We start from the raw sequence: 72,089 nt of genomic DNA on the forward strand, positions 1-72,089 counted from the left end.
ATTCCATTGTGTACATGGACCACTTCTTCTTGGTGCATTCCTCTGTTGATGGACATTTTCATTGCTTCCAAGTGTTGCCTATGGTAAATATTGCTGGAGTGCAGGTTTGCCAGCCTGTGATTTTTGATTTTCATTTTCTCAGGTGGTAGACCCAGCAGTGGGTATGATTGATTGACTGGTATGGTAGCTCAACGTTTACCTTTTCAAGGCACCTCAATTGTGCTTTCATTAGTGGCTCTTACCACGTCCCCCTTAGAATCGAGGGTACGCATTTCTCCACAATCACGTCAGCATTTATTGTTTGCAGCATTTTTGTTGATGGCCATTCTGACTGGTGTAAGCTGATAGGTTTTTGTAATTTGGGTTTACATGTCTGTAAAAATTCCTACAATTCATCATTTCTCCACAACTTTTTCTTTTCGGTTAAAAGAAAAAAGCAAAAATGTGTGAGTATAATATACCTCTTCAATTTTTCTTTTTGGAAGGGTGCACTCTAGAATTTTTTGGTCGATTTTCGGCCTCAGGATTTTTTGGAGGGCAGGTGTCATTTACAGAACTGCAATTGGTGAATATTTAGTGACCTTTGGCAGTGGGTTTAAAGCTGCTGTTGTGGGAAACGGCCACAAGGATGCAGCATTTCTCCATTCCCAAATCTGGGTACTAGTGCAGGAGAACCATTCTGGAAGTCGTTCGTATAGGTTGTAAATTTGAATGGAACGTGCCAGGAAAACCCCCCATAAGTTTATGTCTCATTACTCCTAGTTTGTTGTTTTAATTTTTTCAATTAGCCTAATGGTTAGAATGTTACTTGTTCAAGGTGTACACAATCTGGTTCATCTACATAGTCTATATACCTATTTATGTAGAGATCCTCTTCCCGTGTAAATTATTACAGAGTGTTCCGTAAACCTTCCTAGCTATTTGGTCAGTCTTTTTGATATATGTATATAATATGTATTTGTATACATATGGTAACGCTAATCTTCATTTATCCATTCCCCCCACCTTTCCTTTTAGATAAGCATAGTTTTTTTAATAAGTCTGTGATTGACTTTCTCTGTGGAAATATGTTCATTTGTGTCAGTTATTAGATAACGCCTATAAGTGATATCGTAGGATATAGGACTTTTGCTTTCCGACTTACCTCATGTTCTGTGATTATCTCCAAGATCATCTATGGTGCCTCAAAGAGCAGTGTTTCATTGTTTTCCATGGCTAGTATTCATTGTGTACATGGACCACTTCTTCTTTATCCTTTCATCTGTTGATGGACATTTTGGTTGCTTCACTGCCTTGTCTATTGTGAAGCAGGCTGCAGTGCAGCTTTTGCAGCCCGGGTCTTCTTCATTCTGGTCTTCTCAGGTGAGAGGCCCATTGGTGCACCTGCTGGATTGAATGGTACCTCAATTTTTACTTTTAAACGCAGCTCCTTTCTGTTCTCATTATTAGCGTTTAACCCTTTTTCATCTCACCAGCAGCTAGAGGGTACACAGTTCTCTAAAACCTCTTCAGCATTTATTGTTTGTAGAGTTTTTGCCAATGGTCAGTCGACTGGTGTGAGTTGAAAAGTTTTTGTAGATTAGATTGCATGAGTCTAATACTTCCTGAGGCTGAGCTTTTATCCATTTTCCTTTCTTTAAAAAGAGCGTGAGTAAAACTTACCTCTTCATACTATCTTCGTGAACATTTTGCCTGTTTTGAATTCTTTTATCCATTCCCTACCTCAGCACAATTTTGAGGGCAGGTGTCCTTTACAGCCCTGAGTCCTTGTGAATGGTAAATGACCATTAGTTGTGGGTTAAAAGCTTCTTTTGCGGGAAACGGCCACATGGCGGCAGCATTTCTCCTTTACCAAATCTGGTTACTAGGGCAACAGAGCCTTACTGGAAGTGGTGTTCTAGGTTGTAAATTAGAATGGAATGTGCGAGGAAAAAGCCCTTTAAGTTTTTGTCTCATTACTTCTTGTTGGTATTTTTAACTTAATTTTAATTTTTATCACAGCAAACTTGATTACAATGTTTTGTTTGTTCTAGGTGTGCAAGATGTGGTTCTTTCACACATATATATATATATATATTCTTCTTCGGATCCTTTTCCCATGTAGGTTATGACACAATGTTGAGTAGTCTTCTCTTGGTATTGCATAGGTCTTTGGTGATTATATATTTCACATGTGTTTGTATCTCTCTGTTAACCTCAATATGGTAATGTATCCAATCCTCACACCTTTCCATTTGGTCAACCATAAGTTTTTTTAATGTATCTATGATAGTGTTTGTCTGTGGAAATATCTTTGTTTGTATCATTCTTTAGGTAACCCCTATATGTGATACGATAGGATATGTGTCTTTCGCTTTCTCACTTACTCCAAGTTGCGTGATTACTTCTAGAATCATCTATGGTGCTGCAAATGGCATTGTTTCATTTTTTCACTAGCTCATATTCCATCTGTACAGGTAGCAGTTCTTCTTTGTCCACCCATCTGTCGATGGGCTTTTTGGTTACTTCCATATCTTTGCTATTGTAATAGTATGCAATGCAGATTTGCGTGGCTGTGTCCTTCCAATTCTGTCTTCTTAGTTTATAGGTCCAGGAATAGGTCTGCTGGATCATATGGTAGCTCAGTGTTTACCTTTTAAAGGCACCTCTGTTCTGTTCTCCTTAGTGGCTCTTTCCAGGTTACGTCCCACTTAAAGTGGAGGGCATGTATTTCTTCCCAGCACCTTCAGGATTTATTCTTTGTAGTTTTTGCTGATGATTATTCTGAGTGGTGTGAGCTGATACCTCTTTGTGGTTGAATTTGCATGTGTCTCATAATGCGTTGAAATTGAGCTTAAAGACACGTCCTTTTTATTTTTCCAGCTGTGATTAGAGCTTATTTCTTCAAAGTGTTTTCTTAAAGTATGTGTCACCATTTGAAATATTTTGGCCATTATCTCCCTCAAGACATTTTGAGGGCAGGTTTCATTTACAGCCCTGCAGTACTTGTTCACATGAAGTGACCATTAGCTCAGGCTTTAAACCTGCTTTTGCAGGTAACGGCCAGAGAGCGGCAGCCTTTCTACGTTTCCCATGCTGGTACTAGGGAAACAGACCTACCGGCCAGTGGTGTTCTTCGGTTATAAATTAGAGTGCAATGTGCCCGGATAAACCCACAAATGTTGATGTCTCCTTGCTTTTGTTTGTTTTTAAATTTAATTTATATTTATTATTAGAGTAATATTCCATTGTGTACGTGGACCACTTCTTCTTGGTGCATTCCTCGGTTGATGGACATTTTCATTGCTTCCAAGTGCTGGCTATGGTAAATCTTGCTGGTGTACAGGTTTGCCAGCCTGTGACTTTTTGATTCTCATTTTCTCAGGTGATAGGCCAAGCAGTGGTTGTGATTGATTGACTGGTAGCTCAATGTTTCCCTTTTCAAAGCACCTACATTGTGTTTTCATTAGTGGCTCTTTACATGCCCCCCCTTACAACCGAGGGTACGCATTTCTCCACACTCCCTTCACCGTTTATTTTTTGCAGCATTATTCCTAATGGCCATTCTGACTGCTGTGAGCTGATAGGTTTTTGTAATATGGGTATGCATGTCATTAAAATTTTTAAAATTCACCATATTCCTATTCCTTTTTCTTTTCTCTTAAAAGAAAAAACCGTGAGTACAATATAGCTCTTGAAATTGTCTTCTTAGGAAGGTTGCCCTCTTCTGAAGTTTTTGGTCGATTTTTGACCCCAGAAATTTTCTGGAAGGCAGGTGCCATTTACAGAAATGCAAGTTGGTGAAAATTTAGTCACCTTTTGCAGTGGGTTCAAAGCTGCTGTTGTGGGAAACGGCCACAAGGAGGTAGCATTTCTCCATTCCCCAATCTGGGTACTAGGGCAGCAGAGCCTTTCTGGAAGTCATTGTCCTAGGTTGTAAATTAGAATGGAATTTGCCAGGAGAAATCCCCATAAGTTTATGTCTCATTACTTCTTCTTGGTTTTAAAATTTTTTTAATCTGGGTAAAGTTTAGAATATTGTTTGTCCTAGGTGTACACAATCTGGTTCATTTACACATTATGTATGTCTATTAATGTACAGATCCTCTTCCCATGTAAAATATTACAGTGTTCTGTCGACCTCCCTTGCTATATGTTCGGTCTTTTTGATACATGTATATACTATGTATTTGTATATGTATAGTAACACTAATCTTCATTTCTCGATTTCCCCGCTCCTTTCCTTTTCGATGAGCATAGTTTGTTTTCTAAGCCTGTGAGTGTCTTTCTCTTTGGAAATATGTTCATCTGTGTCAGTTATTAGATAATGCCATAAGTGATAATATAGGTCTTTTGCTTTCCGACCTACTTCATGTTTTGTGATTATCTCCAGGCTCATCTATGGTGCCTCAAAGAGCAGTGCTTCAATGTTTTCCATAGCTAATATTCCATTGTGTACATGGACCACTTCTTCTTGGTGCATTCCTCTGTTGATGGACATTTTCGTTGCTTCCAAGTGTTGCCTATGGTAAATATTGTTGGAGTGCAGGTTTGCCAGCCTGTGATTTTTGATTTTCATTTTCTCAGGTGGTAGACCCAGCAGTGGGTATGATTGATTGACTGGTATGGTAGCTCAATGGTTACCTTTTCAAGGCACCTCAATTGTGCTTTCATTAGTGGCTCTTACCACGTCCCCCTTATTATCGAGGGTATGCATTTCTCCACAATCACGTCAGCATTTATTATTTGCAGCATTTTTGTTGATGGCCATTATGACTGGTGTGAGCTGATAGGTTTTTGTAATTTGGGTTTACATGTCTGTAAAAATTCCTACAATTCATCATTTCTCCACAACTTTTTCTTTTCTGTTAAAAGAAAAAAGCCAAAATGTGTGAGTATAATATACCTCTTCAATTTTTCTTTTTGGAAGGTTGCACTCTAGAATTTTTTGGTCGATTTTCGGCCTCAGGATTTTTTGGAGGGCAGGTGTCATTTACAGAACTGCAATTGGTGAATATTTAGTGACCTTTTGCAGTGGGTTTAAAGCTGCTGTTGTGGGAAACGGCCACAAGGATGCAGCATTTCTCCATTCCCAAATCTGGGTACTAGGGCAGCAGAACCATTCTGGAAGTCGTTTGTATAGGTTGTAAATTTGAATGGAACGTGCCAGGAAAACCCCCCATAAGTTTATGTCTCATTACTCCTAGTTTGTTGTTTTAATTTTTTCAAATAGCCTAATGGTTAGAATGTTGCTTGTCCAAGGTGTACACACTCTGGTTCATCTACATATTCTATATACCTATTTATGTCGAGATCCTCTTCCCGTGTAAATTATTACAGAGTGTTCCGTAAACCTTCCTTGCTATTTGGTCAGTCTTTTTGATATATGTATATAATATGTATTTGTATACATATGGTAACGCTAATCTTCATTTATCCATTCCCCCCACCTTTCCTTTTAGATAAGCATAGTTTTTTAATAAGTCTGTGATTGACTTTCTCTGTGGAAATATGTTCATTTGTGTCAGTTATTAGATAACGCCTATAAGTGATATCGTAGGATATAGGACTTTTGTTTTCCGACTTACCTCATGTTCTGTGATTATCTCCAAGATCATCTATGGTGCCTCAAAGAGCAGTGTTTCATTGTTTTCCATGGCTAGTATTCATTGTGTACATGGACCACTTCTTCTTTATCCTTTCATCTGTTGATGGACATTTTGGTTGCTTCACTGCCTTGTCTATTGTGAATCAGGCTGCAGTGCAGCTTTTGCAGCCCGGGTCTTCTTCATTCTGGTCTTCTCAGGTGAGAGGCCCATTGGTGCACCTGCTGGATTGAATGGTACCTCAATTTTTACTTTTAAACGCAGCTCCTTTCTGTTCTCATTATTAGCGTCTAACCCTTTTACATCTCACCAGCAGCTAGAGGGTACACAGTTCTCTAAAACCTCTTAGGCATTTATTGTTTGTAGTCTTTTTTCCAATGGTCAGTCGACTGGTGTGAGTTGAAAACTTTTTGTAGATTAGATTGCATGAGTCTAATACTTCCTGAGGCTTAGCTTTTATCCATTTTCCTTTCTTTAAAAAGAGAGTGAGTAAAACATACCTCTTCATACTATCTTCTTGCAAATTTTGCCTGTTTTGAAATTTTTATCCATTCCCTACCTCAGCACAATTTTGAGGGCAGGTGTCCTTTACAGCCCTGAGTCCTTGTGAATGGTAAGTGACCATTAGCTGTGGGTTAAAAGCTGCTCTGGCGGGAATTGGCCACAAGGCGGCAGCATTTCTCCTTTACCAAATCTGGTTACTAGGGCAACAGAACCTTACTGGAAGTGGTGTTCTAGGTTGTAAATTAGAATGGAATGTGCGAGGAAAAGGCTCTTTAAGTTTATGTCTCATTACTTCTTGTTGGTATTTTTAACTTAATTTTTATTATTTATCACAGCAAACTTGAATACAATGTTTTGTTTGCTCTAGGTGTGCAAGATGTGGTTCTTTCACACATATACATATATCTATTCTTCTTTGGATCCTTTTCCCATGTAGGTTATGACACAATGTTCAGTAGTCTTCTCTTGGTATTGCATAGGTCTTTGGTGATTATATATTTCACTTGTGTTTGTATCTCTCTGTTAACCTCAATATGGTAATGTATCCAATCCTCACACCTTTCCATTTGGTCAACCATAAGTTTTTTTTAATGTATCTATGATAGTGTTTGTCTGTGGAAATATCTTTGTTTGTATCATTCTTTAGGTAACCCCTATATGTGATATGATAGTATATGTGTCTTTCGCTTTCTCACTTACTCCAAGTTGCGTGATTACTTCTAGACTCATCTATGGTGCTGCAAATGGCATTGTTTCATTTTTTCACTAGCTCATATTCCATCTGTACAGGTAGCAGTTCTTCTTTGTCCACCCATCTGCCGATGGGCTTTTTGGTTACTTCCATATCTTGGCTATTGTAATAGTATGCAATGCAGATTTGCGTGGCTGTGTCCTTCCAATTCTGTCTTCTTAGTTTATAGGTCCAGGAATAGGTCTGCTGGATCATATGGTAGCTCAGTGTTTACCTTTTAAAGGCACCTCTGTTCTGTTCTCCTTAGTGGCTCTTTCCAGGTTACGTCCCACTTAAAGTGGAGGGCATGTATTTCTTCCCAGCACCTTCAGGATTTATTCTTTGTAGTTTTTGCTGATGATTATTCTGAGTGGTGTGAGCTGATACCTCTTTGTGGTTGAATTTGCATGTGTCTCATAATGCGTTGAAATTGAGCTTTAAGACATGTCCTTTTTATTTTTCCAGCTGTGATTAGAGCTTATTTCTTCAAAGTGTTTTCTTAAAGTATGTGTCACCATTTGAAATATTTTGGCCATTATCTCCCTCAAGACATTTTGAGGGCAGGTTTCATTTACAGCCCTGCAGTACTTGTTCACATGAAGTGACCATTAGCTCAGGCTTTAAACCTGCTTTTGCAGGTAACGGCCAGAGAGCGGCAGCCTTTCTACGTTTCCCATGCTGGTACTAGGGAAACAGACCTACCGGCCAGTGGTGTTCTTCGGTTATAAATGAGAGTGCAATGTGCCCGGATAAACCCACAAATGTTGATGTCTCCTTGCTTTTGTTTGTTTTTAAATTTAATTTATATTTATTATTAGAGTAATATTCCATTGTGTACGTGGACCACTTCTTCTTGGTGCATTCCTCGGTTGATGGACATTTTCATTGCTTCCAAGTGCTGGCTATGGTAAATCTTGCTGGCGTACAGGTTTGCCAGCCTGTGACTTTTTGATTCTCATTTTCTCAGGTGATAGGCCAAGCAGTGGTTGTGATTGATTGACTGGTAGCTCAATGTTTCCCTTTTCAAAGCACCTACATTGTGTTTTCATTAGTGGCTCTTTACATGCCCCCCCTTACAACCGAGGGTACGCATTTCTCCACACTCCCTTCACCGTTTATTTTTTGCAGCATTATTCCTAATGGCCATTCTGACTGCTGTGAGCTGATAGGTTTTTGTAATATGGGTATGCATGTCATTAAAATTTTTAAAATTCACCATATTCCTATTCCTTTTTCTTTTCTCTTAAAAGAAAAAACCGTGAGTACAATATAGCTCTTGAAATTGTCTTCTTAGGAAGGTTACCCTCTTCTGAAGTTTTTGGTCGATTTTTGACCCCAGAAATTTTCTGGAAGGCAGGTGCCATTTACAGAAATGCAAGTTGGTGAAAATTTAGTCACCTTTTGCAGTGGGTTCAAAGCTGCTGTTGTGGGAAACGGCCACAAGGAGGTAGCATTTCTCCATTCCCCAATCTGGGTACTAGGGCAGCAGAGCCTTTCTGGAAGTCATTGTCCTAGGTTGTAAATTAGAATGGAATTTGCCAGGAGAAATCCCCATAAGTTTATGTCTCATTACTTCTTCTTGGTTTTAAAATTTTTTTAATCTGGGTAAAGTTTAGAATATTGTTTGTCCTAGGTGTACACAATCTGGTTCATTTACACATTATGTATGTCTATTAATGTACAGATCCTCTTCCCATGTAAAATATTACAGTGTTCTGTCGACCTCCCTTGCTATATGTTCGGTCTTTTTGATACATGTATATACTATGTATTTGTATATGTATAGTAACACTAATCTTCATTTCTCGATTTCCCCGCTCCTTTCCTTTTCGATGAGCATAGTTTGTTTTCTAAGCCTGTGAGTGTCTTTCTCTTTGGAAATATGTTCATCTGTGTCAGTTATTAGATAATGCCATAAGTGATAATATAGGTCTTTTGCTTTCCTACCTACTTCATGTTTTGTGATTATCTCCAGGCTCATCTATGGTGCCTCAAAGAGCAGTGCTTCAATGTTTTCCATAGCTAATATTCCATTGTGTACATGGACCACTTCTTCTTGGTGCATTCCTCTGTTGATGGACATTTTCGTTGCTTCCAAGTGTTGCCTATGGTAAATATTGCTGGAGTGCAGGTTTGCCAGCCTGTGATTTTTGATTTTCATTTTCTCAGGTGGTAGACCCAGCAGTGGGTATGATTGATTGACTGGTATGGTAGCTCAACGTTTACCTTTTCAAGGCACCTCAATTGTGCTTTCATTAGTGGCTCTTACCACTTCCCCCTTAGAATCGAGGGTACGCATTTCTCCACAATCACGTCAGCATTTATTGTTTGCAGCATTTTTGTTGATGGCCATTCTGACTGGTGTGAGCTGATAGGTTTTTGTAATTTGGGTTTACATGTCTGTAAAAATTCCTACAATTCATCATTTCTCCACACCTTTTTCTTTTCTGTTAAAAGAAAAAAGAAAAAATGTGTGAGTATAATATACCTCTTCAATTTTTCTTTTTGGAAGGTTGCACTCTAGAATTTTTTGGTCGATTTTCGGCCTCCGGATTTTTTGGAGGGCAGGTGTCATTTACAGAACTGCAATTGGTGAATATTTAGTGACCTTTTGCAGTGGGTTTAAAGCTGCTGTTGTGGGAAACGGCCACAAGGATGCAGCATTTCTCCATTCCCAAATCTGGGTACTAGGGCAGCAGAACCATTCTGGAAGTCGTTTGTATAGGTTGTAAATTTGAATGGAACGTGCCAGGAAAACCCCCCATAAGTTTATGTCTCATTACTCCTAGTTTGTTGTTTTAATTTTTTTCAATTAGCCTAATGGTTAGAATGTTGCTTGCCCAAGGTGTACACACTCTGGTTCATCTACATAGTCTATATACCTATTTATGTAGAGATCCTCTTCCCGTGTAAATTATTACAGAGTGTTCCGTAAACCTTCCTTGCTATTTGGTCAGTCTTTTTGATATATGTATATAATATGTATTTGTATACATATGGTAACGCTAATCTTCATTTATCCATTCCCCTCACCTTTCCTTTTAGATAAGCATAGTTTTTTTAATAAGTCTGTGATTGACTTTCTCTGTGGAAATATGTTCATTTGTGTCAGTTTTTAGATAACGCCTATAAGTGATATCGTAGGATATAGGACTTTTGCTTTCCGACTTACCTCATGTTCTGTGATTATCTCCAAGATCATCTATGGTGCCTCAAAGAGCAGTGTTTCATTGTTTTCCATGGCTAGTATTCATTGTGTACATGGACCACTTCTTCTTTATCCTTTCATCTGTTGATGGACATTTTGGTTGCTTCACTGCCTTGTCTATTGTGAATCAGGCTGCAGTGCAGCTTTTGCAGCCCGGGTCTTCTTCATTCTGGTCTTCTCAGGTGAGAGGCCCATTGGTGCACCTGCTGGATTGAATGGTACCTCAATTTTTACTTTTAAACGCAGCTCCTTTCTGTTCTCATTATTAGCGTCTAACCCTTTTACATCTCACCAGCAGCTAGAGGGTACACAGTTCTCTAAAACGTCTTAGGCATTTATTGTTGGTAGTCTTTTTTCCAATGGTCAGTCGACTGGTGTGAGTTGAAAACTTTTTGTAGATTAGATTGCATGAGTCTAATACTTCCTGAGGCTGAGCTTTTATCCATTTTCCTTTCTTTAAAAAGAGAGTGAGTAAAACATACCTCTTCATACTATCTTCTTGCAAATTTTGCCTGTTTTGAAATTTTTATCCATTCCCTACCTCAGCACAATTTTGAGGGCAGGTGTCCTTTACAGCCCTGAGTCCTTGTGAATGGTAAGTGACCATTAGCTGTGGGTTAAAAGCTGCTCTGGCGGGAATTGGCCACAAGGCGGCAGCATTTCTCCTTTACCAAATCTGGTTACTAGGGCAACAGAGCCTTAATGGAAGTGGTGTTCTAGGTTGTAAATTAGAATGGAATGTGCGAGGAAAAAGCTCTTTAAGTTTATGTCTCATTACTTCTTGTTGGTATTTTTAACTTAATTTTTATTATTTATCACAGCAAACTTGAATACAATGTTTTGTTTGCTCTAGGTGTGCAAGATGTGGTTCTTTCACACATATACATATATCTATTCTTCTTCGGATCCTTTTCCCATGTAGGTTATGACACAATGTTGAGTAGTCTTCTCTTGGTATTGCATAGGTCTTTGGTGATTATATATTTCACTTGTGTTTGTATCTCTCTGTTAACCTCAATATGGTAATGTATCCAATCCTCACACCTTTCCATTTGGTCAACCATAAGTTTTTTTTAATATATCTATGATAGTGTTTGTCTGTGGAAATATCTTTGTTTGTATCATTCTTTAGGTAACCCCTATATGTGATATGATAGTATATGTGTCTTTCGCTTTCTCACTTACTCCAAGTTGCGTGATTACTTCTAGACTCATCTATGGTGCTGCAAATGGCATTGTTTCATTTTTTCACTAGCTCATATTCCATCTGTACAGGTAGCAGTTCTTCTTTGTCCACCCATCTGCCGATGGGCTTTTTGGTTACTTCCATATCTTGGCTATTGTAATAGTATGCAATGCAGATTTGCGTGGCTGTGTCCTTCCAATTCTGTCTTCTTAGTTTATAGGTCCAGGAATAGGTCTGCTGGATCATATGGTAGCTCAGTGTTTACCTTTTAAAGGCACCTCTGTTCTGTTCTCCTTAGTGGCTCTTTCCAGGTTACGTCCCACTTAAAGTGGAGGGCATGTATTTCTTCCCAGCACCTTCAGGATTTATTCTTTGTAGTTTTTGCTGATGATTATTCTGAGTGGTGTGAGCTGATACCTCTTTGTGGTTGAATTTGCATGTGTCTCATAATGCGTTGAAATTGAGCTTTAAGACATGTCCTTTTTATTTTTCCAGCTGTGATTAGAGCTTATTTCTTCAAAGTGTTTTCTTAAAGTATGTGTCACCATTTGAAATATTTTGGCCATTATCTCCCTCAAGACATTTTGAGGGCAGGTTTCATTTACAGCCCTGCAGTACTTGTTCACATGAAGTGACCATTAGCTCAGGCTTTAAACCTGCTTTTGCAGGTAACGGCCAGAGAGCGGCAGCCTTTCTACGTTTCCCATGCTGGTACTAGGGAAACAGACCTACCGGCCAGTGGTGTTCTTCGGTTATAAATGAGAGTGCAAGGTGCCCGGATAAACCCACAAATGTTGATGTCTCCTTGCTTTTGTTTGTTTTTAAATTTAATTTATATTTATTATTAGAGTAATATTCCATTGTGTACGTGGACCACTTCTTCTTGGTGCATTCCTCGGTTGATGGACATTTTCATTGCTTCCAAGTGCTGGCTATGGTAAATCTTGCTGGCGTACAGGTTTGCCAGCCTGTGACTTTTTGATTCTCATTTTCTCAGGTGATAGGCCAAGCAGTGGTTGTGATTGATTGACTGGTAGCTCAATGTTTCCCTTTTCAAAGCACCTACATTGTGTTTTCATTAGTGGCTCTTTCCATGCCCCCCCTTACAACCGAGGGTACGCATTTCTCCACACTCCCTTCACCGTTTATTTTTTGCAGCATTATTCCTAATGGCCATTCTGACTGCTGTGAGCTGATAGGTTTTTGTAATATGGGTATGCATGTCATTAAAATTTTTAAAATTCACCATATTCCTATTCCTTTTTCTTTTCTCTTAAAAGAAAAAACCGTGAGTACAATATAGCTCTTGAAATTGTCTTCTTAGGAAGGTTTCCCTCTTCTGAAGTTTTTGGTCGATTTTTGACCCCAGAAATTTTCTGGAAGGCAGGTGCCATTTACAGAAATGCAAGTTGGTGAAAATTTAGTCACCTTTTGCAGTGGGTTCAAAGCTGCTGTTGTGGGAAACGGCCACAAGGAGGTAGCATTTCTCCATTCCCCAATCTGGGTACTAGGGCAGCAGAGCCTTTCTGGAAGTCATTGTCCTAGGTTGTAAATTAGAATGGAATTTGCCAGGAGAAATCCCCATAAGTTTATGTCTCATTACTTCTTCTTGGTTTTAAAATTTTTTTAATCTGGGTAAAGTTTAGAATATTGTTTGTCCTAGGTGTACACAATCTGGTTCATTTACACATTATGTATGTCTATTAATGTACAGATCCTCTTCCCATGTAAAATATTACAGTGTTCTGTCGACCTCCCTTGCTATATGTTCGGTCTTTTTGATACATGTATATACTATGTATTTGTATATGTATAGTAACACTAATCTTCATTTCTCGATTTCCCCGCTCCTTTCCTTTTCGATGAGCATAGTTTGTTTTCTAAGCCTGTGAGTGTCTTTCTCTTTGGAAATATGTTCATCTGTGTCAGTTATTAGATAATGCCATAAGTGATAATATAGGTCTTTTGCTTTCCGACCTACTTCATGTTTTGTGATTATCTCCAGGCTCATCTATGGTGCCTCAAAGAGCAGTGCTTCAATGTTTTCCATAGCTAATATTCCATTGTGTACATGGACCACTTCTTCTTGGTGCATTCCTCTGTTGATGGACATTTTCGTTGCTTCCAAGTGTTGCCTATGGTAAATATTGCTGGAGTGCAGGTTTGCCAGCCTGTGATTTTTGATTTTCATTTTCTCAGGTGGTAGACCCAGCAGTGGGTATGATTGATTGACTGGTATGGTAGCTCAACGTTTACCTTTTCAAGGCACCTCAATTGTGCTTTCATTAGTGGCTCTTACCACGTCCCCCTTAGAATCGAGGGTACGCATTTCTCCACAATCACGTCAGCATTTATTGTTTGCAGCATTTTTGTTGATGGCCATTCTGACTGGTGTGAGCTGATAGGTTTTTGTAATTTGGGTTTACATGTCTGTAAAAATTCCTACAATTCATCATTTCTCCACACCTTTTTCTTTTCTGTTAAAAGAAAAAAGCAAAAATGTGTGAGTATAATATACCTCTTCAATTTTTCTTTTTGGAAGGGTGCACTCTAGAATTTTTTGGTCGATTTTCGGCCTCAGGATTTTTTGGAGGGCAGGTGTCATTTACAGAACTGCAATTGGTGAATATTTAGTGACCTTTTGCAGTGGGTTTAAAGCTGCTGTTGTGGGAAACGGCCACAAGGATGCAGCATTTCTCCATTCCCAAATCTGGGTACTAGGGCAGCAGAACCATTCTGGAAGTCGTTTGTATAGGTTGTAAATTTGAATGGAACGTGCCAGGAAAACCCCCCATAAGTTTATGTCTCATTACTCCTAGTTTGTTGTTTTAATTTTTTTCAATTAGCCTAATGGTTAGAATGTTGCTTGCCCAAGGTGTACACACTCTGGTTCATCTACATAGTCTATATACCTATTTATGTAGAGATCCTCTTCCCGTGTAAATTATTACAGAGTGTTCCGTAAACCTTCCTTGCTATTTGGTCAGTCTTTTTGATATATGTATATAATATGTATTTGTATACATATGGTAACGCTAATCTTCATTTATCCATTCCCCCCACCTTTCCTTTTAGATAAGCATAGTTTTTTAATAAGTCTGTGATTGACTTTCTCTGTGGAAATATGTTCATTTGTGTCAGTTTTTAGATAACGCCTATAAGTGATATCGTAGGATATAGGACTTTTGCTTTCCGACTTACCTCATGTTCTGTGATTATCTCCAAGATCATCTATGGTGCCTCAAAGAGCAGTGTTTCATTGTTTTCCATGTCTAGTATTCATTGTGTACATGGACCACTTCTTCTTTATCCTTTCATCTGTTGATGGACATTTTGGTTGCTTCACTGCCTTGTCTATTGTGAATCAGGCTGCAGTGCAGCTTTTGCAGCCCGGGTCTTCTTCATTCTGGTCTTCTCAGGTGAGAGGCCCATTGGTGCACCTGCTGGATTGAATGGTACCTCAATTTTTACTTTTAAACGCAGCTCCTTTCTGTTCTCATTATTAGCGTCTAACCCTTTTACATCTCACCAGCAGCTAGAGGGTACACAGTTCTCTAAAACCTCTTAGGCATTTATTGTTTGTAGTCTTTTTTCCAATGGTCAGTCGACTGGTGTGAGTTGAAAACTTTTTGTAGATTAGATTGCATGAGTCTAATACTTCCTGAGGCTGAGCTTTTATCCATTTTCCTTTCTTTAAAAAGAGAGTGAGTAAAACATACCTCTTCATACTATCTTCTTGCAAATTTTGCCTGTTTTGAAATTTTTGTCCATTCCCTACCTCAGCACAATTTTGAGGGCAGGTGTCCTTTACAGCCCTGAGTCCTTGTGAATGGTAAGTGACCATTAGCTGTGGGTTAAAAGCTGCTCTGGCGGGAATTGGCCACAAGGCGGCAGCATTTCTCCTTTACCAAATCTGGTTACTAGGGCAACAGAGCCTTACTGGAAGTGGTGTTCTAGGTTGTAAATTAGAATGGAATGTGCGAGGAAAAAGCTCTTTAAGTTTATGTCTCATTACTTCTTGTTGGTATTTTTAACTTAATTTTTATTATTTATCACAGCAAACTTGAATACAATGTTTTGTTTGCTCTAGGTGTGCAAGATGTGGTTCTTTCACACATATACATATATCTATTCTTCTTCGGATCCTTTTCCCATGTAGGTTATGACACAATGTTGAGTAGTCTTCTCTTGGTATTGCATAGGTCTTTGGTGATTATATATTTCACTTGTGTTTGTATCTCTCTGTTAACCTCAATATGGTAATGTATCCAATCCTCACACCTTTCCATTTGGTCAACCATAAGTTTTTTTTAATATATCTATGATAGTGTTTGTCTGTGGAAATATCTTTGTTTGTATCATTCTTTAGGTAACCCCTATATGTGATATGATAGTATATGTGTCTTTCGCTTTCTCACTTACTCCAAGTTGCGTGATTACTTCTAGACTCATCTATGGTGCTGCAAATGGCATTGTTTCATTTTTTCACTAGCTCATAGTCCATCTGTACAGGTAGCAGTTCTTCTTTGTCCACCCATCTGCCGATGGGCTTTTTGGTTACTTCCATATCTTGGCTATTGTAATAGTATGCAATGCAGATTTGCGTGGCTGTGTCCTTCCAATTCTGTCTTCTTAGTTTATAGGTCCAGGAATAGGTCTGCTGGATCATATGGTAGCTCAGTGTTTACCTTTTAAAGGCACCTCTGTTCTGTTCTCCTTAGTGGCTCTTTCCAGGTTACGTCCCACTTAAAGTGGAGGGCATGTATTTCTTCCCAGCACCTTCAGGATTTATTCTTTGTAGTTTTTGCTGATGATTATTCTGAGTGGTGTGAGCTGATACCTCTTTGTGGTTGAATTTGCATGTGTCTCATAATGCGTTGAAATTGAGCTTTAAGACATGTCCTTTTTATTTTTCCAGCTGTGATTAGAGCTTATTTCTTCAAAGTGTTTTCTTAAAGTATGTGTCACCATTTGAAATATTTTGGCCATTATCTCCCTCAAGACATTTTGAGGGCAGGTTTCATTTACAGCCCTGCAGTACTTGTTCACATGAAGTGACCATTAGCTCAGGCTTTAAACCTGCTTTTGCAGGTAACGGCCAGAGAGCGGCAGCCTTTCTACGTTTCCCATGCTGGTACTAGGGAAACAGACCTACCGGCCAGTGGTGTTCTTCGGTTATAAATGAGAGTGCAAGGTGCCCGGATAAACCCACAAATGTTGATGTCTCCTTGCTTTTGTTTGTTTTTAAATTTAATTTATATTTATTATTAGAGTAATATTCCATTGTGTACGTGGACCACTTCTTCTTGGTGCATTCCTCGGTTGATGGACATTTTCATTGCTTCCAAGTGCTGGCTATGGTAAATCTTGCTGGCGTACAGGTTTGCCAGCCTGTGACTTTTTGATTCTCATTTTCTCAGGTGATAGGCCAAGCAGTGGTTGTGATTGATTGACTGGTAGCTCAATGTTTCCCTTTTCAAAGCACCTACATTGTGTTTTCATTAGTGGCTCTTTCCATGCCCCCCCTTACAACCGAGGGTACGCATTTCTCCACACTCCCTTCACCGTTTATTTTTTGCAGCATTATTCCTAATGGCCATTCTGACTGCTGTGAGCTGATAGGTTTTTGTAATATGGGTATGCATGTCATTAAAATTTTTAAAATTCACCATATTCCTATTCCTTTTTCTTTTCTCTTAAAAGAAAAAACCGTGAGTACAATATAGCTCTTGAAATTGTCTTCTTAGGAAGGTTTCCCTCTTCTGAAGTTTTTGGTCGATTTTTGACCCCAGAAATTTTCTGGAAGGCAGGTGCCATTTACAGAAATGCAAGTTGGTGAAAATTTAGTCACCTTTTGCAGTGGGTTCAAAGCTGCTGTTGTGGGAAACGGCCACAAGGAGGTAGCATTTCTCCATTCCCCAATCTGGGTACTAGGGCAGCAGAGCCTTTCTGGAAGTCATTGTCCTAGGTTGTAAATTAGAATGGAATTTGCCAGGAGAAATCCCCATAAGTTTATGTCTCATTACTTCTTCTTGGTTTTAAAATTTTTTTAATCTGGGTAAAGTTTAGAATATTGTTTGTCCTAGGTGTACACAATCTGGTTCATTTACACATTATGTATGTCTATTAATGTACAGATCCTCTTCCCATGTAAAATATTACAGTGTTCTGTCGACCTCCCTTGCTATATGTTCGGTCTTTTTGATACATGTATATACTATGTATTTGTATATGTATAGTAACACTAATCTTCATTTCTCGATTTCCCCGCTCCTTTCCTTTTCGATGAGCATAGTTTGTTTTCTAAGCCTGTGAGTGTCTTTCTCTTTGGAAATATGTTCATCTGTGTCAGTTATTAGATAATGCCATAAGTGATAATATAGGTCTTTTGCTTTCCGACCTACTTCATGTTTTGTGATTATCTCCAGGCTCATCTATGGTGCCTCAAAGAGCAGTGCTTCAATGTTTTCCATAGCTAATATTCCATTGTGTACATGGACCACTTCTTCTTGGTGCATTCCTCTGTTGATGGACATTTTCGTTGCTTCCAAGTGTTGCCTATGGTAAATATTGCTGGAGTGCAGGTTTGCCAGCCTGTGATTTTTGATTTTCATTTTCTCAGGTGGTAGACCCAGCAGTGGGTATGATTGATTGACTGGTATGGTAGCTCAACGTTTACCTTTTCAAGGCACCTCAATTGTGCTTTCATTAGTGGCTCTTACCACGTCCCCCTTAGAATCGAGGGTACGCATTTCTCCACAATCACGTCAGCATTTATTGTTTGCAGCATTTTTGTTGATGGCCATTCTGACTGGTGTGAGCTGATAGGTTTTTGTAATTTGGGTTTACATGTCTGTAAAAATTCCTACAATTCATCATTTCTCCACACCTTTTTCTTTTCTGTTAAAAGAAAAAAGCAAAAATGTGTGAGTATAATATACCTCTTCAATTTTTCTTTTTGGAAGGGTGCACTCTAGAATTTTTTGGTCGATTTTCGGCCTCAGGATTTTTTGGAGGGCAGGTGTCATTTACAGAACTGCAATTGGTGAATATTTAGTGACCTTTTGCAGTGGGTTTAAAGCTGCTGTTGTGGGAAACGGCCACAAGGATGCAGCATTTCTCCATTCCCAAATCTGGGTACTAGGGCAGCAGAACCATTCTGGAAGTCGTTTGTATAGGTTGTAAATTTGAATGGAACGTGCCAGGAAAACCCCCCATAAGTTTATGTCTCATTACTCCTAGTTTGTTGTTTTAATTTTTTTCAATTAGCCTAATGGTTAGAATGTTGCTTGCCCAAGGTGTACACACTCTGGTTCATCTACATAGTCTATATACCTATTTATGTAGAGATCCTCTTCCCGTGTAAATTATTACAGAGTGTTCCGTAAACCTTCCTTGCTATTTGGTCAGTCTTTTTGATATATGTATATAATATGTATTTGTATACATATGGTAACGCTAATCTTCATTTATCCATTCCCCCCACCTTTCCTTTTAGATAAGCATAGTTTTTTAATAAGTCTGTGATTGACTTTCTCTGTGGAAATATGTTCATTTGTGTCAGTTTTTAGATAACGCCTATAAGTGATAGCGTAGGATATAGGACTTTTGCTTTCCGACTTACCTCATGTTCTGTGATTATCTCCAAGATCATCTATGGTGCCTCAAAGAGCAGTGTTTCATTGTTTTCCATGTCTAGTATTCATTGTGTACATGGACCACTTCTTCTTTATCCTTTCATCTGTTGATGGACATTTTGGTTGCTTCACTGCCTTGTCTATTGTGAATCAGGCTGCAGTGCAGCTTTTGCAGCCCGGGTCTTCTTCATTCTGGTCTTCTCAGGTGAGAGGCCCATTGGTGCACCTGCTGGATTGAATGGTACCTCAATTTTTACTTTTAAACGCAGCTCCTTTCTGTTCTCATTATTAGCGTCTAACCCTTTTACATCTCACCAGCAGCTAGAGGGTACACAGTTCTCTAAAACCTCTTAGGCATTTATTGTTTGTAGTCTTTTTTCCAATGGTCAGTCGACTGGTGTGAGTTGAAAACTTTTTGTAGATTAGATTGCATGAGTCTAATACTTCCTGAGGCTGAGCTTTTATCCATTTTCCTTTCTTTAAAAAGAGAGTGAGTAAAACATACCTCTTCATACTATCTTCTTGCAAATTTTGCCTGTTTTGAAATTTTTGTCCATTCCCTACCTCAGCACAATTTTGAGGGCAGGTGTCCTTTACAGCCCTGAGTCCTTGTGAATGGTAAGTGACCATTAGCTGTGGGTTAAAAGCTGCTCTGGCGGGAATTGGCCACAAGGCGGCAGCATTTCTCCTTTACCAAATCTGGTTACTAGGGCAACAGAGCCTTACTGGAAGTGGTGTTCTAGGTTGTAAATTAGAATGGAATGTGCGAGGAAAAAGCTCTTTAAGTTTATGTCTCATTACTTCTTGTTGGTATTTTTAACTTAATTTTTATTATTTATCACAGCAAACTTGAATACAATGTTTTGTTTGCTCTAGGTGTGCAAGATGTGGTTCTTTCACACATATACATATATCTATTCTTCTTCGGATCCTTTTCCCATGTAGGTTATGACACAATGTTGAGTAGTCTTCTCTTGGTATTGCATAGGTCTTTGGTGATTATATATTTCACTTGTGTTTGTATCTCTCTGTTAACCTCAATATGGTAATGTATCCAATCCTCACACCTTTCCATTTGGTCAACCATAAGTTTTTTTTAATGTATCTATGATAGTGTTTGTCTGTGGAAATATCTTTGTTTGTATTATTCTTTAGGTAACCCCTATATGTGATATGATAGTATATGTGTCTTTCGCTTTCTCACTTACTCCAAGTTGCGTGATTACTTCTAGACTCATCTATGGTGCTGCAAATGGCATTGTTTCATTTTTTCACTAGCTCATAGTCCATCTGTACAGGTAGCAGTTCTTCTTTGTCCACCCATCTGCCGATGGGCTTTTTGGTTACTTCCATATCTTGGCTATTGTAATAGTATGCAATGCAGATTTGCGTGGCTGTGTCCTTCCAATTCTGTCTTCTTAGTTTATAGGTCCAGGAATAGGTCTGCTGGATCATATGGTAGCTCAGTGTTTACCTTTTAAAGGCACCTCTGTTCTGTTCTCCTTAGTGGCTCTTTCCAGGTTACGTCCCACTTAAAGTGGAGGGCATGTATTTCTTCCCAGCACCTTCAGGATTTATTCTTTGTAGTTTTTGCTGATGATTATTCTGAGTGGTGTGAGCTGATACCTCTTTGTGGTTGAATTTGCATGTGTCTCATAATGCGTTGAAATTGAGCTTTAAGACATGTCCTTTTTATTTTTCCAGCTGTGATTAGAGCTTATTTCTTCAAAGTGTTTTCTTAAAGTATGTGTCACCATTTGAAATATTTTGGCCATTATCTCCCTCAAGACATTTTGAGGACAGGTTTCATTTACAGCCCTGCAGTACTTGTTCACATGAAGTGACCATTAGCTCAGGCTTTAAACCTGCTTTTGCAGGTAACGGCCAGAGAGCGGCAGCCTTTCTACGTTTCCCATGCTGGTACTAGGGAAACAGACCTACCGGCCAGTGGTGTTCTTCGGTTATAAATGAGAGTGCAATGTGCCCGGATAAACCCACAAATGTTGATGTCTCCTTGCTTTTGTTTGTTTTTAAATTTAATTTATATTTATTATTAGAGTAATATTCCATTGTGTACGTGGACCACTTCTTCTTGGTGCATTCCTCGGTTGATGGACATTTTCATTGCTTCCAAGTGCTGGCTATGGTAAATCTTGCTGGCGTACAGGTTTGCCAGCCTGTGACTTTTTGATTCTCATTTTCTCAGGTGATAGGCCAAGCAGTGGTTGTGATTGGTTGACTGGTAGCTCAATGTTTCCCTTTTCAAAGCACCTACATTGTGTTTTCATTAGTGGCTCTTTCCATGCCCCCCCTTACAACCGAGGGTACGCATTTCTCCACACTCCCTTCACCGTTTATTTTTTGCAGCATTATTCCTAATGGCCATTCTGACTGCTGTGAGCTGATAGGTTTTTGTAATATGGGTATGCATGTCATTAAAATTTTTAAAATTCACCATATTCCTATTCCTTTTTCTTTTCTCTTAAAAGAAAAACCCGTGAGTACAATATAGCTCTTGAAATTGTCTTCTTAGGAAGGTTTCCCTCTTCTGAAGTTTTTGGTCGATTTTTGACCCCAGAAATTTTCTGGAAGGCAGGTGCCATTTACAGAAATGCAAGTTGGTGAAAATTTAGTCACCTTTTGCAGTGGGTTCAAAGCTGCTGTTGTGGGAAACGGCCACAAGGAGGTAGCATTTCTCCATTCCCCAATCTGGGTACTAGGGCAGCAGAGCCTTTCTGGAAGTCATTGTCCTAGGTTGTAAATTAGAATGGAATTTGCCAGGAGAAATCCCCGTAAGTTTATGTCTCATTACTTCTTCTTGGTTTTAAAATTTTTTTAATCTGGGTAAAGTTTAGAATATTGTTTGTCCTAGGTGTACACAATCTGGTTCATTTACACATTATGTATGTCTATTAATGTACAGATCCTCTTCCCATGTAAAATATTACAGTGTTCTGTCGACCTCCCTTGCTATATGTTCGGTCTTTTTGATACATGTATATACTATGTATTTGTATATGTATAGTAACACTAATCTTCATTTCTCGATTTCCCCGCTCCTTTCCTTTTCGATGAGCATAGTTTGTTTTCTAAGCCTGTGAGTGTCTTTCTCTTTGGAAATATGTTCATCTGTGTCAGTTATTAGATAATGCCATAAGTGATAATATAGGTCTTTTGCTTTCCTACCTACTTCATGTTTTGTGATTATCTCCAGGCTCATCTATGGTGCCTCAAAGAGCAGTGCTTCAATGTTTTCCATAGCTAATATTCCATTGTGTACATGGACCACTTCTTCTTGGTGCATTCCTCTGTTGATGGACATTTTCGTTGCTTCCAAGTGTTGCCTATGGTAAATATTGCTGGAGTGCAGGTTTGCCAGCCTGTGATTTTTGATTTTCATTTTCTCAGGTGGTAGACCCAGCAGTGGGTATGATTGATTGACTGGTATGGTAGCTCAACGTTTACCTTTTCAAGGCACCTCAATTGTGCTTTCATTAGTGGCTCTTACCACGTCCCCCTTAGAATCGAGGGTACGCATTTCTCCACAATCACGTCAGCATTTATTGTTTGCAGCATTTTTGTTGATGGCCATTCTGACTGGTGTGAGCTGATAGGTTTTTGTAATTTGGGTTTACATGTCTGTAAAAATTCCTACAATTCATCATTTCTCCACACCTTTTTCTTTTCTGTTAAAAGAAAAAAGCAAAAATGTGTGAGTATAATATACCTCTTCAATTTTTCTTTTTGGAAGGGTGCACTCTAGAATTTTTTGGTCGATTTTCGGCCTCAGGATTTTTTGGAGGGCAGGTGTCATTTACAGAACTGCAATTGGTGAATATTTAGTGACCTTTTGCAGTGGGTTTAAAGCTGCTGTTGTGGGAAACGGCCACAAGGATGCAGCATTTCTCCATTCCCAAATCTGGGTACTAGGGCAGCAGAACAATTCTGGAAGTCGTTTGTATAGGTTGTAAATTTGAATGGAACGTGCCAGGAAAACCCCCCATAAGTTTATGTCTCATTACTCCTAGTTTGTTGTTTTAATTTTTTTCAATTAGCCTAATGGTTAGAATGTTGCTTGCCCAAGGTGTACACACTCTGGTTCATCTACATAGTCTATATACCTATTTATGTCGAGATCCTCTTCCCGTGTAAATTATTACAGAGTGTTCCGTAAACCTTCCTTGCTATTTGGTCAGTCTTTTTGATATATGTATATAATATGTATTTGTATACATATGGTAACGCTAATCTTCATTTATCCATTCCCCCCACCTTTCCTTTTAGATAAGCATAGTTTTTTAATAAGTCTGTGATTGACTTTCTCTGTGGAAATATGTTCATTTGTGTCAGTTTTTAGATAACGCCTATAAGTGATAGCGTAGGATATAGGACTTTTGCTTTCCGACTTACCTCATGTTCTGTGATTATCTCCAAGATCATCTATGGTGCCTCAAAGAGCAGTGTTTCATTGTTTTCCATGTCTAGTATTCATTGTGTACATGGACCACTTCTTCTTTATCCTTTCATCTGTTGATGGACATTTTGGTTGCTTCACTGCCTTGTCTATTGTGAATCAGGCTGCAGTGCAGCTTTTGCAGCCCGGGTCTTCTTCATTCTGGTCTTCTCAGGTGAGAGGCCCATTGGTGCACCTGCTGGATTGAATGGTACCTCAATTTTTACTTTTAAACGCAGCTCCTTTCTGTTCTCATTATTAGCGTCTAACCCTTTTACATCTCACCAGCAGCTAGAGGGTACACAGTTCTCTAAAACCTCTTAGGCATTTATTGTTTGTAGTCTTTTTTCCAATGGTCAGTCGACTGGTGTGAGTTGAAAACTTTTTGTAGATTAGATTGCATGAGTCTAATACTTCCTGAGGCTGAGCTTTTATCCATTTTCCTTTCTTTAAAAAGAGAGTGAGTAAAACATACCTCTTCATACTATCTTCTTGCAAATTTTGCCTGTTTTGAAATTTTTGTCCATTCCCTACCTCAGCACAATTTTGAGGGCAGGTGTCCTTTACAGCCCTGAGTCCTTGTGAATGGTAAGTGACCATTAGCTGTGGGTTAAAAGCTGCTCTGGCGGGAATTGGCCACAAGGCGGCAGCATTTCTCCTTTACCAAATCTGGTTACTAGGGCAACAGAGCCTTACTGGAAGTGGTGTTCTAGGTTGTAAATTAGAATGGAATGTGCGAGGAAAAAGCTCTTTAAGTTTATGTCTCATTACTTCTTGTTGGTATTTTTAACTTAATTTTTATTATTTATCACAGCAAACTTGAATACAATGTTTTGTTTGCTCTAGGTGTGCAAGATGTGGTTCTTTCACACATATACATATATCTATTCTTCTTCGGATCCTTTTCCCATGTAGGTTATGACACAATGTTGAGTAGTCTTCTCTTGGTATTGCATAGGTCTTTGGTGATTATATATTTCACTTGTGTTTGTATCTCTCTGTTAACCTCAATATGGTAATGTATCCAATCCTCACACCTTTCCATTTGGTCAACCATAAGTTTTTTTTAATGTATCTATGATAGTGTTTGTCTGTGGAAATATCTTTGTTTGTATTATTCTTTAGGTAACCCCTATATGTGATATGATAGTATATGTGTCTTTCGCTTTCTCACTTACTCCAAGTTGCGTGATTACTTCTAGACTCATCTATGGTGCTGCAAATGGCATTGTTTCATTTTTTCACTAGCTCATAGTCCATCTGTACAGGTAGCAGTTCTTCTTTGTCCACCCATCTGCCGATGGGCTTTTTGGTTACTTCCATATCTTGGCTATTGTAATAGTATGCAATGCAGATTTGCGTGGCTGTGTCCTTCCAATTCTGTCTTCTTAGTTTATAGGTCCAGGAATAGGTCTGCTGGATCATATGGTAGCTCAGTGTTTACCTTTTAAAGGCACCTCTGTTCTGTTCTCCTTAGTGGCTCTTTCCAGGTTACGTCCCACTTAAAGTGGAGGGCATGTATTTCTTCCCAGCACCTTCAGGATTTATTCTTTGTAGTTTTTGCTGATGATTATTCTGAGTGGTGTGAGCTGATACCTCTTTGTGGTTGAATTTGCATGTGTCTCATAATGCGTTGAAATTGAGCTTTAAGACATGTCCTTTTTATTTTTCCAGCTGTGATTAGAGCTTATTTCTTCAAAGTGTTTTCTTAAAGTATGTGTCACCATTTGAAATATTTTGGCCATTATCTCCCTCAAGACATTTTGAGGACAGGTTTCATTTACAGCCCTGCAGTACTTGTTCACATGAAGTGACCATTAGCTCAGGCTTTAAACCTGCTTTTGCAGGTAACGGCCAGAGAGCGGCAGCCTTTCTACGTTTCCCATGCTGGTACTAGGGAAACAGACCTACCGGCCAGTGGTGTTCTTCGGTTATAAATGAGAGTGCAATGTGCCCGGATAAACCCACAAATGTTGATGTCTCCTTGCTTTTGTTTGTTTTTAAATTTAATTTATATTTATTATTAGAGTAATATTCCATTGTGTACGTGGACCACTTCTTCTTGGTGCATTCCTCGGTTGATGGACATTTTCATTGCTTCCAAGTGCTGGCTATGGTAAATCTTGCTGGCGTACAGGTTTGCCAGCCTGTGACTTTTTGATTCTCATTTTCTCAGGTGATAGGCCAAGCAGTGGTTGTGATTGGTTGACTGGTAGCTCAATGTTTCCCTTTTCAAAGCACCTACATTGTGTTTTCATTAGTGGCTCTTTCCATGCCCCCCCTTACAACCGAGGGTACGCATTTCTCCACACTCCCTTCACCGTTTATTTTTTGCAGCATTATTCCTAATGGCCATTCTGACTGCTGTGAGCTGATAGGTTTTTGTAATATGGGTATGCATGTCATTAAAATTTTTAAAATTCACCATATTCCTATTCCTTTTTCTTTTCTCTTAAAAGAAAAACCCGTGAGTACAATATAGCTCTTGAAATTGTCTTCTTAGGAAGGTTTCCCTCTTCTGAAGTTTTTGGTCGATTTTTGACCCCAGAAATTTTCTGGAAGGCAGGTGCCATTTACAGAAATGCAAGTTGGTGAAAATTTAGTCACCTTTTGCAGTGGGTTCAAAGCTGCTGTTGTGGGAAACGGCCACAAGGAGGTAGCATTTCTCCATTCCCCAATCTGGGTACTAGGGCAGCAGAGCCTTTCTGGAAGTCATTGTCCTAGGTTGTAAATTAGAATGGAATTTGCCAGGAGAAATCCCCGTAAGTTTATGTCTCATTACTTCTTCTTGGTTTTAAAATTTTTTTAATCTGGGTAAAGTTTAGAATATTGTTTGTCCTAGGTGTACACAATCTGGTTCATTTACACATTATGTATGTCTATTAATGTACAGATCCTCTTCCCATGTAAAATATTACAGTGTTCTGTCGACCTCCCTTGCTATATGTTCGGTCTTTTTGATACATGTATATACTATGTATTTGTATATGTATAGTAACACTAATCTTCATTTCTCGATTTCCCCGCTCCTTTCCTTTTCGATGAGCATAGTTTGTTTTCTAAGCCTGTGAGTGTCTTTCTCTTTGGAAATATGTTCATCTGTGTCAGTTATTAGATAATGCCATAAGTGATAATATAGGTCTTTTGCTTTCCTACCTACTTCATGTTTTGTGATTATCTCCAGGCTCATCTATGGTGCCTCAAAGAGCAGTGCTTCAATGTTTTCCATAGCTAATATTCCATTGTGTACATGGACCACTTCTTCTTGGTGCATTCCTCTGTTGATGGACATTTTCGTTGCTTCCAAGTGTTGCCTATGGTAAATATTGCTGGAGTGCAGGTTTGCCAGCCTGTGATTTTTGATTTTCATTTTCTCAGGTGGTAGACCCAGCAGTGGGTATGATTGATTGACTGGTATGGTAGCTCAACGTTTACCTTTTCAAGGCACCTCAATTGTGCTTTCATTAGTGGCTCTTACCACGTCCCCCTTAGAATCGAGGGTACGCATTTCTCCACAATCACGTCAGCATTTATTGTTTGCAGCATTTTTGTTGATGGCCATTCTGACTGGTGTGAGCTGATAGGTTTTTGTAATTTGGGTTTACATGTCTGTAAAAATTCCTACAATTCATCATTTCTCCACACCTTTTTCTTTTCTGTTAAAAGAAAAAAGCAAAAATGTGTGAGTATAATATACCTCTTCAATTTTTCTTTTTGGAAGGGTGCACTCTAGAATTTTTTGGTCGATTTTCGGCCTCAGGATTTTTTGGAGGGCAGGTGTCATTTACAGAACTGCAATTGGTGAATATTTAGTGACCTTTTGCAGTGGGTTTAAAGCTGCTGTTGTGGGAAACGGCCACAAGGATGCAGCATTTCTCCATTCCCAAATCTGGGTACTAGGGCAGCAGAACCATTCTGGAAGTCGTTTGTATAGGTTGTAAATTTGAATGGAACGTGCCAGGAAAACCCCCCATAAGTTTATGTCTCATTACTCCTAGTTTGTTGTTTTAATTTTTTTCAATTAGCCTAATGGTTAGAATGTTGCTTGCCCAAGGTGTACACACTCTGGTTCATCTACATAGTCTATATACCTATTTATGTCGAGATCCTCTTCCCGTGTAAATTATTACAGAGTGTTCCGTAAACCTTCCTTGCTATTTGGTCAGTCTTTTTGATATATGTATATAATATGTATTTGTATACATATGGTAACGCTAATCTTCATTTATCCATTCCCCTCACCTTTCCTTTTAGATAAGCATAGTTTTTTTAATAAGTCTGTGATTGACTTTCTCTGTGGAAATATGTTCATTTGTGTCAGTTTTTAGATAACGCCTATAAGTGATATCGTAGGATATAGGACTTTTGCTTTCCGACTTACCTCATGTTCTGTGATTATCTCCAAGATCATCTATGGTGCCTCAAAGAGCAGTGTTTCATTGTTTTCCATGTCTAGTATTCATTGTGTACATGGACCACTTCTTCTTTATCCTTTCATCTGTTGATGGACATTTTGGTTGCTTCACTGCCTTGTCTATTGTGAATCAGGCTGCAGTGCAGCTTTTGCAGCCCGGGTCTTCTTCATTCTGGTCTTCTCAGGTGAGAGGCCCATTGGTGCACCTGCTGGATTGAATGGTACCTCAATTTTTCCTTTTAAACGCAGCTCCTTTCTGTTCTCATTATTAGCGTCTAACCCTTTTACATCTCACCAGCAGCTAGAGGGTACACAGTTCTCTAAAACCTCTTAGGCATTTATTGTTTGTAGTCTTTTTTCCAATGGTCAGTCGACTGGTGTGAGTTGAAAACTTTTTGTAGATTAGATTGCATGAGTCTAATACTTCCTGAGGCTGAGCTTTTATCCATTTTCCTTTCTTTAAAAAGAGAGTGAGTAAAACATACCTCTTCATACTATCTTCTTGCAAATTTTGCCTGTTTTGAAATTTTTGTCCATTCCCTACCTCAGCACAATTTTGAGGGCAGGTGTCCTTTACAGCCCTGAGTCCTTGTGAATGGTAAGTGACCATTAGCTGTGGGTTAAAAGCTGCTCTGGCGGGAATTGGCCACAAGGCGGCAGCATTTCTCCTTTACCAAATCTGGTTACTAGGGCAACAGAGCCTTACTGGAAGTGGTGTTCTAGGTTGTAAATTAGAATGGAATGTGCGAGGAAAAAGCTCTTTAAGTTTATGTCTCATTACTTCTTGTTGGTATTTTTAACTTAATTTTTATTATTTATCACAGCAAACTTGAATACAATGTTTTGTTTGCTCTAGGTGTGCAAGATGTGGTTCTTTCACACATATACATATATCTATTCTTCTTCGGATCCTTTTCCCATGTAGGTTATGACACAATGTTGAGTAGTCTTCTCTTGGTATTGCATAGGTCTTTGGTGATTATATATTTCACTTGTGTTTGTATCTCTCTGTTAACCTCAATATGGTAATGTATCCAATCCTCACACCTTTCCATTTGGTCAACCATAAGTTTTTTTTAATGTATCTATGATAGTGTTTGTCTGTGGAAATATCTTTGTTTGTATTATTCTTTAGGTAACCCCTATATGTGATATGATAGTATATGTGTCTTTCGCTTTCTCACTTACTCCAAGTTGCGTGATTACTTCTAGACTCATCTATGGTGCTGCAAATGGCATTGTTTCATTTTTTCACTAGCTCATAGTCCATCTGTACAGGTAGCAGTTCTTCTTTGTCCACCCATCTGCCGATGGGCTTTTTGGTTACTTCCATATCTTGGCTATTGTAATAGTATGCAATGCAGATTTGCGTGGCTGTGTCCTTCCAATTCTGTCTTCTTAGTTTATAGGTCCAGGAATAGGTCTGCTGGATCATATGGTAGCTCAGTGTTTACCTTTTAAAGGCACCTCTGTTCTGTTCTCCTTAGTGGCTCTTTCCAGGTTACGTCCCACTTAAAGTGGAGGGCATGTATTTCTTCCCAGCACCTTCAGGATTTATTCTTTGTAGTTTTTGCTGATGATTATTCTGAGTGGTGTGAGCTGATACCTCTTTGTGGTTGAATTTGCATGTGTCTCATAATGCGTTGAAATTGAGCTTTAAGACATGTCCTTTTTATTTTTCCAGCTGTGATTAGAGCTTATTTCTTCAAAGTGTTTTCTTAAAGTATGTGTCACCATTTGAAATATTTTGGCCATTATCTCCCTCAAGACATTTTGAGGACAGGTTTCATTTACAGCCCTGCAGTACTTGTTCACATGAAGTGACCATTAGCTCAGGCTTTAAACCTGCTTTTGCAGGTAACGGCCAGAGAGCGGCAGCCTTTCTACGTTTCCCATGCTGGTACAAGGGAAACAGACCTACCGGCCAGTGGTGTTCTTCGGTTATAAATGAGAGTGCAATGTGCCCGGATAAACCCACAAATGTTGATGTCTCCTTGCTTTTGTTTGTTTTTAAATTTAATTTATATTTATTATTAGAGTAATATTCCATTGTGTACGTGGACCACTTCTTCTTGGTGCATTCCTCGGTTGATGGACATTTTCATTGCTTCCAAGTGCTGGCTATGGTAAATCTTGCTGGCGTACAGGTTTGCCAGCCTGTGACTTTTTGATTCTCATTTTCTCAGGTGATAGGCCAAGCAGTGGTTGTGATTGATTGACTGGTAGCTCAATGTTTCCCTTTTCAAAGCACCTACATTGTGTTTTCATTAGTGGCTCTTTACATGCCCCCCCTTACAACCGAGGGTACGCATTTCTCCACACTCCCTTCACCGTTTATTTTTTGCAGCATTATTCCTAATGGCCATTCTGACTGCTGTGAGCTGATAGGTTTTTGTAATATGGGTATGCATGTCATTAAAATTTTTAAAATTCACCATATTCCTATTCCTTTTTCTTTTCTCTTAAAAGAAAAACCCGTGAGTACAATATAGCTCTTGAAATTGTCTTCTTAGGAAGGTTTCCCTCTTCTGAAGTTTTTGGTCGATTTTTGACCCCAGAAATTTTCTGGAAGGCAGGTGCCATTTACAGAAATGCAAGTTGGTGAAAATTTAGTCACCTTTTGCAGTGGGTTCAAAGCTGCTGTTGTGGGAAACGGCCACAAGGAGGTAGCATTTCTCCATTCCCCAATCTGGGTACTAGGGCAGCAGAGCCTTTCTGGAAGTCATTGTCCTAGGTTGTAAATTAGAATGGAATTTGCCAGGAGAAATCCCCATAAGTTTATGTCTCATTACTTCTTCTTGGTTTTAAAATTTTTTTAATCTGGGTAAAGTTTAGAATATTGTTTGTCCTAGGTGTACACAATCTGGTTCATTTACACATTATGTATGTCTATTAATGTACAGATCCTCTTCCCATGTAAAATATTACAGTGTTCTGTCGACCTCCCTTGCTATATGTTCGGTCTTTTTGATACATGTATATACTATGTATTTGTATATGTATAGTAACACTAATCTTCATTTCTCGATTTCCCCGCTCCTTTCCTTTTCGATGAGCATAGTTTGTTTTCTAAGCCTGTGAGTGTCTTTCTCTTTGGAAATATGTTCATCTGTGTCAGTTATTAGATAATGCCATAAGTGATAATATAGGTCTTTTGCTTTCCGACCTACTTCATGTTTTGTGATTATCTCCAGGCTCATCTATGGTGCCTCAAAGAGCAGTGCTTCAATGTTTTCCATAGCTAATATTCCATTGTGTACATGGACCACTTCTTCTTGGTGCATTCCTCTGTTGATGGACATTTTCGTTGCTTCCAAGTGTTGCCTATGGTAAATATTGCTGGAGTGCAGGTTTGCCAGCCTGTGATTTTTGATTTTCATTTTCTCAGGTGGTAGACCCAGCAGTGGGTATGATTGATTGACTGGTATGGTAGCTCAACGTTTACCTTTTCAAGGCACCTCAATTGTGCTTTCATTAGTGGCTCTTACCACGTCCCCCTTAGAATCGAGGGTACGCATTTCTCCACAATCACGTCAGCATTTATTGTTTGCAGCATTTTTGTTGATGGCCATTCTGACTGGTGTGAGCTGATAGGTTTTTGTAATTTGGGTTTACATGTCTGTAAAAATTCCTACAATTCATCATTTCTCCACACCTTTTTCTTTTCTGTTAAAAGAAAAAAGCAAAAATGTGTGAGTATAATATACCTCTTCAATTTTTCTTTTTGGAAGGGTGCACTCTAGAATTTTTTGGTCGATTTTCGGCCTCAGGATTTTTTGGAGGGCAGGTGTCATTTACAGAACTGCAATTGGTGAATATTTAGTGACCTTTTGCAGTGGGTTTAAAGCTGCTGTTGTGGGAAACGGCCACAAGGATGCAGCATTTCTCCATTCCCAAATCTGGGTACTAGGGCAGCAGAACCATTCTGGAAGTCGTTTGTATAGGTTGCAAATTTGGATGGAACGTGCCAGGAAAACCCCCCATAAGTTTATGTCTCATTACTCCTAGTTTGTTGTTTTAATTTTTTCAAATAGCCTAATGGTTAGAATGTTGCTTGCCCAAGGTGTACACACTCTGGTTCATCTACATAGTCTATATACGTATTTATGTAGAGATCCTCTTCCCGTGTAAATTATTACAGAGTGTTCCGTAAACCTTCCTTGCTATTTGGTCAGTCTTTTTGATATATGTATATAATATGTATTTGTATACATATGGTAACGCTAATCTTCATTTATCCATTCCCCCCACCTTTCCTTTTAGATAAGCATAGTTTTTTTAATAAGTCTGTGATTGACTTTCTCTGTGGAAATATGTTCATTTGTGTCAGTTATTAGATAACGCCTATAAGTGATATCGTAGGATATAGGACTTTTGCTTTCCGACTTACCTCATGTTCTGTGATTATCTCCAAGATCATCTATGGTGCCTCAAAGAGCAGTGTTTCATTGTTTTCCATGGCTAGTATTCATTGTGTACATGGACCACTTCTTCTTTATCCTTTCATCTGTTGATGGAAATTTTGGTTGCTTCACTGCCTTGTCTATTGTGAATCAGGCTGCAGTGCAGCTTTTGCAGCCCGGGTCTTCTTCATTCTGGTCTTCTCAGGTGAGAGGCCCATTGGTGCGCCTGCTGGATTGAATGGTACCTCAATTTTTCCTTTTAAACGCAGCTCCTTTCTGTTCTCATTATTAGCGTTTAAACCTCTTACATCTCACCAGCAGCTAGAGGGTACACAATTCTCTAAAACCTCTTCAGCATTTATTGTTTGTAGACTTTTTGCCAATGGTCAGTCGACTGGTGTGAGTTGAAAAGTTTTTGTAGATTAGATTGCATGAGTCTAATACTTCCTGAGGCTGAGCTTTTATCCATTTTCCTTTCTTTAAAAAGAGCGTGAGTAAAACTTACCTCTTCATACTATCTTCGTGAACATTTTGCCTGTTTTGAATTCTTTTATCCATTCCCTACCTCAGCACAATTTTGAGGGCAGGTGTCCTTTACAGCCCTGAGTCCTTGTGAATGGTAAATGACCATTAGTTGTGGGTTAAAAGCTTCTCTTGCGGGAAACGGCCACATGGCGGCAGCATTTCTCCTTTACCAAATCTGGTTACTAGGGCAACAGAGCCTTACTGGAAGTGGTGTTCTAGGTTGTAAATTAGAATGGAATGTGCGAGGAAAAAGCCCTTTAAGTTTATGTCTCATTACTTCTTGTTGGTATTTTTAACTTAATTTTAATTTTTATCACAGCAAACTTGAATACAATGTTTTGTTTGTTCTAGGTTTGCAAGATGTGGTTCTTTCACAAATATATATATATATATATTCTTCTTCGGATCCTTTTCCCATGTAGGTTATGACACAATGTTGAGTAGTCTTCTCTTGGTATTGCATAGGTCTTTGGTGATTATATATTTCACATGTGTTTGTATCTCTCAGTCAACCTCAATATGGTAATGTATCCAATCCTCACACCTTTCCATTTGGTCAACCATAAGTTTTTTTAATGTATCTATGATAGTGTTTGTCTGTGGAAATATCTTTGTTTGTATCATTCTTTAGGTAACCCCTATATGTGATACGATAGGATATGTGTCTTTCGCTTTCTCACTTACTCCAAGTTGCGTGATTACTTCTAGAATCATCTATGGTGCTGCAAATGGCATTGTTTCATTTTTTCACTAGCTCATATTCCATCTGTACAGGTAGCAGTTCTTCTTTGTCCACCCATCTGTCGATGGGCTTTTTGGTTACTTCCATATCTTTGCTATTGTAATAGTATGCAATGCAGATTTGCGTGGCTGTGTCCTTCCAATTCTGTCTTCTTAGTTTATAGGTCCAGGAATAGGTCTGCTGGATCATATGGTAGCTCAGTGTTTACCTTTTAAAGGCACCTCTGTTCTGTTCTCCTTAGTGGCTCTTTCCAGGTTACGTCCCACTTAAAGTGGAGGGCATGTATTTCTTCCCAGCACCTTCAGGATTTATTCTTTGTAGTTTTTGCTGATGATTATTCTGAGTGGTGTGAGCTGATACCTCTTTGTGGTTGAATTTGCATGTGTCTCATAATGCGTTGAAATTGAGCTTAAAGACACGTCCTTTTTATTTTTCCAGCTGTGATTAGAGCTTATTTCTTCAAAGTGTTTTCTTAAAGTATGTGTCACCATTTGAAATATTTTGGCCATTATCTCCCTCAAGACATTTTGAGGGCAGGTTTCATTTACAGCCCTGCAGTACTTGTTCACATGAAGTGACCATTAGCTCAGGCTTTAAACCTGCTTTTGCAGGTAACGGCCAGAGAGCGGCAGCCTTTCTACGTTTCCCATGCTGGTACTAGGGAAACAGACCTACCGGCCAGTGGTGTTCTTCGGTTATAAATGAGAGTGCAATGTGCCCGGATAAACCCACAAATGTTGATGTCTCCTTGCTTTTGTTTGTTTTTAAATTTAATTTATATTTATTATTAGAGTAATATTCCATTGTGTACGTGGACCACTTCTTCTTGGTGCATTCCTCGGTTGATGGACATTTTCATTGCTTCCAAGTGCTGGCTATGGTAAATCTTGCTGGTGTACAGGTTTGCCAGCCTGTGACTTTTTGATTCTCATTTTCTCAGGTGATAGGCCAAGCAGTGGTTGTGATTGATTGACTGGTAGCTCAATGTTTCCCTTTTCAAAGCACCTACATTGTGTTTTCATTAGTGGCTCTTTACATGCCCCCCCTTACAACCGAGGGTACGCATTTCTCCACACTCCCTTCACCGTTTATTTTTTGCAGCATTATTCCTAATGGCCATTCTGACTGCTGTGAGCTGATAGGTTTTTGTAATATGGGTATGCATGTCATTAAAATTTTTAAAATTCACCATATTCCTATTCCTTTTTCTTTTCTCTTAAAAGAAAAAACCGTGAGTACAATATAGCTCTTGAAATTGTCTTCTTAGGAAGGTTTCCCTCTTCTGAAGTTTTTGGTCGATTTTTGACCCCAGAAATTTTCTGGAAGGCAGGTGCCATTTACAGAAATGCAAGTTGGTGAAAATTTAGTCACCTTTTGCAGTGGGTTCAAAGCTGCTGTTGTGGGAAACGGCCACAAGGAGGTAGCATTTCTCCATTCCCCAATCTGGGTACTAGGGCAGCAGAGCCTTTCTGGAAGTCATTGTCCTAGGTTGTAAATTAGAATGGAATTTGCCAGGAGAAATCCCCATAAGTTTATGTCTCATTACTTCTTCTTGGTTTTAAAATTTTTTTAATCTGGGTAAAGTTTAGAATATTGTTTGTCCTAGGTGTACACAATCTGGTTCATTTACACATTATGTATGTCTATTAATGTACAGATCCTCTTCACATGTAAAATATTACAGTGTTCTGTCGACCTCCCTTGCTATATGTTCGGTCTTTTTGATACATGTATATACTATGTATTTGTATATGTATAGTAACACTAATCTTCATTTCTCGATTTCCCCGCTCCTTTCCTTTTCGATGAGCATAGTTTGTTTTCTAAGCCTGTGAGTGTCTTTCTCTTTGGAAATATGTTCATCTGTGTCAGTTATTAGATAATGCCATAAGTGATAATATAGGTCTTTTGCTTTCCGACCTACTTCATGTTTTGTGATTATCTCCAGGCTCATCTATGCTGCCTCAAAGAGCAGTGCTTCAATGTTTTCCATAGCTAATATTCCATTGTGTACATGGACCACTTCTTCTTGGTGCATTCCTCTGTTGATGGACATTTTCGTTGCTTCCAAGTGTTGCCTATGGTAAATATTGCTGGAGTGCAGGTTTGCCAGCCTGTGATTTTTGATTTTCATTTTCTCAGGTGGTAGACCCAGCAGTGGGTATGATTGATTGACTGGTATGGTAGCTCAACGTTTACCTTTTCAAGGCACCTCAATTGTGCTTTCATTAGTGGCTCTTACCACGTCCCCCTTAGAATCGAGGGTACGCATTTCTCCACAATCACGTCAGCATTTATTGTTTGCAGCATTTTTGTTGATGGCCATTCTGACTGGTGTGAGCTGATAGGTTTTTGTAATTTGGGTTTACATGTCTGTAAAAATTCCTACAATTCATCATTTCTCCACACCTTTTTCTTTTCTGTTAAAAGAAAAAAGCAAAAATGTGTGAGTATAATATACCTCTTCAATTTTTCTTTTTGGAAGGGTGCACTCTAGAATTTTTTGGTCGATTTTCGGCCTCAGGATTTTTTGGAGGGCAGGTGTCATTTACAGAACTGCAATTGGTGAATATTTAGTGACCTTTTGCAGTGGGTTTAAAGCTGCTGTTGTGGGAAACGGCCACAAGGATGCAGCATTTCTCCATTCCCAAATCTGGGTACTAGGGCAGCAGAACCATTCTGGAAGTCGTTTGTATAGGTTGTAAATTTGAATGGAACGTGCCAGGAAAACCCCCATAAGTTTATGTCTCATTACTCCTAGTTTGTTGTTTTAATTTTTTTCAATTAGCCTAATGGTTAGAATGTTGCTTGCCCAAGGTGTACACACTCTGGTTCATCTACATAGTCTATATACCTATTTATGTAGAGATCCTCTTCCCGTGTAAATTATTACAGAGTGTTCCGTAAACCTTCCTTGCTATTTGGTCAGTCTTTTTGATATATGTATATAATATGTATTTGTATACATATGGTAACGCTAATCTTCATTTATCCATTCCCCCCACCTTTCCTTTTAGATAAGCATAGTTTTTTAATAAGTCTGTGATTGACTTTCTCTGTGGAAATATGTTCATTTGTGTCAGTTTTTAGATAACGCCTATAAGTGATATCGTAGGATATAGGACTTTTGCTTTCCGACTTACCTCATGTTCTGTGATTATCTCCAAGATCATCTATGGTGCCTCAAAGAGCAGTGTTTCATTGTTTTCCATGTCTAGTATTCATTGTGTACATGGACCACTTCTTCTTTATCCTTTCATCTGTTGATGGACATTTTGGTTGCTTCACTGCCTTGTCTATTGTGAATCAGGCTGCAGTGCAGCTTTTGCAGCCCGGGTCTTCTTCATTCTGGTCTTCTCAGGTGAGAGGCCCATTGGTGCACCTGCTGGATTGAATGGTACCTCAATTTTTCCTTTTAAACGCAGCTCCTTTCTGTTCTCATTATTAGCGTCTAACCCTTTTACATCTCACCAGCAGCTAGAGGGTACACAGTTCTCTAAAACCTCTTAGGCATTTATTGTTTGTAGTCTTTTTTCCAATGGTCAGTCGACTGGTGTGAGTTGAAAACTTTTTGTAGATTAGATTGCATGAGTCTAATACTTCCTGAGGCTGAGCTTTTATCCATTTTCCTTTCTTTAAAAAGAGAGTGAGTAAAACATACCTCTTCATACTATCTTCTTGCAAATTTTGCCTGTTTTGAAATTTTTGTCCATTCCCTACCTCAGCACAATTTTGAGGGCAGGTGTCCTTTACAGCCCTGAGTCCTTGTGAATGGTAAGTGACCATTAGCTGTGGGTTAAAAGCTGCTCTGGCGGGAATTGGCCACAAGGCGGCAGCATTTCTCCTTTACCAAATCTGGTTACTAGGGCAACAGAGCCTTACTGGAAGTGGTGTTCTAGGTTGTAAATTAGAATGGAATGTGCGAGGAAAAAGCTCTTTAAGTTTATGTCTCATTACTTCTTGTTGGTATTTTTAACTTAATTTTTATTATTTATCACAGCAAACTTGAATACAATGTTTTGTTTGCTCTAGGTGTGCAAGATGTGGTTCTTTCACACATATACATATATCTATTCTTCTTCGGATCCTTTTCCCATGTAGGTTATGACACAATGTTGAGTAGTCTTCTCTTGGTATTGCATAGGTCTTTGGTGATTATATATTTCACTTGTGTTTGTATCTCTCTGTTAACCTCAATATGGTAATGTATCCAATCCTCACACCTTTCCATTTGGTCAACCATAAGTTTTTTTTAATGTATCTATGATAGTGTTTGTCTGTGGAAATATCTTTGTTTGTATTATTCTTTAGGTAACCCCTATATGTGATATGATAGTATATGTGTCTTTCGCTTTCTCACTTACTCCAAGTTGCGTGATTACTTCTAGACTCATCTATGGTGCTGCAAATGGCATTGTTTCATTTTTTCACTAGCTCATAGTCCATCTGTACAGGTAGCAGTTCTTCTTTGTCCACCCATCTGCCGATGGGCTTTTTGGTTACTTCCATATCTTGGCTATTGTAATAGTATGCAATGCAGATTTGCGTGGCTGTGTCCTTCCAATTCTGTCTTCTTAGTTTATAGGTCCAGGAATAGGTCTGCTGGATCATATGGTAGCTCAGTGTTTACCTTTTAAAGGCACCTCTGTTCTGTTCTCCTTAGTGGCTCTTTCCAGGTTACGTCCCACTTAAAGTGGAGGGCATGTATTTCTTCCCAGCACCTTCAGGATTTATTCTTTGTAGTTTTTGCTGATGATTATTCTGAGTGGTGTGAGCTGATACCTCTTTGTGGTTGAATTTGCATGTGTCTCATAATGCGTTGAAATTGAGCTTTAAGACATGTCCTTTTTATTTTTCCAGCTGTGATTAGAGCTTATTTCTTCAAAGTGTTTTCTTAAAGTATGTGTCACCATTTGAAATATTTTGGCCATTATCTCCCTCAAGACATTTTGAGGACAGGTTTCATTTACAGCCCTGCAGTACTTGTTCACATGAAGTGACCATTAGCTCAGGCTTTAAACCTGCTTTTGCAGGTAACGGCCAGAGAGCGGCAGCCTTTCTACGTTTCCCATGCTGGTACTAGGGAAACAGACCTACCGGCCAGTGGTGTTCTTCGGTTATAAATGAGAGTGCAATGTGCCCGGATAAACCCACAAATGTTGATGTCTCCTTGCTTTTGTTTGTTTTTAAATTTAATTTATATTTATTATTAGAGTAATATTCCATTGTGTACGTGGACCACTTCTTCTTGGTGCATTCCTCGGTTGATGGACATTTTCATTGCTTCCAAGTGCTGGCTATGGTAAATCTTGCTGGCGTACAGGTTTGCCAGCCTGTGACTTTTTGATTCTCATTTTCTCAGGTGATAGGCCAAGCAGTGGTTGTGATTGATTGACTGGTAGCTCAATGTTTCCCTTTTCAAAGCACCTACATTGTGTTTTCATTAGTGGCTCTTTACATGCCCCCCCTTACAACCGAGGGTACGCATTTCTCCACACTCCCTTCACCGTTTATTTTTTGCAGCATTATTCCTAATGGCCATTCTGACTGCTGTGAGCTGATAGGTTTTTGTAATATGGGTATGCATGTCATTAAAATTTTTAAAATTCACCATATTCCTATTCCTTTTTCTTTTCTCTTAAAAGAAAAACCCGTGAGTACAATATAGCTCTTGAAATTGTCTTCTTAGGAAGGTTTCCCTCTTCTGAAGTTTTTGGTCGATTTTTGACCCCAGAAATTTTCTGGAAGGCAGGTGCCATTTACAGAAATGCAAGTTGGTGAAAATTTAGTCACCTTTTGCAGTGGGTTCAAAGCTGCTGTTGTGGGAAACGGCCACAAGGAGGTAGCATTTCTCCATTCCCCAATCTGGGTACTAGGGCAGCAGAGCCTTTCTGGAAGTCATTGTCCTAGGTTGTAAATTAGAATGGAATTTGCCAGGAGAAATCCCCATAAGTTTATGTCTCATTACTTCTTCTTGGTTTTAAAATTTTTTTAATCTGGGTAAAGTTTAGAATATTGTTTGTCCTAGGTGTACACAATCTGGTTCATTTACACATTATGTATGTCTATTAATGTACAGATCCTCTTCCCATGTAAAATATTACAGTGTTCTGTCGACCTCCCTTGCTATATGTTCGGTCTTTTTGATACATGTATATACTATGTATTTGTATATGTATAGTAACACTAATCTTCATTTCTCGATTTCCCCGCTCCTTTCCTTTTCGATGAGCATAGTTTGTTTTCTAAGCCTGTGAGTGTCTTTCTCTTTGGAAATATGTTCATCTGTGTCAGTTATTAGATAATGCCATAAGTGATAATATAGGTCTTTTGCTTTCCGACCTACTTCATGTTTTGTGATTATCTCCAGGCTCATCTATGCTGCCTCAAAGAGCAGTGCTTCAATGTTTTCCATAGCTAATATTCCATTGTGTACATGGACCACTTCTTCTTGGTGCATTCCTCTGTTGATGGACATTTTCGTTGCTTCCAAGTGTTGCCTATGGTAAATATTGCTGGAGTGCAGGTTTGCCAGCCTGTGATTTTTGATTTTCATTTTCTCAGGTGGTAGACCCAGCAGTGGGTATGATTGATTGACTGGTATGGTAGCTCAACGTTTACCTTTTCAAGGCACCTCAATTGTGCTTTCATTAGTGGCTCTTACCACGTCCCCCTTAGAATCGAGGGTACGCATTTCTCCACAATCACGTCAGCATTTATTGTTTGCAGCATTTTTGTTGATGGCCATTCTGACTGGTGTGAGCTGATAGGTTTTTGTAATTTGGGTTTACATGTCTGTAAAAATTCCTACAATTCATCATTTCTCCACACCTTTTTCTTTTCTGTTAAAAGAAAAAAGCAAAAATGTGTGAGTATAATATACCTCTTCAATTTTTCTTTTTGGAAGGGTGCACTCTAGAATTTTTTGGTCGATTTTCGGCCTCAGGATTTTTTGGAGGGCAGGTGTCATTTACAGAACTGCAATTGGTGAATATTTAGTGACCTTTTGCAGTGGGTTTAAAGCTGCTGTTGTGGGAAACGGCCACAAGGATGCAGCATTTCTCCATTCCCAAATCTGGGTACTAGGGCAGCAGAACCATTCTGGAAGTCGTTTGTATAGGTTGCAAATTTGGATGGAACGTGCCAGGAAAACCCCCCATAAGTTTATGTCTCATTACTCCTAGTTTGTTGTTTTAATTTTTTCAAATAGCCTAATGGTTAGAATGTTGCTTGCCCAAGGTGTACACACTCTGGTTCATCTACATAGTCTATATACGTATTTATGTAGAGATCCTCTTCCCGTGTAAATTATTACAGAGTGTTCCGTAAACCTTCCTTGCTATTTGGTCAGTCTTTTTGATATATGTATATAATATGTATTTGTATACATATGGTAACGCTAATCTTCATTTATCCATTCCCCCCACCTTTCCTTTTAGATAAGCATAGTTTTTTTAATAAGTCTGTGATTGACTTTCTCTGTGGAAATATGTTCATTTGTGTCAGTTATTAGATAACGCCTATAAGTGATATCGTAGGATATAGGACTTTTGCTTTCCGACTTACCTCATGTTCTGTGATTATCTCCAAGATCATCTATGGTGCCTCAAAGAGCAGTGTTTCATTGTTTTCCATGGCTAGTATTCATTGTGTACATGGACCACTTCTTCTTTATCCTTTCATCTGTTGATGGAAATTTTGGTTGCTTCACTGCCTTGTCTATTGTGAATCAGGCTGCAGTGCAGCTTTTGCAGCCCGGGTCTTCTTCATTCTGGTCTTCTCAGGTGAGAGGCCCATTGGTGCGCCTGCTGGATTGAATGGTACCTCAATTTTTCCTTTTAAACGCAGCTCCTTTCTGTTCTCATTATTAGCGTTTAAACCTCTTACATCTCACCAGCAGCTAGAGGGTACACAATTCTCTAAAACCTCTTCAGCATTTATTGTTTGTAGACTTTTTGCCAATGGTCAGTCGACTGGTGTGAGTTGAAAAGTTTTTGTAGATTAGATTGCATGAGTCTAATACTTCCTGAGGCTGAGCTTTTATCCATTTTCCTTTCTTTAAAAAGAGCGTGAGTAAAACTTACCTCTTCATACTATCTTCGTGAACATTTTGCCTGTTTTGAATTCTTTTATCCATTCCCTACCTCAGCACAATTTTGAGGGCAGGTGTCCTTTACAGCCCTGAGTCCTTGTGAATGGCAAATGACCATTAGTTGTGGGTTAAAAGCTTCTCTTGCGGGAAACGGCCACATGGCGGCAGCATTTCTCCTTTACCAAATCTGGTTACTAGGGCAACAGAGCCTTACTGGAAGTGGTGTTCTAGGTTGTAAATTAGAATGGAATGTGCGAGGAAAAAGCCCTTTAAGTTTATGTCTCATTACTTCTTGTTGGTATTTTTAACTTAATTTTAATTTTTATCACAGCAAACTTGAATACAATGTTTTGTTTGTTCTAGGTTTGCAAGATGTGGTTCTTTCACAAATATATATATATATATATTCTTCTTCGGATCCTTTTCCCATGTAGGTTATGACACAATGTTGAGTAGTCTTCTCTTGGTATTGCATAGATCTTTGGTAATTATATATTTCACATGTGTTTGTATCTCTCAGTCAACCTCAATATGGTAATGTATCCATTCCTCACACCTTTCCATTTGGTCAACCATAAGTTTTTTTAATGTATCTATGATAGTGTTTGTCTGTGGAAATATCTTTGTTTGTATCATTCTTTAGGTAACCCCTATATGTGATACGATAGGACATGTGTCTTTCGCTTTCTCACTTACTCCAAGTTGCGTGATTACTTCTAGAATCATCTATGGTGCTGCAAATGGCATTGTTTCATTTTTTCACTAGCTCATATTCCATCTGTACAGGTAGCAGTTCTTCTTTGTCCACCCATCTGTCGATGGGCTTTTTGGTTACTTCCATATCTTTGCTATTGTAATAGTATGCAATGCAGATTTGCGTGGCTGTGTCCTTCCAATTCTGTCTTCTTAGTTTATAGGTCCAGGAATAGGTCTGCTGGATCATATGGTAGCTCAGTGTTTACCTTTTAAAGGCACCTCTGTTCTGTTCTCCTTAGTGGCTCTTTCCAGGTTACGTCCCACTTAAAGTGGAGGGCATGTATTTCTTCCCAGCACCTTCAGGATTTATTCTTTGTAGTTTTTGCTGATGATTATTCTGAGTGGTGTGAGCTGATACCTCTTTGTGGTTGAATTTGCATGTGTCTCATAATGCGTTGAAATTGAGCTTAAAGACACGTCCTTTTTATTTTTCCAGCTGTGATTAGAGCTTATTTCTTCAAAGTGTTTTCTTAAAGTATGTGTCACCATTTGAAATATTTTGGCCATTATCTCCCTCAAGACATTTTGAGGGCAGGTTTCATTTACAGCCCTGCAGTACTTGTTCACATGAAGTGACCATTAGCTCAGGCTTTAAACCTGCTTTTGCAGGTAACGGCCAGAGAGCGGCAGCCTTTCTACGTTTCCCATGCTGGTACTAGGGAAACAGACCTACCGGCCAGTGGTGTTCTTCGGTTATAAATGAGAGTGCAATGTGCCCGGATAAACCCACAAATGTTGATGTCTCCTTGCTTTTGTTTGTTTTTAAATTTAATTTATATTTATTATTAGAGTAATATTCCATTGTGTACGTGGACCACTTCTTCTTGGTGCATTCCTCGGTTGATGGATATTTTCATTGCTTCCAAGTGCTGGCTATGGTAAATCTTGCTGGTGTACAGGTTTGCCAGCCTGTGACTTTTTGATTCTCATTTTCTCAGGTGATAGGCCAAGCAGTGGTTGTGATTGATTGACTGGTAGCTCAATGTTTCCCTTTTCAAAGCACCTACATTGTGTTTTCATTAGTGGCTCTTTACATGCCCCCCCTTACAACCGAGGGTACGCATTTCTCCACACTCCCTTCACCGTTTATTTTTTGCAGCATTATTCCTAATGGCCATTCTGACTGCTGTGAGCTGATAGGTTTTTGTAATATGGGTATGCATGTCATTAAAATTTTTAAAATTCACCATATTCCTATTCCTTTTTCTTTTCTCTTAAAAGAAAAAACCGTGAGTACAATATAGCTCTTGAAATTGTCTTCTTAGGAAGGTTTCCCTCTTCTGAAGTTTTTGGTCGATTTTTGACCCCAGAAATTTTCTGGAAGGCAGGTGCCATTTACAGAAATGCAAGTTGGTGAAAATTTAGTCACCTTTTGCAGTGGGTTCAAAGCTGCTGTTGTGGGAAACGGCCACAAGGAGGTAGCATTTCTCCATTCCCCAATCTGGGTACTAGGGCAGCAGAGCCTTTCTGGAAGTCATTGTCCTAGGTTGTAAATTAGAATGGAATTTGCCAGGAGAAATCCCCATAAGTTTATGTCTCATTACTTCTTCTTGGTTTTAAAATTTTTTTAATCTGGGTAAAGTTTAGAATATTGTTTGTCCTAGGTGTACACAATCTGGTTCATTTACACATTATGTATGTCTATTAATGTACAGATCCTCTTCCCATGTAAAATATTACAGTGTTCTGTCGACCTCCCTTGCTATATGTTCGGTCTTTTTGATACATGTATATACTATGTATTTGTATATGTATAGTAACACTAATCTTCATTTCTCGATTTCCCCGCTCCTTTCCTTTTCGATGAGCATAGTTTGTTTTCTAAGCCTGTGAGTGTCTTTCTCTTTGGAAATATGTTCATCTGTGTCAGTTATTAGATAATGCCATAAGTGATAATATAGGTCTTTTGCTTTCCGACCTACTTCATGTTTTGTGATTATCTCCAGGCTCATCTATGCTGCCTCAAAGAGCAGTGCTTCAATGTTTTCCATAGCTAATATTCCATTGTGTACATGGACCACTTCTTCTTGGTGCATTCCTCTGTTGATGGACATTTTCGTTGCTTCCAAGTGTTGCCTATGGTAAATATTGCTGGAGTGCAGGTTTGCCAGCCTGTGATTTTTGATTTTCATTTTCTCAGGTGGTAGACCCAGCAGTGGGTATGATTGATTGACTGGTATGGTAGCTCAACGTTTACCTTTTCAAGGCACCTCAATTGTGCTTTCATTAGTGGCTCTTACCACGTCCCCCTTAGAATCGAGGGTACGCATTTCTCCACAATCACGTCAGCATTTATTGTTTGCAGCATTTTTGTTGATGGCCATTCTGACTGGTGTGAGCTGATAGGTTTTTGTAATTTGGGTTTACATGTCTGTAAAAATTCCTACAATTCATCATTTCTCCACACCTTTTTCTTTTCTGTTAAAAGAAAAAAGCAAAAATGTGTGAGTATAATATACCTCTTCAATTTTTCTTTTTGGAAGGGTGCACTCTAGAATTTTTTGGTCGATTTTCGGCCTCAGGATTTTTTGGAGGGCAGGTGTCATTTACAGAACTGCAATTGGTGAATATTTAGTGACCTTTTGCAGTGGGTTTAAAGCTGCTGTTGTGGGAAACGGCCACAAGGATGCAGCATTTCTCCATTCCCAAATCTGGGTACTAGGGCAGCAGAACCATTCTGGAAGTCGTTTGTATAGGTTGTAAATTTGAATGGAACGTGCCAGGAAAACCCCCCATAAGTTTATGTCTCATTACTCCTAGTTTGTTGTTTTAATTTTTTTCAATTAGCCTAATGGTTAGAATGTTGCTTGCCCAAGGTGTACACACTCTGGTTCATCTACATAGTCTATATACCTATTTATGTAGAGATCCTCTTCCCGTGTAAATTATTACAGAGTGTTCCGTAAACCTTCCTTGCTATTTGGTCAGTCTTTTTGATATATGTATATAATATGTATTTGTATACATATGGTAACGCTAATCTTCATTTATCCATTCCCCCCACCTTTCCTTTTAGATAAGCATAGTTTTTTAATAAGTCTGTGATTGACTTTCTCTGTGGAAATATGTTCATTTGTGTCAGTTTTTAGATAACGCCTATAAGTGATAGCGTAGGATATAGGACTTTTGCTTTCCGACTTACCTCATGTTCTGTGATTATCTCCAAGATCATCTATGGTGCCTCAAAGAGCAGTGTTTCATTGTTTTCCATGTCTAGTATTCATTGTGTACATGGACCACTTCTTCTTTATCCTTTCATCTGTTGATGGACATTTTGGTTGCTTCACTGCCTTGTCTATTGTGAATCAGGCTGCAGTGCAGCTTTTGCAGCCCGGGTCTTCTTCATTCTGGTCTTCTCAGGTGAGAGGCCCATTGGTGCACCTGCTGGATTGAATGGTACCTCAATTTTTACTTTTAAACGCAGCTCCTTTCTGTTCTCATTATTAGCGTCTAACCCTTTTACATCTCACCAGCAGCTAGAGGGTACACAGTTCTCTAAAACCTCTTAGGCATTTATTGTTTGTAGTCTTTTTTCCAATGGTCAGTCGACTGGTGTGAGTTGAAAACTTTTTGTAGATTAGATTGCATGAGTCTAATACTTCCTGAGGCTGAGCTTTTATCCATTTTCCTTTCTTTAAAAAGAGAGTGAGTAAAACATACCTCTTCATACTATCTTCTTGCAAATTTTGCCTGTTTTGAAATTTTTGTCCATTCCCTACCTCAGCACAATTTTGAGGGCAGGTGTCCTTTACAGCCCTGAGTCCTTGTGAATGGTAAGTGACCATTAGCTGTGGGTTAAAAGCTGCTCTGGCGGGAATTGGCCACAAGGCGGCAGCATTTCTCCTTTACCAAATCTGGTTACTAGGGCAACAGAGCCTTACTGGAAGTGGTGTTCTAGGTTGTAAATTAGAATGGAATGTGCGAGGAAAAAGCTCTTTAAGTTTATGTCTCATTACTTCTTGTTGGTATTTTTAACTTAATTTTTATTATTTATCACAGCAAACTTGAATACAATGTTTTGTTTGCTCTAGGTGTGCAAGATGTGGTTCTTTCACACATATACATATATCTATTCTTCTTTGGATCCTTTTCCCATGTAGGTTATGACACAATGTTGAGTAGTCTTCTCTTGGTATTGCATAGGTCTTTGGTGATTATATATTTCACTTGTGTTTGTATCTCTCTGTTAACCTCAATATGGTAATGTATCCAATCCTCACACCTTTCCATTTGGTCAACCATAAGTTTTTTTTAATGTATCTATGATAGTGTTTGTCTGTGGAAATGTCTTTGTTTGTATCATTCTTTAGGTAACCCCTATATGTGATATGATAGTATATGTGTCTTTCGCTTTCTCACTTACTCCAAGTTGCGTGATTACTTCTAGACTCATCTATGGTGCTGCAAATGGCATTGTTTCATTTTTTCACTAGCTCATAGTCCATCTGTACAGGTAGCAGTTCTTCTTTGTCCACCCATCTGCCGATGGGCTTTTTGGTTACTTCCATATCTTGGCTATTGTAATAGTATGCAATGCAGATTTGCGTGGCTGTGTCCTTCCAATTCTGTCTTCTTAGTTTATAGGTCCAGGAATAGGTCTGCTGGATCATATGGTAGCTCAGTGTTTACCTTTTAAAGGCACCTCTGTTCTGTTCTCCTTAGTGGCTCTTTCCAGGTTACGTCCCACTTAAAGTGGAGGGCATGTATTTCTTCCCAGCACCTTCAGGATTTATTCTTTGTAGTTTTTGCTGATGATTATTCTGAGTGGTGTGAGCTGATACCTCTTTGTGGTTGAATTTGCATGTGTCTCATAATGCGTTGAAATTGAGCTTTAAGACATGTCCTTTTTATTTTTCCAGCTGTGATTAGAGCTTATTTCTTCAAAGTGTTTTCTTAAAGTATGTGTCACCATTTGAAATATTTTGGCCATTATCTCCCTCAAGACATTTTGAGGGCAGGTTTCATTTACAGCCCTGCAGTACTTGTTCACATGAAGTGACCATTAGCTCAGGCTTTAAACCTGCTTTTGCAGGTAACGGCCAGAGAGCGGCAGCCTTTCTACGTTTCCCATGCTGGTACTAGGGAAACAGACCTACCGGCCAGTGGTGTTCTTCGGTTATAAATGAGAGTGCAATGTGCCCGGATAAACCCACAAATGTTGATGTCTCCTTGCTTTTGTTTGTTTTTAAATTTAATTTATATTTATTATTAGAGTAATATTCCATTGTGTACGTGGACCACTTCTTCTTGGTGCATTCCTCGGTTGATGGATATTTTCATTGCTTCCAAGTGCTGGCTATGGTAAATCTTGCTGGTGTACAGGTTTGCCAGCCTGTGACTTTTTGATTCTCATTTTCTCAGGTGATAGGCCAAGCAGTGGTTGTGATTGATTGACTGGTAGCTCAATGTTTCCCTTTTCAAAGCACCTACATTGTGTTTTCATTAGTGGCTCTTTACATGCCCCCCCTTACAACCGAGGGTACGCATTTCTCCACACTCCCTTCACCGTTTATTTTTTGCAGCATTATTCCTAATGGCCATTCTGACTGCTGTGAGCTGATAGGTTTTTGTAATATGGGTATGCATGTCATTAAAATTTTTAAAATTCACCATATTCCTATTCCTTTTTCTTTTCTCTTAAAAGAAAAAACCGTGAGTACAATATAGCTCTTGAAATTGTCTTCTTAGGAAGGTTTCCCTCTTCTGAAGTTTTTGGTCGATTTTTGACCCCAGAAATTTTCTGGAAGGCAGGTGCCATTTACAGAAATGCAAGTTGGTGAAAATTTAGTCACCTTTTGCAGTGGGTTCAAAGCTGCTGTTGTGGGAAACGGCCACAAGGAGGTAGCATTTCTCCATTCCCCAATCTGGGTACTAGGGCAGCAGAGCCTTTCTGGAAGTCATTGTCCTAGGTTGTAAATTAGAATGGAATTTGCCAGGAGAAATCCCCATAAGTTTATGTCTCATTACTTCTTCTTGGTTTTAAAATTTTTTTAATCTGGGTAAAGTTTAGAATATTGTTTGTCCTAGGTGTACACAATCTGGTTCATTTACACATTATGTATGTCTATTAATGTACAGATCCTCTTCCCATGTAAAATATTACAGTGTTCTGTCGACCTCCCTTGCTATATGTTCGGTCTTTTTGATACATGTATATACTATGTATTTGTATATGTATAGTAACACTAATCTTCATTTCTCGATTTCCCCGCTCCTTTCCTTTTCGATGAGCATAGTTTGTTTTCTAAGCCTGTGAGTGTCTTTCTCTTTGGAAATATGTTCATCTGTGTCAGTTATTAGATAATGCCATAAGTGATAATATAGGTCTTTTGCTTTCCGACCTACTTCATGTTTTGTGATTATCTCCAGGCTCATCTATGCTGCCTCAAAGAGCAGTGCTTCAATGTTTTCCATAGCTAATATTCCATTGTGTACATGGACCACTTCTTCTTGGTGCATTCCTCTGTTGATGGACATTTTCGTTGCTTCCAAGTGTTGCCTATGGTAAATATTGCTGGAGTGCAGGTTTGCCAGCCTGTGATTTTTGATTTTCATTTTCTCAGGTGGTAGACCCAGCAGTGGGTATGATTGATTGACTGGTATGGTAGCTCAACGTTTACCTTTTCAAGGCACCTCAATTGTGCTTTCATTAGTGGCTCTTACCACGTCCCCCTTAGAATCGAGGGTACGCATTTCTCCACAATCACGTCAGCATTTATTGTTTGCAGCATTTTTGTTGATGGCCATTCTGACTGGTGTGAGCTGATAGGTTTTTGTAATTTGGGTTTACATGTCTGTAAAAATTCCTACAATTCATCATTTCTCCACACCTTTTTCTTTTCTGTTAAAAGAAAAAAGCAAAAATGTGTGAGTATAATATACCTCTTCAATTTTTCTTTTTGGAAGGGTGCACTCTAGAATTTTTTGGTCGATTTTCGGCCTCAGGATTTTTTGGAGGGCAGGTGTCATTTACAGAACTGCAATTGGTGAATATTTAGTGACCTTTTGCAGTGGGTTTAAAGCTGCTGTTGTGGGAAACGGCCACAAGGATGCAGCATTTCTCCATTCCCAAATCTGGGTACTAGGGCAGCAGAACCATTCTGGAAGTCGTTTGTATAGGTTGTAAATTTGAATGGAACGTGCCAGGAAAACCCCCCATAAGTTTATGTCTCATTACTCCTAGTTTGTTGTTTTAATTTTTTTCAATTAGCCTAATGGTTAGAATGTTGCTTGCCCAAGGTGTACACACTCTGGTTCATCTACATAGTCTATATACCTATTTATGTAGAGATCCTCTTCCCGTGTAAATTATTACAGAGTGTTCCGTAAACCTTCCTTGCTATTTGGTCAGTCTTTTTGATATATGTATATAATATGTATTTGTATACATATGGTAACGCTAATCTTCATTTATCCATTCCCCCCACCTTTCCTTTTAGATAAGCATAGTTTTTTAATAAGTCTGTGATTGACTTTCTCTGTGGAAATATGTTCATTTGTGTCAGTTTTTAGATAACGCCTATAAGTGATATCGTAGGATATAGGACTTTTGCTTTCCAACTTACCTCATGTTCTGTGATTATCTCCAAGATCATCTATGGTGCCTCAAAGAGCAGTGTTTCATTGTTTTCCATGGCTAGTATTCATTGTGTACATGGACCACTTCTTCTTTATCCTTTCATCTGTTGATGGACATTTTGGTTGCTTCACTGCCTTGTCTATTGTGAATCAGGCTGCAGTGCAGCTTTTGCAGCCCGGGTCTTCTTCATTCTGGTCTTCTCAGGTGAGAGGCCCATTGGTGCACCTGCTGGATTGAATGGTACCTCAATTTTTACTTTTAAACGCAGCTCCTTTCTGTTCTCATTATTAGCGTCTAACCCTTTTACATCTCACCAGCAGCTAGAGGGTACACAGTTCTCTAAAACCTCTTAGGCATTTATTGTTTGTAGTCTTTTTTCCAATGGTCAGTCGACTGGTGTGAGTTGAAAACTTTTTGTAGATTAGATTGCATGAGTCTAATACTTCCTGAGGCTGAGCTTTTATCCATTTTCCTTTCTTTAAAAAGAGAGTGAGTAAAACATACCTCTTCATACTATCTTCTTGCAAATTTTGCCTGTTTTGAAATTTTTGTCCATTCCCTACCTCAGCACAATTTTGAGGGCAGGTGTCCTTTACAGCCCTGAGTCCTTGTGAATGGTAAGTGACCATTAGCTGTGGGTTAAAAGCTGCTCTGGCGGGAATTGGCCACAAGGCGGCAGCATTTCTCCTTTACCAAATCTGGTTACTAGGGCAACAGAGCCTTACTGGAAGTGGTGTTCTAGGTTGTAAATTAGAATGGAATGTGCGAGGAAAAAGCTCTTTAAGTTTATGTCTCATTACTTCTTGTTGGTATTTTTAACTTAATTTTTATTATTTATCACAGCAAACTTGAATACAATGTTTTGTTTGCTCTAGGTGTGCAAGATGTGGTTCTTTCACACATATACATATATCTATTCTTCTTTGGATCCTTTTCCCATGTAGGTTATGACACAATGTTGAGTAGTCTTCTCTTGGTATTGCATAGGTCTTTGGTGATTATATATTTCACTTGTGTTTGTATCTCTCTGTTAACCTCAATATGGTAATGTATCCAATCCTCACACCTTTCCATTTGGTCAACCATAAGTTTTTTTTAATGTATCTATGATAGTGTTTGTCTGTGGAAATGTCTTTGTTTGTATCATTCTTTAGGTAACCCCTATATGTGATATGATAGTATATGTGTCTTTCGCTTTCTCACTTACTCCAAGTTGCGTGATTACTTCTAGACTCATCTATGGTGCTGCAAATGGCATTGTTTCATTTTTTCACTAGCTCATAGTCCATCTGTACAGGTAGCAGTTCTTCTTTGTCCACCCATCTGCCGATGGGCTTTTTGGTTACTTCCATATCTTGGCTATTGTAATAGTATGCAATGCAGATTTGCGTGGCTGTGTCCTTCCAATTCTGTCTTCTTAGTTTATAGGTCCAGGAATAGGTCTGCTGGATCATATGGTAGCTCAGTGTTTACCTTTTAAAGGCACCTCTGTTCTGTTCTCCTTAGTGGCTCTTTCCAGGTTACGTCCCACTTAAAGTGGAGGGCATGTATTTCTTCCCAGCACCTTCAGGATTTATTCTTTGTAGTTTTTGCTGATGATTATTCTGAGTGGTGTGAGCTGATACCTCTTTGTGGTTGAATTTGCATGTGTCTCATAATGCGTTGAAATTGAGCTTTAAGACATGTCCTTTTTATTTTTCCAGCTGTGATTAGAGCTTATTTCTTCAAAGTGTTTTCTTAAAGTATGTGTCACCATTTGAAATATTTTGGCCATTATCTCCCTCAAGACATTTTGAGGGCAGGTTTCATTTACAGCCCTGCAGTACTTGTTCACATGAAGTGACCATTAGCTCAGGCTTTAAACCTGCTTTTGCAGGTAACGGCCAGAGAGCGGCAGCCTTTCTACGTTTCCCATGCTGGTACTAGGGAAACAGACCTACCGGCCAGTGGTGTTCTTCGGTTATAAATGAGAGTGCAATGTGCCCGGATAAACCCACAAATGTTGATGTCTCCTTGCTTTTGTTTGTTTTTAAATTTAATTTATATTTATTATTAGAGTAATATTCCATTGTGTACGTGGACCACTTCTTCTTGGTGCATTCCTCGGTTGATGGATATTTTCATTGCTTCCAAGTGCTGGCTATGGTAAATCTTGCTGGTGTACAGGTTTGCCAGCCTGTGACTTTTTGATTCTCATTTTCTCAGGTGATAGGCCAAGCAGTGGTTGTGATTGATTGACTGGTAGCTCAATGTTTCCCTTTTCAAAGCACCTACATTGTGTTTTCATTAGTGGCTCTTTACATGCCCACCCTTACAACCGAGGGTACGTATTTCTCCACACTCCCTTCACCGTTTATTTTTTGCAGCATTATTCCTAATGGCCATTCTGACTGCTGTGAGCTGATAGGTTTTTGTAATATGGGTATGCATGTCATTAAAATTTTTAAAATTCACCATATTCCTATTCCTTTTTCTTTTCTCTTAAAAGAAAAAACCGTGAGTACAATATAGCTCTTGAAATTGTCTTCTTAGGAAGGTTTCCCTCTTCTGAAGTTTTTGGTCGATTTTTGACCCCAGAAATTTTCTGGAAGGCAGGTGCCATTTACAGAAATGCAAGTTGGTGAAAATTTAGTCACCTTTTGCAGTGGGTTCAAAGCTGCTGTTGTGGGAAACGGCCACAAGGAGGTAGCATTTCTCCATTCCCCAATCTGGGTACTAGGGCAGCAGAGCCTTTCTGGAAGTCATTGTCCTAGGTTGTAAATTAGAATGGAATTTGCCAGGAGAAATCCCCATAAGTTTATGTCTCATTACTTCTTCTTGGTTTTAAAATTTTTTTAATCTGGGTAAAGTTTAGAATATTGTTTGTCCTAGGTGTACACAATCTGGTTCATTTACACATTATGTATGTCTATTAATGTACAGATCCTCTTCCCATGTAAAATATTACAGTGTTCTGTCGACCTCCCTTGCTATATGTTCGGTCTTTTTGATACATGTATATACTATGTATTTGTATATGTATAGTAACACTAATCTTCATTTCTCGATTTCCCCGCTCCTTTCCTTTTCGATGAGCATAGTTTGTTTTCTAAGCCTGTGAGTGTCTTTCTCTTTGGAAATATGTTCATCTGTGTCAGTTATTAGATAATGCCATAAGTGATAATATAGGTCTTTTGCTTTCCGACCTACTTCATGTTTTGTGATTATCTCCAGGCTCATCTATGCTGCCTCAAAGAGCAGTGCTTCAATGTTTTCCATAGCTAATATTCCATTGTGTACATGGACCACTTCTTCTTGGTGCATTCCTCTGTTGATGGACATTTTCGTTGCTTCCAAGTGTTGCCTATGGTAAATATTGCTGGAGTGCAGGTTTGCCAGCCTGTGATTTTTGATTTTCATTTTCTCAGGTGGTAGACCCAGCAGTGGGTATGATTGATTGACTGGTATGGTAGCTCAACGTTTACCTTTTCAAGGCACCTCAATTGTGCTTTCATTAGTGGCTCTTACCACGTCCCCCTTAGAATCGAGGGTACGCATTTCTCCACAATCACGTCAGCATTTATTGTTTGCAGCATTTTTGTTGATGGCCATTCTGACTGGTGTGAGCTGATAGGTTTTTGTAATTTGGGTTTACATGTCTGTAAAAATTCCTACAATTCATCATTTCTCCACACCTTTTTCTTTTCTGTTAAAAGAAAAAAGCAAAAATGTGTGAGTATAATATACCTCTTCAATTTTTCTTTTTGGAAGGGTGCACTCTAGAATTTTTTGGTCGATTTTCGGCCTCAGGATTTTTTGGAGGGCAGGTGTCATTTACAGAACTGCAATTGGTGAATATTTAGTGACCTTTTGCAGTGGGTTTAAAGCTGCTGTTGTGGGAAACGGCCACAAGGATGCAGCATTTCTCCATTCCCAAATCTGGGTACTAGGGCAGCAGAACCATTCTGGAAGTCGTTTGTATAGGTTGTAAATTTGAATGGAACGTGCCAGGAAAACCCCCCATAAGTTTATGTCTCATTACTCCTAGTTTGTTGTTTTAATTTTTTTCAATTAGCCTAATGGTTAGAATGTTGCTTGCCCAAGGTGTACACACTCTGGTTCATCTACATAGTCTATATACCTATTTATGTAGAGATCCTCTTCCCGTGTAAATTATTACAGAGTGTTCCGTAAACCTTCCTTGCTATTTGGTCAGTCTTTTTGATATATGTATATAATATGTATTTGTATACATATGGTAACGCTAATCTTCATTTATCCATTCCCCCCACCTTTCCTTTTAGATAAGCATAGTTTTTTAATAAGTCTGTGATTGACTTTCTCTGTGGAAATATGTTCATTTGTGTCAGTTTTTAGATAACGCCTATAAGTGATATCGTAGGATATAGGACTTTTGCTTTCCGACTTACCTCATGTTCTGTGATTATCTCCAAGATCATCTATGGTGCCTCAAAGAGCAGTGTTTCATTGTTTTCCATGTCTAGTATTCATTGTGTACATGGACCACTTCTTCTTTATCCTTTCATCTGTTGATGGACATTTTGGTTGCTTCACTGCCTTGTCTATTGTGAATCAGGCTGCAGTGCAGCTTTTGCAGCCCGGGTCTTCTTCATTCTGGTCTTCTCAGGTGAGAGGCCCATTGGTGCACCTGCTGGATTGAATGGTACCTCAATTTTTACTTTTAAACGCAGCTCCTTTCTGTTCTCATTATTAGCGTCTAACCCTTTTACATCTCACCAGCAGCTAGAGGGTACACAGTTCTCTAAAACCTCTTAGGCATTTATTGTTTGTAGTCTTTTTTCCAATGGTCAGTCGACTGGTGTGAGTTGAAAACTTTTTGTAGATTAGATTGCATGAGTCTAATACTTCCTGAGGCTGAGCTTTTATCCATTTTCCTTTCTTTAAAAAGAGAGTGAGTAAAACATACCTCTTCATACTATCTTCTTGCAAATTTTGCCTGTTTTGAAATTTTTGTCCATTCCCTACCTCAGCACAATTTTGAGGGCAGGTGTCCTTTACAGCCCTGAGTCCTTGTGAATGGTAAGTGACCATTAGCTGTGGGTTAAAAGCTGCTCTGGCGGGAATTGGCCACAAGGCGGCAGCATTTCTCCTTTACCAAATCTGGTTACTAGGGCAACAGAGCCTTACTGGAAGTGGTGTTCTAGGTTGTAAATTAGAATGGAATGTGCGAGGAAAAAGCTCTTTAAGTTTATGTCTCATTACTTCTTGTTGGTATTTTTAACTTAATTTTTATTATTTATCACAGCAAACTTGAATACAATGTTTTGTTTGCTCTAGGTGTGCAAGATGTGGTTCTTTCACACATATACATATATCTATTCTTCTTTGGATCCTTTTCCCATGTAGGTTATGACACAATGTTGAGTAGTCTTCTCTTGGTATTGCATAGGTCTTTGGTGATTATATATTTCACTTGTGTTTGTATCTCTCTGTTAACCTCAATATGGTAATGTATCCAATCCTCACACCTTTCCATTTGGTCAACCATAAGTTTTTTTTAATGTATCTATGATAGTGTTTGTCTGTGGAAATGTCTTTGTTTGTATCATTCTTTAGGTAACCCCTATATGTGATATGATAGTATATGTGTCTTTCGCTTTCTCACTTACTCCAAGTTGCGTGATTACTTCTAGACTCATCTATGGTGCTGCAAATGGCATTGTTTCATTTTTTCACTAGCTCATAGTCCATCTGTACAGGTAGCAGTTCTTCTTTGTCCACCCATCTGCCGATGGGCTTTTTGGTTACTTCCATATCTTGGCTATTGTAATAGTATGCAATGCAGATTTGCGTGGCTGTGTCCTTCCAATTCTGTCTTCTTAGTTTATAGGTCCAGGAATAGGTCTGCTGGATCATATGGTAGCTCAGTGTTTACCTTTTAAAGGCACCTCTGTTCTGTTCTCCTTAGTGGCTCTTTCCAGGTTACGTCCCACTTAAAGTGGAGGGCATGTATTTCTTCCCAGCACCTTCAGGATTTATTCTTTGTAGTTTTTGCTGATGATTATTCTGAGTGGTGTGAGCTGATACCTCTTTGTGGTTGAATTTGCATGTGTCTCATAATGCGTTGAAATTGAGCTTTAAGACATGTCCTTTTTATTTTTCCAGCTGTGATTAGAGCTTATTTCTTCAAAGTGTTTTCTTAAAGTATGTGTCACCATTTGAAATATTTTGGCCATTATCTCCCTCAAGACATTTTGAGGGCAGGTTTCATTTACAGCCCTGCAGTACTTGTTCACATGAAGTGACCATTAGCTCAGGCTTTAAACCTGCTTTTGCAGGTAACGGCCAGAGAGCGGCAGCCTTTCTACGTTTCCCATGCTGGTACTAGGGAAACAGACCTACCGGCCAGTGGTGTTCTTCGGTTATAAATGAGAGTGCAATGTGCCCGGATAAACCCACAAATGTTGATGTCTCCTTGCTTTTGTTTGTTTTTAAATTTAATTTATATTTATTATTAGAGTAATATTCCATTGTGTACGTGGACCACTTCTTCTTGGTGCATTCCTCGGTTGATGGATATTTTCATTGCTTCCAAGTGCTGGCTATGGTAAATCTTGCTGGTGTACAGGTTTGCCAGCCTGTGACTTTTTGATTCTCATTTTCTCAGGTGATAGGCCAAGCAGTGGTTGTGATTGATTGACTGGTAGCTCAATGTTTCCCTTTTCAAAGCACCTACATTGTGTTTTCATTAGTGGCTCTTTACATGCCCCCCCTTACAACCGAGGGTACGTATTTCTCCACACTCCCTTCACCGTTTATTTTTTGCAGCATTATTCCTAATGGCCATTCTGACTGCTGTGAGCTGATAGGTTTTTGTAATATGGGTATGCATGTCATTAAAATTTTTAAAATTCACCATATTCCTATTCCTTTTTCTTTTCTCTTAAAAGAAAAAACCGTGAGTACAATATAGCTCTTGAAATTGTCTTCTTAGGAAGGTTTCCCTCTTCTGAAGTTTTTGGTCGATTTTTGACCCCAGAAATTTTCTGGAAGGCAGGTGCCATTTACAGAAATGCAAGTTGGTGAAAATTTAGTCACCTTTTGCAGTGGGTTCAAAGCTGCTGTTGTGGGAAACGGCCACAAGGAGGTAGCATTTCTCCATTCCCCAATCTGGGTACTAGGGCAGCAGAGCCTTTCTGGAAGTCATTGTCCTAGGTTGTAAATTAGAATGGAATTTGCCAGGAGAAATCCCCATAAGTTTATGTCTCATTACTTCTTCTTGGTTTTAAAATTTTTTTAATCTGGGTAAAGTTTAGAATATTGTTTGTCCTAGGTGTACACAATCTGGTTCATTTACACATTATGTATGTCTATTAATGTACAGATCCTCTTCCCATGTAAAATATTACAGTGTTCTGTCGACCTCCCTTGCTATATGTTCGGTCTTTTTGATACATGTATATACTATGTATTTGTATATGTATAGTAACACTAATCTTCATTTCTCGATTTCCCCGCTCCTTTCCTTTTCGATGAGCATAGTTTGTTTTCTAAGCCTGTGAGTGTCTTTCTCTTTGGAAATATGTTCATCTGTGTCAGTTATTAGATAATGCCATAAGTGATAATATAGGTCTTTTGCTTTCCGACCTACTTCATGTTTTGTGATTATCTCCAGGCTCATCTATGCTGCCTCAAAGAGCAGTGCTTCAATGTTTTCCATAGCTAATATTCCATTGTGTACATGGACCACTTCTTCTTGGTGCATTCCTCTGTTGATGGACATTTTCGTTGCTTCCAAGTGTTGCCTATGGTAAATATTGCTGGAGTGCAGGTTTGCCAGCCTGTGATTTTTGATTTTCATTTTCTCAGGTGGTAGACCCAGCAGTGGGTATGATTGATTGACTGGTATGGTAGCTCAACGTTTACCTTTTCAAGGCACCTCAATTGTGCTTTCATTAGTGGCTCTTACCACGTCCCCCTTAGAATCGAGGGTACGCATTTCTCCACAATCACGTCAGCATTTATTGTTTGCAGCATTTTTGTTGATGGCCATTCTGACTGGTGTGAGCTGATAGGTTTTTGTAATTTGGGTTTACATGTCTGTAAAAATTCCTACAATTCATCATTTCTCCACACCTTTTTCTTTTCTGTTAAAAGAAAAAAGCAAAAATGTGTGAGTATAATATACCTCTTCAATTTTTCTTTTTGGAAGGGTGCACTCTAGAATTTTTTGGTCGATTTTCGGCCTCAGGATTTTTTGGAGGGCAGGTGTCATTTACAGAACTGCAATTGGTGAATATTTAGTGACCTTTTGCAGTGGGTTTAAAGCTGCTGTTGTGGGAAACGGCCACAAGGATGCAGCATTTCTCCATTCCCAAATCTGGGTACTAGGGCAGCAGAACCATTCTGGAAGTCGTTTGTATAGGTTGTAAATTTGAATGGAACGTGCCAGGAAAACCCCCCATAAGTTTATGTCTCATTACTCCTAGTTTGTTGTTTTAATTTTTTTCAATTAGCCTAATGGTTAGAATGTTGCTTGCCCAAGGTGTACACACTCTGGTTCATCTACATAGTCTATATACCTATTTATGTAGAGATCCTCTTCCCGTGTAAATTATTACAGAGTGTTCCGTAAACCTTCCTTGCTATTTGGTCAGTCTTTTTGATATATGTATATAATATGTATTTGTATACATATGGTAACGCTAATCTTCATTTATCCATTCCCCCCACCTTTCCTTTTAGATAAGCATAGTTTTTTAATAAGTCTGTGATTGACTTTCTCTGTGGAAATATGTTCATTTGTGTCAGTTTTTAGATAACGCCTATAAGTGATAGCGTAGGATATAGGACTTTTGCTTTCCGACTTACCTCATGTTCTGTGATTATCTCCAAGATCATCTATGGTGCCTCAAAGAGCAGTGTTTCATTGTTTTCCATGTCTAGTATTCATTGTGTACATGGACCACTTCTTCTTTATCCTTTCATCTGTTGATGGACATTTTGGTTGCTTCACTGCCTTGTCTATTGTGAATCAGGCTGCAGTGCAGCTTTTGCAGCCCGGGTCTTCTTCATTCTGGTCTTCTCAGGTGAGAGGCCCATTGGTGCACCTGCTGGATTGAATGGTACCTCAATTTTTACTTTTAAACGCAGCTCCTTTCTGTTCTCATTATTAGCGTCTAACCCTTTTACATCTCACCAGCAGCTAGAGGGTACACAGTTCTCTAAAACCTCTTAGGCATTTATTGTTTGTAGTCTTTTTTCCAATGGTCAGTCGACTGGTGTGAGTTGAAAACTTTTTGTAGATTAGATTGCATGAGTCTAATACTTCCTGAGGCTGAGCTTTTATCCATTTTCCTTTCTTTAAAAAGAGAGTGAGTAAAACATACCTCTTCATACTATCTTCTTGCAAATTTTGCCTGTTTTGAAATTTTTGTCCATTCCCTACCTCAGCACAATTTTGAGGGCAGGTGTCCTTTACAGCCCTGAGTCCTTGTGAATGGTAAGTGACCATTAGCTGTGGGTTAAAAGCTGCTCTGGCGGGAATTGGCCACAAGGCGGCAGCATTTCTCCTTTACCAAATCTGGTTACTAGGGCAACAGAGCCTTACTGGAAGTGGTGTTCTAGGTTGTAAATTAGAATGGAATGTGCGAGGAAAAAGCTCTTTAAGTTTATGTCTCATTACTTCTTGTTGGTATTTTTAACTTAATTTTTATTATTTATCACAGCAAACTTGAATACAATGTTTTGTTTGCTCTAGGTGTGCAAGATGTGGTTCTTTCACACATATACATATATCTATTCTTCTTTGGATCCTTTTCCCATGTAGGTTATGACACAATGTTGAGTAGTCTTCTCTTGGTATTGCATAGGTCTTTGGTGATTATATATTTCACTTGTGTTTGTATCTCTCTGTTAACCTCAATATGGTAATGTATCCAATCCTCACACCTTTCCATTTGGTCAACCATAAGTTTTTTTTAATGTATCTATGATAGTGTTTGTCTGTGGAAATGTCTTTGTTTGTATCATTCTTTAGGTAACCCCTATATGTGATATGATAGTATATGTGTCTTTCGCTTTCTCACTTACTCCAAGTTGCGTGATTACTTCTAGACTCATCTATGGTGCTGCAAATGGCATTGTTTCATTTTTTCACTAGCTCATAGTCCATCTGTACAGGTAGCAGTTCTTCTTTGTCCACCCATCTGCCGATGGGCTTTTTGGTTACTTCCATATCTTGGCTATTGTAATAGTATGCAATGCAGATTTGCGTGGCTGTGTCCTTCCAATTCTGTCTTCTTAGTTTATAGGTCCAGGAATAGGTCTGCTGGATCATATGGTAGCTCAGTGTTTACCTTTTAAAGGCACCTCTGTTCTGTTCTCCTTAGTGGCTCTTTCCAGGTTACGTCCCACTTAAAGTGGAGGGCATGTATTTCTTCCCAGCACCTTCAGGATTTATTCTTTGTAGTTTTTGCTGATGATTATTCTGAGTGGTGTGAGCTGATACCTCTTTGTGGTTGAATTTGCATGTGTCTCATAATGCGTTGAAATTGAGCTTTAAGACATGTCCTTTTTATTTTTCCAGCTGTGATTAGAGCTTATTTCTTCAAAGTGTTTTCTTAAAGTATGTGTCACCATTTGAAATATTTTGGCCATTATCTCCCTCAAGACATTTTGAGGGCAGGTTTCATTTACAGCCCTGCAGTACTTGTTCACATGAAGTGACCATTAGCTCAGGCTTTAAACCTGCTTTTGCAGGTAACGGCCAGAGAGCGGCAGCCTTTCTACGTTTCCCATGCTGGTACTAGGGAAACAGACCTACCGGCCAGTGGTGTTCTTCGGTTATAAATGAGAGTGCAATGTGCCCGGATAAACCCACAAATGTTGATGTCTCCTTGCTTTTGTTTGTTTTTAAATTTAATTTATATTTATTATTAGAGTAATATTCCATTGTGTACGTGGACCACTTCTTCTTGGTGCATTCCTCGGTTGATGGATATTTTCATTGCTTCCAAGTGCTGGCTATGGTAAATCTTGCTGGTGTACAGGTTTGCCAGCCTGTGACTTTTTGATTCTCATTTTCTCAGGTGATAGGCCAAGCAGTGGTTGTGATTGATTGACTGGTAGCTCAATGTTTCCCTTTTCAAAGCACCTACATTGTGTTTTCATTAGTGGCTCTTTACATGCCCCCCCTTACAACCGAGGGTACGCATTTCTCCACACTCCCTTCACCGTTTATTTTTTGCAGCATTATTCCTAATGGCCATTCTGACTGCTGTGAGCTGATAGGTTTTTGTAATATGGGTATGCATGTCATTAAAATTTTTAAAATTCACCATATTCCTATTCCTTTTTCTTTTCTCTTAAAAGAAAAAACCGTGAGTACAATATAGCTCTTGAAATTGTCTTCTTAGGAAGGTTTCCCTCTTCTGAAGTTTTTGGTCGATTTTTGACCCCAGAAATTTTCTGGAAGGCAGGTGCCATTTACAGAAATGCAAGTTGGTGAAAATTTAGTCACCTTTTGCAGTGGGTTCAAAGCTGCTGTTGTGGGAAACGGCCACAAGGAGGTAGCATTTCTCCATTCCCCAATCTGGGTACTAGGGCAGCAGAGCCTTTCTGGAAGTCATTGTCCTAGGTTGTAAATTAGAATGGAATTTGCCAGGAGAAATCCCCATAAGTTTATGTCTCATTACTTCTTCTTGGTTTTAAAATTTTTTTAATCTGGGTAAAGTTTAGAATATTGTTTGTCCTAGGTGTACACAATCTGGTTCATTTACACATTATGTATGTCTATTAATGTACAGATCCTCTTCCCATGTAAAATATTACAGTGTTCTGTCGACCTCCCTTGCTATATGTTCGGTCTTTTTGATACATGTATATACTATGTATTTGTATATGTATAGTAACACTAATCTTCATTTCTCGATTTCCCCGCTCCTTTCCTTTTCGATGAGCATAGTTTGTTTTCTAAGCCTGTGAGTGTCTTTCTCTTTGGAAATATGTTCATCTGTGTCAGTTATTAGATAATGCCATAAGTGATAATATAGGTCTTTTGCTTTCCGACCTACTTCATGTTTTGTGATTATCTCCAGGCTCATCTATGCTGCCTCAAAGAGCAGTGCTTCAATGTTTTCCATAGCTAATATTCCATTGTGTACATGGACCACTTCTTCTTGGTGCATTCCTCTGTTGATGGACATTTTCGTTGCTTCCAAGTGTTGCCTATGGTAAATATTGCTGGAGTGCAGGTTTGCCAGCCTGTGATTTTTGATTTTCATTTTCTCAGGTGGTAGACCCAGCAGTGGGTATGATTGATTGACTGGTATGGTAGCTCAACGTTTACCTTTTCAAGGCACCTCAATTGTGCTTTCATTAGTGGCTCTTACCACGTCCCCCTTAGAATCGAGGGTACGCATTTCTCCACAATCACGTCAGCATTTATTGTTTGCAGCATTTTTGTTGATGGCCATTCTGACTGGTGTGAGCTGATAGGTTTTTGTAATTTGGGTTTACATGTCTGTAAAAATTCCTACAATTCATCATTTCTCCACACCTTTTTCTTTTCTGTTAAAAGAAAAAAGCAAAAATGTGTGAGTATAATATACCTCTTCAATTTTTCTTTTTGGAAGGGTGCACTCTAGAATTTTTTGGTCGATTTTCGGCCTCAGGATTTTTTGGAGGGCAGGTGTCATTTACAGAACTGCAATTGGTGAATATTTAGTGACCTTTTGCAGTGGGTTTAAAGCTGCTGTTGTGGGAAACGGCCACAAGGATGCAGCATTTCTCCATTCCCAAATCTGGGTACTAGGGCAGCAGAACCATTCTGGAAGTCGTTTGTATAGGTTGTAAATTTGAATGGAACGTGCCAGGAAAACCCCCCATAAGTTTATGTCTCATTACTCCTAGTTTGTTGTTTTAATTTTTTTCAATTAGCCTAATGGTTAGAATGTTGCTTGCCCAAGGTGTACACACTCTGGTTCATCTACATAGTCTATATACCTATTTATGTAGAGATCCTCTTCCCGTGTAAATTATTACAGAGTGTTCCGTAAACCTTCCTTGCTATTTGGTCAGTCTTTTTGATATATGTATATAATATGTATTTGTATACATATGGTAACGCTAATCTTCATTTATCCATTCCCCCCACCTTTCCTTTTAGATAAGCATAGTTTTTTAATAAGTCTGTGATTGACTTTCTCTGTGGAAATATGTTCATTTGTGTCAGTTTTTAGATAACGCCTATAAGTGATATCGTAGGATATAGGACTTTTGCTTTCCAACTTACCTCATGTTCTGTGATTATCTCCAAGATCATCTATGGTGCCTCAAAGAGCAGTGTTTCATTGTTTTCCATGTCTAGTATTCATTGTGTACATGGACCACTTCTTCTTTATCCTTTCATCTGTTGATGGACATTTTGGTTGCTTCACTGCCTTGTCTATTGTGAATCAGGCTGCAGTGCAGCTTTTGCAGCCCGGGTCTTCTTCATTCTGGTCTTCTCAGGTGAGAGGCCCATTGGTGCACCTGCTGGATTGAATGGTACCTCAATTTTTACTTTTAAACGCAGCTCCTTTCTGTTCTCATTATTAGCGTCTAACCCTTTTACATCTCACCAGCAGCTAGAGGGTACACAGTTCTCTAAAACCTCTTAGGCATTTATTGTTTGTAGTCTTTTTTCCAATGGTCAGTCGACTGGTGTGAGTTGAAAACTTTTTGTAGATTAGATTGCATGAGTCTAATACTTCCTGAGGCTGAGCTTTTATCCATTTTCCTTTCTTTAAAAAGAGAGTGAGTAAAACATACCTCTTCATACTATCTTCTTGCAAATTTTGCCTGTTTTGAAATTTTTGTCCATTCCCTACCTCAGCACAATTTTGAGGGCAGGTGTCCTTTACAGCCCTGAGTCCTTGTGAATGGTAAGTGACCATTAGCTGTGGGTTAAAAGCTGCTCTGGCGGGAATTGGCCACAAGGCGGCAGCATTTCTCCTTTACCAAATCTGGTTACTAGGGCAACAGAGCCTTACTGGAAGTGGTGTTCTAGGTTGTAAATTAGAATGGAATGTGCGAGGAAAAAGCTCTTTAAGTTTATGTCTCATTACTTCTTGTTGGTATTTTTAACTTAATTTTTATTATTTATCACAGCAAACTTGAATACAATGTTTTGTTTGCTCTAGGTGTGCAAGATGTGGTTCTTTCACACATATACATATATCTATTCTTCTTTGGATCCTTTTCCCATGTAGGTTATGACACAATGTTGAGTAGTCTTCTCTTGGTATTGCATAGGTCTTTGGTGATTATATATTTCACTTGTGTTTGTATCTCTCTGTTAACCTCAATATGGTAATGTATCCAATCCTCACACCTTTCCATTTGGTCAACCATAAGTTTTTTTTAATGTATCTATGATAGTGTTTGTCTGTGGAAATGTCTTTGTTTGTATCATTCTTTAGGTAACCCCTATATGTGATATGATAGTATATGTGTCTTTCGCTTTCTCACTTACTCCAAGTTGCGTGATTACTTCTAGACTCATCTATGGTGCTGCAAATGGCATTGTTTCATTTTTTCACTAGCTCATAGTCCATCTGTACAGGTAGCAGTTCTTCTTTGTCCACCCATCTGCCGATGGGCTTTTTGGTTACTTCCATATCTTGGCTATTGTAATAGTATGCAATGCAGATTTGCGTGGCTGTGTCCTTCCAATTCTGTCTTCTTAGTTTATAGGTCCAGGAATAGGTCTGCTGGATCATATGGTAGCTCAGTGTTTACCTTTTAAAGGCACCTCTGTTCTGTTCTCCTTAGTGGCTCTTTCCAGGTTACGTCCCACTTAAAGTGGAGGGCATGTATTTCTTCCCAGCACCTTCAGGATTTATTCTTTGTAGTTTTTGCTGATGATTATTCTGAGTGGTGTGAGCTGATACCTCTTTGTGGTTGAATTTGCATGTGTCTCATAATGCGTTGAAATTGAGCTTTAAGACATGTCCTTTTTATTTTTCCAGCTGTGATTAGAGCTTATTTCTTCAAAGTGTTTTCTTAAAGTATGTGTCACCATTTGAAATATTTTGGCCATTATCTCCCTCAAGACATTTTGAGGGCAGGTTTCATTTACAGCCCTGCAGTACTTGTTCACATGAAGTGACCATTAGCTCAGGCTTTAAACCTGCTTTTGCAGGTAACGGCCAGAGAGCGGCAGCCTTTCTACGTTTCCCATGCTGGTACTAGGGAAACAGACCTACCGGCCAGTGGTGTTCTTCGGTTATAAATGAGAGTGCAATGTGCCCGGATAAACCCACAAATGTTGATGTCTCCTTGCTTTTGTTTGTTTTTAAATTTAATTTATATTTATTATTAGAGTAATATTCCATTGTGTACGTGGACCACTTCTTCTTGGTGCATTCCTCGGTTGATGGATATTTTCATTGCTTCCAAGTGCTGGCTATGGTAAATCTTGCTGGTGTACAGGTTTGCCAGCCTGTGACTTTTTGATTCTCATTTTCTCAGGTGATAGGCCAAGCAGTGGTTGTGATTGATTGACTGGTAGCTCAATGTTTCCCTTTTCAAAGCACCTACATTGTGTTTTCATTAGTGGCTCTTTACATGCCCCCCCTTACAACCGAGGGTACGTATTTCTCCACACTCCCTTCACCGTTTATTTTTTGCAGCATTATTCCTAATGGCCATTCTGACTGCTGTGAGCTGATAGGTTTTTGTAATATGGGTATGCATGTCATTAAAATTTTTAAAATTCACCATATTCCTATTCCTTTTTCTTTTCTCTTAAAAGAAAAAACCGTGAGTACAATATAGCTCTTGAAATTGTCTTCTTAGGAAGGTTTCCCTCTTCTGAAGTTTTTGGTCGATTTTTGACCCCAGAAATTTTCTGGAAGGCAGGTGCCATTTACAGAAATGCAAGTTGGTGAAAATTTAGTCACCTTTTGCAGTGGGTTCAAAGCTGCTGTTGTGGGAAACGGCCACAAGGAGGTAGCATTTCTCCATTCCCCAATCTGGGTACTAGGGCAGCAGAGCCTTTCTGGAAGTCATTGTCCTAGGTTGTAAATTAGAATGGAATTTGCCAGGAGAAATCCCCATAAGTTTATGTCTCATTACTTCTTCTTGGTTTTAAAATTTTTTTAATCTGGGTAAAGTTTAGAATATTGTTTGTCCTAGGTGTACACAATCTGGTTCATTTACACATTATGTATGTCTATTAATGTACAGATCCTCTTCCCATGTAAAATATTACAGTGTTCTGTCGACCTCCCTTGCTATATGTTCGGTCTTTTTGATACATGTATATACTATGTATTTGTATATGTATAGTAACACTAATCTTCATTTCTCGATTTCCCCGCTCCTTTCCTTTTCGATGAGCATAGTTTGTTTTCTAAGCCTGTGAGTGTCTTTCTCTTTGGAAATATGTTCATCTGTGTCAGTTATTAGATAATGCCATAAGTGATAATATAGGTCTTTTGCTTTCCGACCTACTTCATGTTTTGTGATTATCTCCAGGCTCATCTATGCTGCCTCAAAGAGCAGTGCTTCAATGTTTTCCATAGCTAATATTCCATTGTGTACATGGACCACTTCTTCTTGGTGCATTCCTCTGTTGATGGACATTTTCGTTGCTTCCAAGTGTTGCCTATGGTAAATATTGCTGGAGTGCAGGTTTGCCAGCCTGTGATTTTTGATTTTCATTTTCTCAGGTGGTAGACCCAGCAGTGGGTATGATTGATTGACTGGTATGGTAGCTCAACGTTTACCTTTTCAAGGCACCTCAATTGTGCTTTCATTAGTGGCTCTTACCACGTCCCCCTTAGAATCGAGGGTACGCATTTCTCCACAATCACGTCAGCATTTATTGTTTGCAGCATTTTTGTTGATGGCCATTCTGACTGGTGTGAGCTGATAGGTTTTTGTAATTTGGGTTTACATGTCTGTAAAAATTCCTACAATTCATCATTTCTCCACACCTTTTTCTTTTCTGTTAAAAGAAAAAAGCAAAAATGTGTGAGTATAATATACCTCTTCAATTTTTCTTTTTGGAAGGGTGCACTCTAGAATTTTTTGGTCGATTTTCGGCCTCAGGATTTTTTGGAGGGCAGGTGTCATTTACAGAACTGCAATTGGTGAATATTTAGTGACCTTTTGCAGTGGGTTTAAAGCTGCTGTTGTGGGAAACGGCCACAAGGATGCAGCATTTCTCCATTCCCAAATCTGGGTACTAGGGCAGCAGAACCATTCTGGAAGTCGTTTGTATAGGTTGTAAATTTGAATGGAACGTGCCAGGAAAACCCCCCATAAGTTTATGTCTCATTACTCCTAGTTTGTTGTTTTAATTTTTTTCAATTAGCCTAATGGTTAGAATGTTGCTTGCCCAAGGTGTACACACTCTGGTTCATCTACATAGTCTATATACCTATTTATGTAGAGATCCTCTTCCCGTGTAAATTATTACAGAGTGTTCCGTAAACCTTCCTTGCTATTTGGTCAGTCTTTTTGATATATGTATATAATATGTATTTGTATACATATGGTAACGCTAATCTTCATTTATCCATTCCCCCCACCTTTCCTTTTAGATAAGCATAGTTTTTTAATAAGTCTGTGATTGACTTTCTCTGTGGAAATATGTTCATTTGTGTCAGTTTTTAGATAACGCCTATAAGTGATATCGTAGGATATAGGACTTTTGCTTTCCAACTTACCTCATGTTCTGTGATTATCTCCAAGATCATCTATGGTGCCTCAAAGAGCAGTGTTTCATTGTTTTCCATGTCTAGTATTCATTGTGTACATGGACCACTTCTTCTTTATCCTTTCATCTGTTGATGGACATTTTGGTTGCTTCACTGCCTTGTCTATTGTGAATCAGGCTGCAGTGCAGCTTTTGCAGCCCGGGTCTTCTTCATTCTGGTCTTCTCAGGTGAGAGGCCCATTGGTGCACCTGCTGGATTGAATGGTACCTCAATTTTTACTTTTAAACGCAGCTCCTTTCTGTTCTCATTATTAGCGTCTAACCCTTTTACATCTCACCAGCAGCTAGAGGGTACACAGTTCTCTAAAACCTCTTAGGCATTTATTGTTTGTAGTCTTTTTTCCAATGGTCAGTCGACTGGTGTGAGTTGAAAACTTTTTGTAGATTAGATTGCATGAGTCTAATACTTCCTGAGGCTGAGCTTTTATCCATTTTCCTTTCTTTAAAAAGAGAGTGAGTAAAACATACCTCTTCATACTATCTTCTTGCAAATTTTGCCTGTTTTGAAATTTTTGTCCATTCCCTACCTCAGCACAATTTTGAGGGCAGGTGTCCTTTACAGCCCTGAGTCCTTGTGAATGGTAAGTGACCATTAGCTGTGGGTTAAAAGCTGCTCTGGCGGGAATTGGCCACAAGGCGGCAGCATTTCTCCTTTACCAAATCTGGTTACTAGGGCAACAGAGCCTTACTGGAAGTGGTGTTCTAGGTTGTAAATTAGAATGGAATGTGCGAGGAAAAAGCTCTTTAAGTTTATGTCTCATTACTTCTTGTTGGTATTTTTAACTTAATTTTTATTATTTATCACAGCAAACTTGAATACAATGTTTTGTTTGCTCTAGGTGTGCAAGATGTGGTTCTTTCACACATATACATATATCTATTCTTCTTTGGATCCTTTTCCCATGTAGGTTATGACACAATGTTGAGTAGTCTTCTCTTGGTATTGCATAGGTCTTTGGTGATTATATATTTCACTTGTGTTTGTATCTCTCTGTTAACCTCAATATGGTAATGTATCCAATCCTCACACCTTTCCATTTGGTCAACCATAAGTTTTTTTTAATGTATCTATGATAGTGTTTGTCTGTGGAAATGTCTTTGTTTGTATCATTCTTTAGGTAACCCCTATATGTGATATGATAGTATATGTGTCTTTCGCTTTCTCACTTACTCCAAGTTGCGTGATTACTTCTAGACTCATCTATGGTGCTGCAAATGGCATTGTTTCATTTTTTCACTAGCTCATAGTCCATCTGTACAGGTAGCAGTTCTTCTTTGTCCACCCATCTGCCGATGGGCTTTTTGGTTACTTCCATATCTTGGCTATTGTAATAGTATGCAATGCAGATTTGCGTGGCTGTGTCCTTCCAATTCTGTCTTCTTAGTTTATAGGTCCAGGAATAGGTCTGCTGGATCATATGGTAGCTCAGTGTTTACCTTTTAAAGGCACCTCTGTTCTGTTCTCCTTAGTGGCTCTTTCCAGGTTACGTCCCACTTAAAGTGGAGGGCATGTATTTCTTCCCAGCACCTTCAGGATTTATTCTTTGTAGTTTTTGCTGATGATTATTCTGAGTGGTGTGAGCTGATACCTCTTTGTGGTTGAATTTGCATGTGTCTCATAATGCGTTGAAATTGAGCTTTAAGACATGTCCTTTTTATTTTTCCAGCTGTGATTAGAGCTTATTTCTTCAAAGTGTTTTCTTAAAGTATGTGTCACCATTTGAAATATTTTGGCCATTATCTCCCTCAAGACATTTTGAGGGCAGGTTTCATTTACAGCCCTGCAGTACTTGTTCACATGAAGTGACCATTAGCTCAGGCTTTAAACCTGCTTTTGCAGGTAACGGCCAGAGAGCGGCAGCCTTTCTACGTTTCCCATGCTGGTACTAGGGAAACAGACCTACCGGCCAGTGGTGTTCTTCGGTTATAAATGAGAGTGCAATGTGCCCGGATAAACCCACAAATGTTGATGTCTCCTTGCTTTTGTTTGTTTTTAAATTTAATTTATATTTATTATTAGAGTAATATTCCATTGTGTACGTGGACCACTTCTTCTTGGTGCATTCCTCGGTTGATGGATATTTTCATTGCTTCCAAGTGCTGGCTATGGTAAATCTTGCTGGTGTACAGGTTTGCCAGCCTGTGACTTTTTGATTCTCATTTTCTCAGGTGATAGGCCAAGCAGTGGTTGTGATTGATTGACTGGTAGCTCAATGTTTCCCTTTTCAAAGCACCTACATTGTGTTTTCATTAGTGGCTCTTTACATGCCCCCCCTTACAACCGAGGGTACGTATTTCTCCACACTCCCTTCACCGTTTATTTTTTGCAGCATTATTCCTAATGGCCATTCTGACTGCTGTGAGCTGATAGGTTTTTGTAATATGGGTATGCATGTCATTAAAATTTTTAAAATTCACCATATTCCTATTCCTTTTTCTTTTCTCTTAAAAGAAAAAACCGTGAGTACAATATAGCTCTTGAAATTGTCTTCTTAGGAAGGTTTCCCTCTTCTGAAGTTTTTGGTCGATTTTTGACCCCAGAAATTTTCTGGAAGGCAGGTGCCATTTACAGAAATGCAAGTTGGTGAAAATTTAGTCACCTTTTGCAGTGGGTTCAAAGCTGCTGTTGTGGGAAACGGCCACAAGGAGGTAGCATTTCTCCATTCCCCAATCTGGGTACTAGGGCAGCAGAGCCTTTCTGGAAGTCATTGTCCTAGGTTGTAAATTAGAATGGAATTTGCCAGGAGAAATCCCCATAAGTTTATGTCTCATTACTTCTTCTTGGTTTTAAAATTTTTTTAATCTGGGTAAAGTTTAGAATATTGTTTGTCCTAGGTGTACACAATCTGGTTCATTTACACATTATGTATGTCTATTAATGTACAGATCCTCTTCCCATGTAAAATATTACAGTGTTCTGTCGACCTCCCTTGCTATATGTTCGGTCTTTTTGATACATGTATATACTATGTATTTGTATATGTATAGTAACACTAATCTTCATTTCTCGATTTCCCCGCTCCTTTCCTTTTCGATGAGCATAGTTTGTTTTCTAAGCCTGTGAGTGTCTTTCTCTTTGGAAATATGTTCATCTGTGTCAGTTATTAGATAATGCCATAAGTGATAATATAGGTCTTTTGCTTTCCGACCTACTTCATGTTTTGTGATTATCTCCAGGCTCATCTATGCTGCCTCAAAGAGCAGTGCTTCAATGTTTTCCATAGCTAATATTCCATTGTGTACATGGACCACTTCTTCTTGGTGCATTCCTCTGTTGATGGACATTTTCGTTGCTTCCAAGTGTTGCCTATGGTAAATATTGCTGGAGTGCAGGTTTGCCAGCCTGTGATTTTTGATTTTCATTTTCTCAGGTGGTAGACCCAGCAGTGGGTATGATTGATTGACTGGTATGGTAGCTCAACGTTTACCTTTTCAAGGCACCTCAATTGTGCTTTCATTAGTGGCTCTTACCACGTCCCCCTTAGAATCGAGGGTACGCATTTCTCCACAATCACGTCAGCATTTATTGTTTGCAGCATTTTTGTTGATGGCCATTCTGACTGGTGTGAGCTGATAGGTTTTTGTAATTTGGGTTTACATGTCTGTAAAAATTCCTACAATTCATCATTTCTCCACACCTTTTTCTTTTCTGTTAAAAGAAAAAAGCAAAAATGTGTGAGTATAATATACCTCTTCAATTTTTCTTTTTGGAAGGGTGCACTCTAGAATTTTTTGGTCGATTTTCGGCCTCAGGATTTTTTGGAGGGCAGGTGTCATTTACAGAACTGCAATTGGTGAATATTTAGTGACCTTTTGCAGTGGGTTTAAAGCTGCTGTTGTGGGAAACGGCCACAAGGATGCAGCATTTCTCCATTCCCAAATCTGGGTACTAGGGCAGCAGAACCATTCTGGAAGTCGTTTGTATAGGTTGTAAATTTGAATGGAACGTGCCAGGAAAACCCCCCATAAGTTTATGTCTCATTACTCCTAGTTTGTTGTTTTAATTTTTTTCAATTAGCCTAATGGTTAGAATGTTGCTTGCCCAAGGTGTACACACTCTGGTTCATCTACATAGTCTATATACCTATTTATGTAGAGATCCTCTTCCCGTGTAAATTATTACAGAGTGTTCCGTAAACCTTCCTTGCTATTTGGTCAGTCTTTTTGATATATGTATATAATATGTATTTGTATACATATGATAACGCTAATCTTCATTTATCCATTCCCCCCACCTTTCCTTTTAGATAAGCATAGTTTTTTAATAAGTCTGTGATTGACTTTCTCTGTGGAAATATGTTCATTTGTGTCAGTTTTTAGATAACGCCTATAAGTGATATCGTAGGATATAGGACTTTTGCTTTCCGACTTACCTCATGTTCTGTGATTATCTCCAAGATCATCTATGGTGCCTCAAAGAGCAGTGTTTCATTGTTTTCCATGTCTAGTATTCATTGTGTACATGGACCACTTCTTCTTTATCCTTTCATCTGTTGATGGACATTTTGGTTGCTTCACTGCCTTGTCTATTGTGAATCAGGCTGCAG

Source organism: Balaenoptera physalus, assembly GCF_965194825.1.
Source record: "Balaenoptera physalus genome assembly, chromosome: 8".
Taxonomy (NCBI): Eukaryota; Metazoa; Chordata; class Mammalia; order Artiodactyla; family Balaenopteridae; genus Balaenoptera; species Balaenoptera physalus.